The sequence below is a fragment of the Apodemus sylvaticus genome, chromosome 15, assembly GCF_947179515.1.
Source record: "Apodemus sylvaticus chromosome 15, mApoSyl1.1, whole genome shotgun sequence".
In the NCBI taxonomy this organism is placed as follows: Eukaryota; Metazoa; Chordata; class Mammalia; order Rodentia; family Muridae; genus Apodemus; species Apodemus sylvaticus.
The window spans coordinates 69,871,980-69,942,719 of record NC_067486.1 but is presented as its reverse complement, the minus strand read 5'-3'; the positions used below and the strand labels follow the sequence as shown (position 1 = coordinate 69,942,719).

General features: G+C 47.1%; 2 protein-coding genes across 2 annotated transcripts; one reads left to right on the top strand and one right to left on the bottom strand.

Moving 5' to 3' along the window:
- Nucleotides 1-10,080: 10,080 nt before the first annotated feature.
- Lsg1 (large 60S subunit nuclear export GTPase 1) lies at nt 10,081-38,147 on the bottom strand. The gene is made up of 14 exons (XM_052158253.1): nt 37,994-38,147; nt 36,126-36,252; nt 33,231-33,351; nt 32,596-32,682; nt 31,528-31,614; nt 23,558-23,618; nt 22,399-22,575; nt 20,258-20,662; nt 18,467-18,568; nt 18,234-18,377; nt 16,405-16,528; nt 14,283-14,362; nt 13,468-13,641; nt 10,081-10,955 (listed from the first exon to the last, which is right to left on the bottom strand). The coding sequence occupies exons 1-14, from the start codon at nt 38,090-38,092 to the stop codon at nt 10,776-10,778; spliced, it is 1,968 nt and encodes a 655-aa protein (XP_052014213.1). The 5' UTR covers nt 38,093-38,147; the 3' UTR covers nt 10,081-10,775.
- Nucleotides 38,148-50,844: 12,697 nt separating this feature from the next.
- On the top strand, nt 50,845-54,057 carry Fam43a (family with sequence similarity 43 member A). The gene has a single exon (XM_052158260.1). It carries the CDS (start codon nt 51,887-51,889, stop codon nt 53,177-53,179), a length of 1,293 nt encoding a protein of 430 aa, XP_052014220.1. The 5' UTR covers nt 50,845-51,886; the 3' UTR covers nt 53,180-54,057.
- Nucleotides 54,058-70,740: the final 16,683 nt, after the last annotated feature.

Sequence of the window (70,740 nt, the reverse complement as noted above, 5' to 3'; positions counted from 1 at the left end):
TAGTTTATTTTATTTATTTATTTATTTATTTATTTATTTAAAAGGTTTATTTATTTATTATCTGTAAGTACACAGTAGCTGTCTTCAGACACACCAGAAGAGGGCGTTGGATCTCATGTGGTTGCTGGGATTTGAACTCAGGACCTTTGGAAGAGTGGTCAGTGTTCTTAACCGCTGAGCCATCTCACTAGCCCGGTAGTTTATTTTATCCTTTTACATTCTCCCTCCCTCCCTCCCCTCCCTCCCTCCCTTCCTCCCTCCCTCTTCCCCCCCCCCCCCAACCATTTGAAATTGCTGCTATCATGACACTTCAGCTCAGGCTTGGCAGTGTGTGTCTCCAAGGACACCCCCCCCCCTTTCTCCCCATTTCTTGAATATTCTATGAGTTCAAGATCCCTCTTTTAAAAGTTCAGTATGAGCACCTGTAGTTCCAGCATGTGAGAGGTTTGAGGCCATTCTGGGTGGAGTTCTGCTCAGCCATGTAAGGGACAGAATGACACGGTTCCCATCCTTAGAACAGGGACAGCAGGGCACCGGGCACGGGCCTCATGAGTGTTGATGGTTGCTGTGGCCATGAGGCTTGTTTGTATGATAATGTACATATTTTCACATTCTTCCTTTGAGGAATGCCCTCTCCACCAAGGTTAAAGGCTCCATGATAATCAGAGACAGCTGAGTCTGGGAGGTGAGGATGTGTTAATGTCTCGGCAAAATGGTAGAATGCTGTGATCTTCAGGACAGCCCTTAAGGCTGTGGGAAAGAATGCTGAAAACATGAGTTTAAAAATATATACTTCCCACCAGGCAGTGGTGGTGCATGCCTGTAATCCCAGCACTCTGGGAGGCAGAGGCAGAGGCAGGCAGATTTCTGAGTTTGAGGACAGCCTGGTCTACAGAGTGAGTTCCAGGACAGCCAGGGCTATACAGAGAAACCCTGTCTCCAAAAAACCATATCCAAAACACCAAAAAAAAAAAATACTTTCTCAACTATGTAAAATATAAAGATGCAATATGAATTATATGAGGGGGTTTGTGAACCTAGAAAAATAGAGGCAACTGCACGATGAGCCAAAGGATGCAGGGGCAGGCAGATTTCTGAGTTCAGGGTCAGCCTGGAACAGAGGAAGTTTAGGTCCAGGCCCAGGCCTGGTAGGAATGGTAATTCCAGGGCAGGGTCCCACCCAGCTATCTTATTGGATAAGCTGGAGATTGCTGTCTCTTGCTAACAATCAAGGGGCTGGGGGTCCAGGGATGCTGATTTGTGGGATAATTAAAAAGGAACCTAGTGTAATGACTGAATTGATATGTAAATAAAAAACTGGACTTTTGATCTGCTAGTGTGTTAAGATATCCAGAGAGTTTTCAGAATAGCAAGAAAAGCAGAACACACAGATAAAGCTCTCTGAAAGCTGTCTCTGAGCAGAGCATAGGCCATCAGCTTGTAACCCACTTTGAGTCATTTGTTTTGCCACCCCCAGACACCCCTTCTCTTAGAAACCCTCTCCAAACCAAGGCTAGTCCTTGGCAGTTTTCCTAATACAAGATCCAGTTGTGCATCCTTTAGTCCTGGTCTCTTGTTGTGTTCCAGGGCTGGACTGCATAATGGTTTCCTCATGGGCTTGGTGATGTCAGACATGTTTGCAGTGATACAAGTGACAGTGTGTACTTTGGTCACTCCTGTAACAGGCACACATATCGGGTCCTGCAGCTTTCCCTGGTGTCACCTTGGATCTCTTATTTAGGTGACATCAGTCATCTCTCCACAACTATAACTTACTCAGTAAAGTAAGTGATGGTTTAAAGTCCTGTGAGGGCCGGTGAACTGCCTCAGTGGGGAAAGGCATTTCACACCAATCCTGATGCTCTGAGCCCAATCCCCAGGTCCCGTGTGGCAAAGTGAAAAGGCACTGAAAGAATAGAAAATACGGCCTAACTCCAGCCTTCTAAGGAGCCCCAAACACTTCACATTCCAGAGCTGCTCTTTGTGCTCTTTGTTAGAAACTAGGTAAAAGGTCACAGTCCAGAGCCCGCCCTTTAAGAGCTAGGCAGAAAGGCCTTGAATAGGTGATCCTGGCCCCATAAGGTAACTGGAAATGAGCAAGCTTATCTTGCTTCTGTAAACTGCTTACTCCATTACTCCTATGCAGGAGTTCATGCAGCTATAGACATCCAAGAAAATAGGAAACTAATTGGTCCACTGAGTGTGGGCTCTGATAATTTAAACTGATTGGCCTAAAAACTATGGAGTGGTACAAATCGATTGGCTCACACTTCGTGGCCTCTCCATGCTAAGAAATTATCGGTTTGTGATTCGTGGGGTTTGTTGTAAACTTATAAAAGCTGTCGCAACTGGGCACTCGGGGTCCACGGTCCTCTAACCCTGCTTGGTGAACGGCTGTGGAACCCAGAATTCTGGAATAAAAAAATCCTCATGTTATTGCATCGAGACCGTTTCTTGTGAGTGATTTGGGTGTTGCCTTCCTAGGCGTGGGGTGCTGGGCACCCTCGGGTTTTGGGGGTCTTACAGCACTGCCCCAGGTTATCCTCTGACCTCCACATGTTTGCCATGGTATGTGTGACCCTCCTCAAATACACACGCTGAATATAACAATATACAGCCACATCTTGATCCAAAGGCAGCAGGAGACTGTGTGCCACACTGAGCATAGCTTGAGCATAAGAGACCTCAAAGACTGCCCCACAGTGACACACTTCTTCCAACAAGGCCACACCCCTTAATAGTGCCACTCCCTGTGGGCCAAGCATTCAAACACATGAGTCTATGGCGGCCATTCCTACTCAAACCACCACAGTGGGTAATGGCACTTGCTGGCAAGCTGGAGAGCCCGAATTTGATCCCTGAAACCCACGTGATGGAAGGAGAGAAGCAGTTTCCCATAGTTGTCTCTGACTCCCACATACATGCCAATCTCACGGGCATACACATATACACACATGAATAAATACATGTAAAATCAAAAGGGGCTGCCAGGCAAGATGTATCCATTTGTGCCACAGTGACACTAATGTCAAGGGGGTAACAACCACGCGTGTTCTGCTTGTGTTTCAGGCCCACTCCACGGGAGGAATTTAATACTTGGTGCCATAAACCTGGTCAAATACCCATGGCAAGGGAAGTCATTGAAACAGTGACAAACTGTCTTTGAAATGTTCATCCCATGGGTGAGTGCTGTGTCTCAGCCTTAATCAGAGACATCTCTTTCCAGTGAAAGGTAATGAGCTCACAATGCCATGGCCGCACAGAAGCTTTGAATAAGTGGCAGATGATTCCTCAACCCTAAACAAGTTATTTATACCATTCCCTGAAAGGTACAGGAAACATTATGGAAGACAGGGAGAAGGGCTTCAAAGGGCCGGTCATGGGCAAGACGCAGCCGTGACCTCACAGCAGCTGTAGATGCCTTCATGGGACGGGCCTATCAACAGCCAGGGATGGATGGAGGAGCACTGCCCCTTACTGTTGAACTGTTTACTACTGATGGATTCAGGGAGTGAGGGGGGTCACTGCCTTCAGCTGTGTATACACTGATGACCCAACCAGGCTCCAATGCACAGTTCTAATCTAATGATCACATAGAGGCTGGTGAAACCAAATGGCTCACAAAACCAATCTAAAGGTCATGAATCTGAGAAAGGGATGGGGTGGTGGTTGATAGGGATGGAGGAGAGGACTGAGTGATCAGAATCTGTAATATACACGGGTGAAACTGTCAAAAATGCAAACCAAGTTAATTAAAAAAAATGAGGAAAAGGAGCTTCCTGGAAAATGGTGCTGAGTTTGAGTCTACAGGGACTGTTCAGCAGAGAGTACAACTGGTGGCCAAGTGCTGTGGAATGCCTGCAGCCTGCAGTCATCTTGCCTGCTGCAAAGGAATCTCTGTGTTTGTCTCACCTAAATGGCAACTCGACTTCTCTGATCCCTAATCACTAAGCAGCCAGGAAAACAGAACTCACCATCCCAGCTCAGTCGGAGAGTGACAACAACTTCTCTTCTAATGCTGAACGGATGCCTTCTTCACAACCTTGCAGTTCTGCTTCTGGATGCAAAGCCCTCAAAAATGCAGAGTATTTCCTTCAAGTCAGGTATGAAGGCTACGCTGGATGTGGTGCAGGCAGTGAAAATGGTTCCATAGACTCATGTCTTTGAATACTTGGTCCCCTGTTGGTGGAACTGTTTGGAAAGGATATGAAGGTGTGGCCTTGTTGGAAGAGGCGTGCCACTGGGGGGTAGGCTTTGAGGTTTCAAAAGATTCATGTATACATTTTGTCTTGTTTTTGCCGATAAAAATGTGACTAGCTCTCATCTATCTGTTCCTACAGCTGTGCCTTTGCTCCACCATCATGGAATCTCACCTTCTGAAACTATAAGCTTAATTAAATGCTTTCTTTTATAAGTTGCCTTGGCCTTGCCATTTTGCTTCAGCAATAGAAAAAAAAAACTAAGAAACTGGCCAATAGGCAGCCAGTACTGTATGGGGCTATTTATACTGATGATACTTAAGTACAAACAATATTCAGCTCCTCAGCCATACTGGTCATATTTTAAAGTGCCGAATAGTCACAATTACTCTAGTAACCCTTGGACAGCACAGGTCATAGAACATTTCCATTACAGCAGGGAGTCCAACAGACAATAAGCTAGCTAGGAGGGATCCTGCTCTGAAATCACCATTCCTGTTATTTCAGTACCTGTGGGCCTGAAAACCTGAGCCTGAACATGTACAATACTATTGAGCCACTAGTGGTTCTCAGCCTGTGGGTAGAGAACACTTTGGAAGTTGAATGACCCTTTCACAGGAGTCATATATCAGATATCCTGCATATCAGATATTTACATTATAATTCACAACAGTAACAAGATTGGAGGTCACCATAACATGAGGACCTGTGTTAAAGAGTTGCAGCATTAGGAGGGTTGGAAAACACTGCTTCAGAGCAATGACAACTAATGGTCTAGTCATCACTGTGCCAAGTCTGACTTGGCCATGGATAAGAGACATGTTCCTCCCGCTGGAACAGAGCCAGCAGGGCGTGGGCCTCCACAAGTATTAATGGCTGCTGTGAGCCTAAGGCTTGTTTGTATAATAGTGTACATATTCTCACGTTCCTCTTTTCGGGAATAGTCTCCATGTTAATAACGACTACATAATAATTAGAAACAGGGACTGGAGAGATGGCTCAGTGGTTAAGACTGGCTGCACTTCCAGTGGTCTTGAGTCCAATTCTCAGAAACCACATGGTGACTTACAACCATTTGTAATGGGATCTGATGCTCTCTTCTGGTGTGCCTGAAGACAGCTACAATGTGCTCACATATATAAAATAAATCTTTAAAAAAAAATTTGGCCAGGCGGTGGTGGCACACGCCTTTAATCCTAGCACTTGGAGGCAGAGGCAGGCAGATTTTTGAGTTCAAGGCCAGCCTGGTCTACAGAGTGAGTTCCAGGACAGCCAGGGCTACACAGAGAAACCCTGTCTCGAAAAAAACAAACAAACAAACAAATAAATAATTAGAAACAGTATGAGTCCAGGAGTCGAGGGTGTGCCTATGTCTCACAAAATGTTAAATGCTGGGACCTCCAGGACAGCCCTTAAGGCTGTAGGATACATAAGTTTGAAAATACATAATTTCTCAACTATGTAAAATATAAGAATGCAATATGAATACACTATGGCCCAGTTTGTCAGAAAAATATTAAGGGCCAGGCAGTGGTGGTACATGTCTTTAATTCCAGCGCTTGGAGGCAGAGGCTTGCGGATCTCTGAGTTCAAGGCCAGCCTGGTCTATAGAGTAAGTTTCAGGACATCCAGGGCTACACAGAGAAACCCTGTCTGGACCCCCCTCCCCCCACACACACCCAAAAAAAAGATACTAAGGAAACTAAGGAAGAAGATAAAGAGATTTAGGGGATGGTGATTGCAGGGTAAGATCCCACCCAGCTGAATTTTTGTTTGTGCTTACAAAGGCAGGCAGATTTCTGAGTTCAAGATCAGCCTAGGACAGGAGTAGTTTAGGTCCAGGTCCAGGGTAGTAGCAACGGTCTTTTCAGGGCATGATCCCACCCAGCTAGCTTATTGTCTGTGCTTAACAAAGGTAGACAGATCTCTGAATTCTTTTACAATGTTAAAAAAAATGTACTTGCTGACTCTAAGAATCAAGGGGCTGGGTCATAGGATGTTGGTCATGGGATAATCAAAAGGGAACCTGGGGTGGATGATGAATTAATGTGTAAATAAAAGACTGGGCTTTTGATTTGCAAGAGATGAGCTATCTAGTGAGTTTTTGGAATAGCGAGAGAATGCTGTCCCAAGCAGATCACAGAGAGAGCTTTCTGAAACGCTGTCTTAAGCAGAACATAGGCCATCAGCTTGTAACCCATGATTTGGCTCTGAGTCATTTGTTTCACTGTTCCCAGACAACCCTTCTCTCAGGAACCCACTCCAAGCTGAGGCTGCTCCTTGGTAACATGTCCTATGGATGGCTCCCAGGCTGGATTATAGAATCCAGACTCCTAAGGGCATATGCTCTAGGTTATCTTACTCTACAATATAAAGCAGGGGAAAGGACAGAAGAGAAAAGCTGCTAACTTGGTAAGTAGCAGCTAAGATGAAGCACAAGGGGGAACCCGGGATCTGGGTCATTCTTGGCCCTCGATCAGGGTACTCTGTGTCTGTACGTTGTGGCTTGTGCACTTTCTGTAGACATAGTACACTTCAGTAAAACATTAAAAATCCAGTTGGTGCCGCGGTGGTGGCGCACGCCTTTAATCCCAGCACTTGGGAGGCAGAGGCAGGAGGATTTCTGAGTTCAAGTCCAGCCTGGTCTACAGAGTGAGTTCTAGGACAGCCAGGGCTACACAGAGAAACCCTGTCTTGGAAAACAAAACAAAACAAAACAAAACGAAACAAAACAAAACAAAACAAAACAAAACAAAATCCATTTGGCTAGGTCTTGGTCAAGCACACCTTTAATCCCAGCTATCAAGGTAGAGACAAGCAGGTCTCTTGAGCTTGAGGGCAGCCTGGTCTAAAAAGCAAGTTCCAGGACAGTCAGGGCCACTCCACCCTGTCTTTAAAAAAAAAGAAAAAAAAAAAAAAAGGAAAGAAAGAAACGAAAAGAAAAGAAAAGAAAAAAAGTAAAAATGAAGTCTAGGGATTGGAGAGATAGTTCAGAGGTTAAAAGCACTGACTGCTCTTCTAGAGGACAGGGTTCAATTCCCAGCTTCTACATGGAAGTTCACCCATCTGTAACTCCAGTTCTAGGGGATAAAATGCCCTCTTCTGGCCTCCAGAGGCACAAGGCATGCAAGTGGTATACATAAGATATACTGTATGTTTGCAGGCAAAATACTCACACATATAAAAATAAATCTCAAAATAATTAAAAATACCCAGTCTGCAAAGGATCACCCTTTCCATGGATATTGCATATTGCATGTGCAAAATTGTTCTCCTTTTATACAAGGGAGTGGATGGACAACAAACCACCTTTCACGTGTCTTCTGTTCTTAACTGGATACAACATGCTGAACACAACACATGCAAGTGGATACTGACTGAACTTTTGAATGATTTTCCTCACTTCCAAACCAAACAAGAGAAAAACCCACTAAAGCAATGTGACCTTTAGTGGACCTTTGGCTTGTTGACAATTTTTCTAGTTTACACACACACACACACACACACACACACACACACACAAACCCATATGTGATTACTTGCTTCTTGAGAAGAACCTTAACTTCCCCCTAATTTCCTGAAAGTAAACAGATGACAGATGCATGGTGGTAATTACCATTCATAAAATGTTGGAAAGTGATAACGATGACGAATGATTCGTAAAGCTAGACCATAAACATCCACATGGACAAGCATCAGAGCATCCAGCAAAGGTCAGAAGGGGAATCCCTGTACTGGGATGACCCAGGTCAGGATCCTCAGACTCCAAGCAAGGACTCAGGCTCAGTTTCTTTACCGTAGAGCTAAGTGTGGACGCAGAGGAGAGGAGAGCGGAAGGAGACAAGTCTTGCAGGGTCAATAAGGAGCTGTCTCCTGCTTGAGGGCCACTGGGCTCACTTCCACTAGCGTCTTTGAAGAACATACAGAATGAACTCACAGTGACAGGGAAGCTGAGGCACCCACCCTCAACCTTGCCAAGTTTCCTTTACGTGACGCGCCCTGTTGCAGAAATTATTTAATCCCTACCTGGGGTTTCCACCCAGCCTCTGACCACTTAGTTCCCAGATAAAAGACACACACACAACCTTTATATTTACAATAAGCCCCAAAGAGCACAAGAGCTGGGCAGACACCTATCCTTTGTTATTAGGATCTGCTTTATTGATAACCCTGAGTTGTTACTTGCTATGTTTCACCTGGGCTGCTCCTTACCCCCACTGAACAGCCCTCAGGGGCCGCGTTTTTATGGCCCGCCTGTGTGACAGTTCTCTATCTGTTCAGGACTTCACGGTCCCAGGTGACCTGGCTACAGTTAGCTTCCAGGCTAGCGCTCACTCCTGTTTACAGGGCACTGCAACTTTGGCTTCTTTACAGAGTAGTTCCCTGCTACAAGTGGCTGATTGATAAATAATTGCTAAATGGGGTTTCTTGATGGGTGTGGACACTCCCATCTGCAAACCCAGCTCCTAGGAGACTGAGGTGAGGATCGTCTGCAGTGTGTGAGGTATGTCCTGGGCCCTTGGCTGAGGCAGTGAGGGAATGAAGCAAGGTCACACGGACACACAGAGAAACTGGGAGCCGGGTGAATGGAGCTCTCTGATGGAGGAACCGCAACACACCCGGTTTGTATGAGGTTGAAGAGAGAGGCAGGGAATAATTCACATCTGAGTTTATGACGTACAGCAGGATTAAGAAAACAGGCTCAGCTAGTCAGTAGGAGCAGTCTTCAGACTGTAAATTGTCCAAAGGGAGAAAGCTTCTATGGACATTTTCTGCATTGCTATCAACAACTACACAGGACCAGAAGGGAAGCCTTTGCCATTTTCCCAGGGTTGGAGAAAGGCTTTGAGGTCCTGGATTTGGCTGTGCCCACATAAACACCCATTCACTGAGGATTGCAGTCACGCAGGGCTGGGCTTCCGCTGCTCCCCAGCGGTGACCTTGAGTGGTGGTTTGAATGACAACGGCTGGTGTAGGGCTTACACATTTGCACACTTGGTCCCCCACTCTCCCAGCAGGGAGACCTTTGGGAGGCCTTGTTGGCGTGTCATTGGGGGTGGGCCTCGAGGTTTCTGAAGCCCGCCCCACTGTTAGTGCTCTCTGCCCTGTGACTGTCTCAGTGTGAACCCTCAGCTTACTGTTCCAGAGCCACGCTCCCAGACACGCTCGCACACTCATTTCTTTAAACTGTAAGGCCAATGACTTCTCCCTTCTATAAGCTGCCTAGGCTATGGTTTTTCTTCACAGTAACTAAGAAAACTTGTCTCAGTGAACTCATTTTTTCCCCCATAAAATTAGTATTTTTCCTGGGTATGGGATTCTCTTTTTTGTGGCTGTTAGCTCAGGCTGGCCTCAAACTCACAGCACTCCCTCCTGCCTCAGCCTCCTAAGTTTGTTATAGGTTAGTACCACGATGCTGCTTAAGAGACAGGAGAGTTGATTCTGTCATCTTACGGTTCAATAGAGGGTGTCTTACAGGCTCATCTGTGGTTGATTTAAACATTATTGGGGTTAATACACCCAACTGGAGGACAGCCTTCTTAAGTGAATTCATGGTTGAGACAGGCGTTAATGAATTCTAGTTTACAAAACTGTTTGTAGGAATGCATATTTTTCTGTAAAACTTTATCCCCAAACACCTATAACGTTTATCAAAGCTTCATGTCTGAAATACAGCCTAGCAGCTGACCTGCCTTTTTCCATTCCCATTCCCATGGGTCTGTTCAAGTAGGTGAGCTTTGTAAAATGCTTCCCCCTTGGGGTGACGTCAGTGTAGAAGGGCAGTGCTTTCCGGCGCTTAGCATTATGTCAGTGTGTGGGGGTGAATGTGGTGGTCAGATGTCCTCCCACCTTAGCACAGATTCCAGAGGTCAAACTGTGGTTAGCAGATTCGTGTGACAGTACCTTTATTCAATGAATGGTCTCAGCAGGAGCCCAGGAGCTCTTACCAAACCACCGTGCTAGGCCTATGCCACTTCAGGGATATGGTGGATATGTGTTTGGAAATTAATTCAAGTCCTAGTCATATTTCATTTTTAGAACTTTATGTGTATGGGTGTTTTGCCTGCATGAACGTCTGTGTATCCATCAAAGCCAGCAGCCGTTGGACCCCCTAACACTGCAGTTATCAATAGTCGAAAACTGCGATGTAGGTGCTAGGAGCCACACCTGGGTCCTCCGGAGGGGCAACCAGTGCTCCTAACAGCTGACCATCTCCAGACCCTCCCTAGAGGGTCAACATTAAATGTATGAATGGTAGTTTATCTATTTAGGCCAATAAAAATATCAATTAGAGGCAAATTAATTTTAGTAACTTTCCAAAGCCTCCAAGTTAATGTGCATCGTATGTTTGTACATATAGCCATCGTCCTGCTGCTGGAGGGGACTTCTGGGCACCACACGGCTACTGTAGCCACAGCAGGTGCTTCCGAAAGGCTGCCGTGATGTCAAGCCTTCAGAGTGCGACTCTGCCCCACGAGAGGGGTCTGGGCTGTGGGGAAGGCACACAGGCAGCGGCGCCTTCAGCTCTTGTCCTCCCGCACGGTGCGTGCAGCCGCCATCGCTGCTCAGCCACGTTCACATGTCCAGGTGCTTGTAGAGCCGACGGCTTTTCTCCTTTTTGTTTCTGTTTCCATGTTTTTTCCAGGGCTTCCCAGGTCCCTTCTCAGCGCTCGCGGCAGCTGCAGTCAGCAGGCCACTCCCGGGCTTGTAGCCCATGACAGCCTGGACCCCTTTGGTCAATGCTCTGACGTTCTCCTGGAGAGAGGACACACGATACATGAACAGACATGAACGAGCTGTCTCCTTTAGGGCATGCGCACTGTGCCTGCCGCTTGGGCGTGGCTTCTGAGGAACGGGAGCACACCCCTCAAGCCCACCTCCTCCTCAGGCCTGTCTCACTCGGGCCAGCTCATGCCAGGCTTCACAGCGGCTTGGCGCATGTCTCTCCCAGCCCCTCCTGTCTACACTTTAGTAGTTTCCCTCAGTCCCTGCCCCGAGTGACGCGCTGTGGTGTATGCGCACAGAGCTTGAGTCTCCAAGGACGTCAGAGTCAAGTGATTTTAGCTCACCTGACACTCAAGAATTAGCACCTTTATTCAGAAGTATGAACGGAGATTATATTCCATGACCATCACAGATGGTAAAATATTACTCTTAGGGTGAAGGTTTAGAAACAGACATTAAATTAAGGTGACAACTTTCCCCCCTTTTTATTAAGAAGTGTTTTTCTCCTCATATAATACAACTTTTAGCTTTCTCACACAATGTCTTCAGAAATCTCTGTAAGCATTCAAAAAAGTCTAACTGAATGTCCTGCATGACAGCTGCGGATGCTGGGAACCAAATGCAGGTTCCCGCAAGGGCAACATATGCCCTTAGCCTCCAATTCATCTCTCCAGCCCCTATTTAAGAACATTGAACATGTTTACTAAACACAACCAAACGACTTCACAAACTGACACTGGAAAATGCCACCCGCTATGATGAAGTGACTCAAGTTACTAAGATTGTATTTACCTACGCATGTGTCTACACATGCATGTACGCACACATGCACATTATTTGTGGGAGGGAGAACATGTATATGTAATGTATATGTGGCTGTGAGAGCAGACGGCCAAGCACTGGGACCTCGGGTGTGCGCCACTTCTCCTTGCTTCAGTCTGCAGCGTGTGAGCAAGGACAACTATAATCCTGGGACATGGAGGCAGGAGGACGAGGAGTTTGAGACCATCCTCAGTTACAAACAGGGTTCAGGACCCGTGTGGTCAGCCAGGCAGGGGTGGCGCACACCTTTAAGGCCAGCACTTGGGAGGCAGAGGCAGGGGTATCTCTGAGTTCAAGGCCAGCCTGGTCTACAGAGTGAGTTCCAGGACAGCCAGGGTGGAACCCTGTTTCAGCACCTTCCTCAAAAGAACAAACAAAATCCCCCCAAAACTTTGTTTCAGCCCCCTCAAAAAACCAAAAGAACAAACCAAACCAAATTAAACAAAACAATACAAACCAAAACCACCACTCACAACTCAGAGTAACAGATGCTTCTGTCCAGGACCCGCACAGGCACCTGGGAACCTGGGAAAAGCCACGGATCCTCATGAAAGGGCCTGGGAATAAGGGGCTGAAGCAAGGACTGCTTCACCCGTTGAAAGAGCACAGCAACGGGAAGCGGCAGTGATACGGGACCATGAACCGCAGCTGCAAGCATGCTATACGCCATTTCGGGACAGCCTGGCTGCACCTCACAAGCTACAAGCACAGCTTGAATGACCTAAGCACTCCAGCTCCGCAGAAGTTTACTCCTGAGATGTAAAAACACAGGTTACACACACACACACACACACACACACACACACACACACACCCCTACCTACCTACCTAGCAACAAAACTATCCAAAAAACAACCCAAGTGTCTAAGTGATAAGTGGGAAAATGAACTATGGCATTTCTTCAGTGACTTATCTGCAATAGGAAGCAATGATGTGCAGACACACGCCCCACAGGTGGACCCTGGAACAGTTAGAGGCAGGACTCACTCAAGTGAAGCACCCAGAGCAGACAACACAACACCACACACAGAGAGAAAGCAGGTTGGTGGTTGGCAGGGGAGAGGGACAGGGAGGGTGGTAAGGGGTTTCTTCTTGGAGTGATAAAAATCCTAAAACTGGTTGAGGCACAACCCTTTCTAATATAAACTACTCTACACTTCAAACCGTATGTGGAGCCAGATGTGGCGGCGCATGTCTGTGATCTCAGCACAGGGGCAGCTCGAGTCAGCTTGAGCACAAAGCAAGACTCAGAAGTAAAAAGCAGGGGCTGGGGAGATGGCTCAGTGGGGCACCTGTTGCAGACGACCTGGGGTTCAATCTCAGCACCCACACGGTGGCTCACAACCATCAGTAACTGACCCTCACCTGACTGCCACAAGCACACACATGATACAGGCAAAAATATCATACACAGATAAAGACTGTGGTTGTATGAACTTATAACGTTTGTTTTATAGGTCTGTGTGTGTGTGTACACAACATGTGTTGTGTCAATGTCCATGAAGCCCAGAAGAGGATATTAGATCTTCTAGACCCAGAGTCACAGGTGATACTGTGAGTCCTTGAGCCCCATGACAAGGGTGCTGGGAATCAAACTCAAGTCCTCTGGAAGAGTAGCACTGAGTCACCTCTCCAGTCTACCAGATGTTTAAAGTAGTAAATATTTTGAATTCTTAAATGTATTGGATAAGATCCTAAATGTAGACCTTTAAAATCTTACCTGATGGAAAAAAGTTTTGTCCACTACATTTTCAATCTGTTTGGCTTTTTGGGTTTTGCCCGGCTGACGCCTCGATTCTTCACCGTTTACTTGGCTCTCTAGGAGTTGCTGGTGTTGGTGCTGGAACGCCACGGGGTCTTTTCCAGGAGGAGGGTGGCAATACAGTAGTTTACCCTGCAGAGAGCAGGAGTGAGTGTTCCCGTGTGAGCCCAGGAGGGCAAAGGTCCCCAAGGCAGTGTGTCGACCAGGCACAGGCTGAAGCAGCTGTGGTAAGTGGAGCTTCAGTAACTGCCCTACCGCTCACATGCTGGCCCGTCTAGGGCCCAGAGCTCACACCCAATCTGCCTTCTCAGTGGCCTGCCTTTTCCCATGTACTTCATTTCTACTATGTAAGTACACCGTAGCTGTCTTCAGACACGCCAGAAGAGGGCATCAGATCTCATTACAGATAGTTGTGAGCCAACATGTGGTTGCTGGGATTTGAACTCAGGACCTTTGGAAGAACAGTCAGTGATTTTAACTCCTGAGCCATCTCACCAGCCCCTCTCCAGTATTCTTTTATGTCACAACACACGAAACCTGGGAATACTATGTTAGAGTCTGAAATCAAGATCGTTTCTAAGGGCTGGGGCTGAGTGGTAGAGAACCTGTCAGCTTGTGTGAGGCCCACAGGTCAATCCCTAACACTACTAGAAACAAGACACCCCAGCTGGTTATCAGTCCACGTCAATGGACTTTTTAACAGGCTGACATTACTGAGAACACAGTGCAGGGACCAGCAAATGTGCTCGCTGCATTGGCCCAGGCTCACTCACTCTGACATAGTCCTTTAGGATGTAGCGTGCGGATCGAGGCTGGTCTGGCTGCCCATGCGCTGTCATGAATCCTCGCATGCCTGTGAGAGGAAGCAGCGTGAGAACGAACGCACAACAGGGAGCACTGAGGTGACACGCACTTGCTTCTTTCCCACAGCCCTACAAGAAAGTCAGTTCCTTTCTCCATAAAACATTTTGCCACCCACATTTGCTACTGCAGAGTAGAGTGTGTAGAGCCTTATCTAATTCTTGTTTGCTTGTTTTTTGAAACCGGATTTCTCTGTGTAGCCCTGGCTATCCTGGAACTCTTTCTGTAGACCAGGCTGACCACGAACTTAAGAGATCTGCCTGTCTCTACCTCCCTGGTGACTAAAGACAGGCAGGCACTACTACTGGCTTCCTAAGCCCCACCCAGCACATGCCAAGCACTTCCAGTTTCTAGATATTAGTTATCTCTTCCATCCCTCGTCTTAGGCGTTTATTCAGAGGCCTCCTGCACGACAATATTTTCTATAAAACAAAAGGCAACACAGCAAACATCCTAATTTAATAACTATATTTGTTTTCAGCTTCCCAAACAAACCAAGAAGATTGCACCAATTCTCAACCAGAAGCAATGGGAGAGCAGAGCTGTTTTGGCAGAAATGCTGGGTTCAAATTCAGTTCCTGTTGATACTAGTTATGCTGGCTTTTTCAATTTAGAAGAAAATATGTAAAATCCTAATTTCCATCACACACACAAAAATAAATTTAGATCTATTAAAAACCCTAAATGTTGGTCTGGAGAGATGCATTATGGGTAAGCACATGCACTGCTCTTGAGAGGACCCAAGCTCAGGTCTCAGCCCATGTCCAGGGACTCCACCTGCTCCTGACGTCTGAGAGCACCGCTTTCACATGCACAACCCCCGCAGCCACACAGGCATAGCCCCCCAAACTAAAAAAGAAATCTTAAAAAACAAACTCAAATGTTAAAGTAAATATAACTGCACTCTGGGGACAAAAAAGCCCCCACATATAAAAGATCAAACCCAGGTTAGCCCCAAAGGAAAACTACTGGCCCGTAACCGGCAACTTTTATAGTGTCCAAGAAACCAAACCCAAGCGTGGGGTGAGGGTGGGGTTGGGAGAGTGGGGAGGATTACACAGAGACTAGACTCAGAACAACAACAAAACTTTACAAATTAAGACAGAACCAAGGCATAGGAGACACAAACCAAACCACCACCACCATCACTAAAAAGAAGAGATAAAAGGCCAACAATCCGGGGGCGGGGCTGGGCAGGGTGGGGATAAAGATGCTCCCTCTTCACCAGCATTTACCAAATTACAAAGCAGGGCTGGAGAAATGATTAAAGCATCAGCAGTTAATAGCACAGGCTGCTCCACAGGGCAGCCCACAGCTGTCTGTACCTCCTGTCCCATGGCAGCTACTGCTTCCTCAAGCACACACACACACACACACACACACACACACACACACACACGCAAGCCAAGAAGTCATGCAGAGAAAAGAAAAATAAACAAGAATAAAACACAAAACAGCTGAGTTTTATGGCATACTCTCAGCATTGGGGGCCTGGGGGAGGCGGGGTGGGGGGAACAAGCTCTGTGAACTCCAGGCTTGTCAGGGTTACACAGTGAGACCACCTGAAAAATCAAAACCAGAGTACGCCGTGGGCATGGGGAAGTGGCTCAGGGGTGAAGAGCCGCGCTGCCATGCAGAGGACTCCACTCCCAGCACCCACGGCGCTCACAACCACAGCTAGCTCCAGCTCAGATCCGCCTCGGGCATGTAACCACACACGCATACACAACTTAAAATGATCCGTGGTAAAAAGTGCAGGGTACACTAGACGACTCGGCAGTGCCTTCACAGTCACATCAGAGGCTTGATCCACAAGCTTTGTGTGGACAGCAGTCCGAGCAGCTGTCCACATGTGGCCACCTGTCCTTCCAGACAGGAAATACCGACGTGACAGGAAATAGCAGATAAAAATCATCACGTATGTCATTAAATGAAACCTGGGAGTGGAGCTCATGCTTGTCCTGGGTCTGACGCCAAGTGACCCTCTCCGAATTTCTATGAGCCATTTTGCCTGGGATTTCTGAGACTACTCACACCCATAAGCCGTCAGCAGTTCTTCTGAGGTCGGAGGTCGGCAGGGGTCTTCATCTTCTCTAGGCTTTATAATGTTAATACCATAGGTAGCTTCCAGAACTCGCCGTGGGATATTCTGGCAAACGTAAATCTGTCAAGGAATCCTCTGACTCCTTCGCCGCCATGGCATCTAAGACACACTACTTCACTGCTGACACATTCTTTCTAGCAGAGTGCATATACTTGCTCATTAAACAGGCTCACACCCCAACCATCACCTTAAATACATCCTTAAAATAACAGGCCAGGCTGGGCCAGTGGTGGCCCATGCCTTTATTTTTATTTTATTTTATTTTTATTTTATTTTGGTTTTTTGTCGAGACAGGGTTTCTCTGTGTAGTCCTGGCTGTCCTGGAACTCACTCTGTAGACCAGGCTGGCCTCGAACTCAGAAATCCACCTGCCTCAGCCTCCCAGAGTGCTGGGATTACAGGCGTGCGCCACCACCACTCGGCTATTTTTTTTTTTAATATTATTGATTTAATGTATATGAGTACATTGTAGCTGTCCTCAGATACAAGAGAAGAGCACCTCAGATCTCATTACAGATGGTTGTGAGCCACCATGTGGTTACTGGGAATTGAACTCAGGACCTCTGGAAGAATAGTCAGTGCTCTTAACCGCTGAGCCATCTCTCCAGCCTGGCCCATGCCTTTAATCCTAGCACTCGGGAGGCAAAGGCAGGGAGATCTCTGTGATTTTGTTTGTTTTTTGTTTTGTTTTCTAGACAGGGTTTCTCTGTGTAGCCCTGGCTGTCCTGGAACTCACTCTGTAGATCAGGCCAGCCTCGAACTCAGAAATCGGCCTGCCTCTGCCTCCCAAGTGCTGGGATTAAAGGCGCGCGCCACCACCGCCCGGCCGATCTCTGTGATTTTGAGGCCAGCCTGGTCTATAGAGTTTCAGGATAGCCAGGGCTATATACAAAAACTATCTTGACTTTCACACAACTCGTCCAACCCCCCAGCTCCTCCCAACCCCCCAACCCAAAAAACCCTGAACCAAACCAACCAAAAACCAAGCCAGACATGGTAACTTATACCTGTAATTTCAGCACTAGGAAGGTTGAGGATGACTCCGAGTTTAAGGCTAGTTTGGGTAACACAGTGCATTCTGGTTAGCCTGAGCAACATAGGAAAGCCAAGTCTCTAAACACACATAAAACAGTCATTAAAACATTATCTCTGGGGCTAGAAAGATGGTTCAGCAGTTAAGTTGCTTCTCTTGCAGGACCAGGGTTTGATTCCCAGCACCTACAAAACAGTTCACAACTGTCTGTACCTCCAGATCAGGGGCTCCAACTCTCTCTTCTGACCTTCAAGGGCAACAGGCATGCAAGTAGTGTACAGATACAGTATGCAGGGAAACACACACATAAAATGAAAAATCAATACATCTAAAAAGCATTTATCCAAAACAGACCTTAACAATCTTACCTTAAGGAAGATTATAAACACACTTAACTTTGAGAGCTAATCCTTGCCGGGCGGTGGTGGCACACACCTGTAATCCCAGCACTCTGGGAGGCAGAGGCAGGCGGATTTCTGAGTTCAAGGCCAGCCTGGTCTACAGAGTGAGTTCCAGAACAGCCAGGGCTACATAGAGAAACCCTGTCTACAAAAAACAAAAACAAAAACAAAAAAAAAAAAAAAAGAACTAATCCTTACAGAGATATAAAGGACCATGCCTTTGTTCCTACTGCCTACAACTATGCTATCTGAAGGCAGTGCCCTGAAAACCCCCACGGCCCTCACATACATTAACAAGCAGAGTGGGCTGAAACAGAAAGGATATCAGGGACACCGGTGGAACGTGATCTCTCATCTGGTCGATTGGGAGGATCCCACTGCAAATCATCTCTGCTTTGGTAGACATAAAAGATGGCATCACTAGGCCTGGGCAGTCACACAGGCAGAGGCCTGGCTCCACGTACAGGGTCTGAAAGTCACATGGCAGGTTATGAAGGTGACAAATGACAGGTGGCAAGCGGAAGGAAGAGGAGTGCTGGGGCGAGGAACCGGACATACCTGGAAATGCTTGGTGTGGCCCGGCGTGGCAGACACCGATACTTTCTTGTTGCCCATGATGGTGTTGATGGTGGAGCTCTTACCAACATTAGGGTAGCCCACCTACAAGAGAGCCACAAGTCACCTGAGTAGAAGAGACGCTAAGTGCCTGCTTCTCGGAAAGACTATTTAACAGATGCTCTGGATGTCTTTTATTTCTTGGCTTCATACACTTAGCCTCATGTCTGAGGTGCTGCAGCTATGGGACCTTATTTCTGCACTTGGCTGGTGGCCTTACAGCCAACCTCACCCTTATGCCCAGCGCCACCCCAGGAGGCATTTCACTGTCTCCACTGCATCGTCAACAAGGGGGTGAAGCCAAGCACCAGACAAACAACCCACTTCCCTAGAGCAGTGCCTTTTAGTCAGGACTCTAGGAATGTGGCAGGTGACTGCTGCAGGTCACCTACTCTCTAGATGCCCAGAGGTAAGAATGCAGAAAGCCAGGGAGGCTACTTTATTTCTATGAATCAAAGACAAAGGTAGAGAGACCAGGCTTTCCGATACACATGAAAAGTAACTTTTGGAACAGAGAATATAGCCTTAAATCTCAGAGAAATGAAGAAACCTTTCCTATTCAGGTTAGTTGAGTTACACCACGCCTGTCTAACCCCACAGGCAGACCTTTAGCCAGTACACTACAGTCAAATGCCATTTTACTTCCACATTTAAAAAAAAAATCTTCTAACTGTGGCTAAGGGTGCTGTGTGGTCATGTGTGTGTGTGCAGCAACTGCAGGCAGTGTTCATGGAGGCTGAACGGTGTCAGATCCCCGTGAGCTGCCAGGTGGGTGCTGGGAGCAGGTCCTCTATGAAAGTAGCCAGAGCTCTCTAAGGCCAAGGCACCTCTTTAGACCTTACATTTTTAAGTGGCCTTCTGTAGCTTTAGGTGGTGGTGCTTTAGGAATGCAGATGAGAGAGCTAAACACAATTAGGATCTACATCTAACTTTTTTTTTTTTGGTTTTTCGAGACAGCGTTTCTCTGTGTAGCCCTGGCTATCCTGGAACTCACTCTGTAGACCAGGCTGGCCTTGAACTCAGAAATCCGCGTGCCCCTGCCTCCCAGAGTGTTGGGATTAAAGGCGTGTGCCACCACTGCCAGGTTCTATATCTAACTTTAACTGAAGAACTGCGAGACTCTTGACCTACTACAACCTCTCTCATCCTGTTTTGCTTCCCAGGAAAGATTTTTCTTGTACATGCTGCTCCTGACACCTTCCATGTCCTGAGCTAAGGGTTGGCCATGTAGTCATGCAATATCCTTTACAATTAGGCCAGATAGCTGGGATAGGAGCTACCTTTTCCCATTTTTGTTATGTTTATGCAATAAAAATATCTGTCATAGTTTGTCTGGCCAAGACTGGGCTTCTCCCTAATGGCATCTGAAACAGTATAAGCTGGCAAGGACCCCAGGATGTCTACAGAACATCGCATTGAAGTCTGGCAACATCAAAACCTGTCTTTCTCATCTTAGTAACGGGTGTGACAAAGATCTGAACTGGAAGAAGACCACAGAAAGCATTTAATGTTAACATGTGTGGCGACAACATAACCCTGAGATGTCTCCTTTGAACCAGGCCCTGCCCTCGCCCCCCCCCCCCCCCACTGCGTCATCCCACGATGCCAGGGGACAAGCAGAGAACTGTGCTCCCTCTGATGCAGAAGCCTGACTGTGGCCCGCCCGCCCCGCAGCTGTGGAAGGACAGGGATGGCAGCCTCTCACGTGCTAGCTTCCAGTGTCCTCCATCTTACCAGGCCGACGGTTAGCTGTCCATCTTTCACCTTCTTCCCAGTGTGGAGTTTCTTAAAGAGCTCCAGTAACTCCTGCTTCGACACCAGGTAGCTATCGTTGTTCACTTGTTGGTTTTCTGCTTTCTCTCTGTTCTGAGCCTCAGAATCCTCAGGACTGTGCTCCTTCCAGTCCTGATCACAGTCCTCCTCCTCCTGCTCCTCCTCCTCAGGGACGCTGTCTTCTTCTGAACACGTCTGCCAGTCTTCCTCCTCATCCTCCTGACAGTCCTCATATTCACTGTCACCGTCGTCACTTGCGGACTCCTCACTAAGCGACAAGTCTCTGTGTGGGATTTCATTCTCACCCAAACTAGAGTTTTCAGACTCAGTTGTATTGGTTTCTTCAGCAACACTGTCTACTTCGTCCTGATGAAGTAACAGAAACCACAAAACTTCAGACCTGTATAACTGTACGTTTCATGCAGTGGGCTAGCAATGGGAGAACAGGAAATCTATGCTGGAGACAAGTGTGTGGGCAGAGCAAGGACACAGGAGGATCACCAGCAGGCTCCTTGGAGGGCAGACTTCACTTTTGTGGTTCTGTTTCTGCTGTGCTAAGACTGAGCCCAGGGGCTTTTGCATATGAAGCATGCAGTACACCATCCCCAACCTGGCTTTGATTTTATAAACGCTTTAAATAAGTCAGAAAGTACCAAAGTCTTTGACCTTAAGTAAGTCAAAAAGAGCACAGAACCCTGTGTGTGAAATTCAGAGGTTGCAAAACTTCATTCTAGATTGGCTATGATGATAGACAGGAGCTTGCTATGTACACCAGGTTGGCCTTGATCTCAGAGATTTGTGTGTCTCTGCCATGTGAGCGCTGGGATTAAAGGCAAGCACCAAAACCCTTGGCTGGCCAAGACCAGTGCTTCCTGGAGGTGTTGTGCTTGAAGGCAATCTCTTCAACTCACTGACTCAGGTTCCCAGCTATGTGTCCAGCTCTAGACATTTGAATCTTTCTGTATATCCCTTAGCAAACATGTGGAATTAGATTCCATCAATTTTAGTGGTAATCCCTACAGAAATGGATAAGCACCAAGATGAGAGCCCCAGTACTGTGTCTATGAGATATCTGAAGGCAAAATATGAATAACGGTACAGGAAAAACCAAGAAGACAAAGACTAAATCCTCAGATCAAAGCTCGGGAGTTTCACCTAAGGCAAGAGTTTTCTGAATTGAGAGATTAAAAAGGAACGGTCTGGTGCCCATGGCACTGCTGGAGGCAGCCCTGTGCATGCCCGGCAATCACTGTACCATTGCTATGTCCCCAGCACTAATTAGTCAGTGACAGATAACGCGACTGACCATCCAACAGGGAAATGGAAGAAGGGATTTCTTTCAGTTGGACCTTAGAGCTCAGTAGACAATGAGCTCGCCCAGGAGTTGTATTCACAGATCCCATTTTTTTTTTTTGAGACAGGTTCTCTCTATGTAGCCCTGTGTGTCATGGAACTCACTATGTAGATCAGGCTGGCCTGGAACTCATGAGAGATCCTCCTACCTCTGCTGAATTAAAAGTGTTCTCCACCATGCCCAGCCTGCAAACCACTTATACTAACACCCATCACAAAGCCAAAAGATAAAGAAGGGGAAATATTACTTCGAAGTGTCTTCTAAATATCAAAGATGCCATGACTAATTTTTTTAAACAGACTTCAAGTTTTAATAAATTTTAATAACTTGGGTTAAAGATTAAAAAAAATAGCATAATATGTCTTAACTCAAGTTTAGTTTGTTTTAGAAACAAATAAATTCAGATCCAGACAAGTTACTACATTCTTCAGTTGTGCTCTGTGCACTGTTAAGTTTCTCTTAAAAGCAAATAAAAACCATTATGAAACTTCTTACACAACTTCTGAAGATTAAAAGAGTTAAGGTCCCAGATGTGACACTAAGGCATGTTAGATTATATGAAATCACAAAGCATCTGTGTGATCTGATTAAAATTATAAATATTTTTTTATAGACTATCCTGTAATCACTGCACTTGGGGGGAGGGGAAATCCCCAAACAAAAGTAATCCTTACAAATTACCAATATAAACAAAGCACATTAATTAGAAATCAAAGCAACCCCCTTGAGAAAGGCCCCAGCCTGTTACCTTAGAGTCACCATTTGGGTGAACAGTCTCTGCCAAAGCTGACCAGAAGATAACCTTTACACCTTCTTTTTCAAAGTGCGAGGCCCAGGCGAACCGCTGCTCCGCAGTCAGCAGGTCTGCCTTGTTTATCAGAATCACGTTCTCCTTGGCGGCATCTATCTCTTTAACATAGCATTCCTACAAAGACAGGCATTCCAGGCTTCTCAGACAACAGCTTCCTCATCCCCAGGTTCTCAATTAAAGCTGCTACAGCACCCCCCACCCCAAATCACTTTTGTTTGTTTTTGTTGTTGTTTCATTTTTTTGAGATGGGTTTTTCAGAACTTACTCTGTAGAGCAGGGTGGCCTTGAACTCAGAGATCTGTCTGAGGATTAAAGGCAAGCAGCAACACTACCAGGCTTAGTCCAGCTTTTTAAAAACAGTATTTATTACTGTGTGTGCAGGTGATCCATGCATACCATATCATGTATGTAGAGGTCAAAGGAGGCCTCTAAGGACTCGTTCTCTTGGTCAACCTTTACAGGGGTTCAAGAGGTCAAGCGTCGGCCACCAGGCTTGTACAGGAAGTTCCTTTAGCCTGCTGAGCCTCTCCAAGGAGGCCCTTAAATCACATTCTAACTCAAAGATTAGACTTTTTGATGCATTCCACTGATCCTTTCTGTGAGCTAGGAAAGACCGTCTACCATTAATCTGTTTTGCTACTCCCGAGTTCAGAGAACCTACTTCAGTCTTCAGATGGAAGCATGTATGTCACATGTATGCACCATGTTTCACGAGTTCAACCGGATCATGTCATTTTCAGCAATCCTCACACCTTAGTACTACTCTGTATTGTAGGTTTAGTTCATTTGTAAAACAGTACAGGCGTAGTAAGGTGTGCAGAGAGAGCTCTGGAGTGGATTCAACAGAGACTAGCATGTCCTAAGTAAAAGCCAATGCCATTCTGACTTGTCTCCTGAAAACCAGAGACCAGCAATGGCTAGCAATAAAGTGCCTTCTTAGCCAGCAGCTAGAACGTGGCATTCGAATGTCTATGCTGTCTACAGAAGCGAACAATTGTTGGAGCAAACCAGTCTGAAGCGTGGCTGAGCAGAAGTTCCCACCCTCGAAGGACAGGGGAGGCTTGCTCCCGCCACGGCGGAGGCAGACTTCACTTACCAAGTCCTCACATCTAAACAGGAGTGGGTTTCGAGCATCTACTATCTGGACCACAATATCGCTGGGGAAAAAAGGGAGACAATGCAGTTACTGTAAAGTAAAGGTCCCACCGTTGGTGACACAGCAGTTAGCATGGAAGCTCACAGCTATCTAAAGTTCAGAGACTAAGTAAGAGTCCAGGGAGTGCTCGGGCAGCCACAAACAGCCCCACTTCCTTTCCTCAGTGTCCAGAGACCCTTGAGAAAGTAGGGGCGGAAACACTGTAAAAGCCACAAGCTGAGGAGCAGAGCGAAGCAGTGTCTTCTCAACGTTGCACTCAACAAACTCAGCGGCTACAGCTGCCTGCACAAGACCTGAACAGGATCAAGCCACCAACATCCCAGCCTGGGGTGGGAGGGGCTCAGGAACACGCCCCGAGCCAAGGGGCTGCTGACATCTGAAGCTTCCAGAGTCAGTTTTCTTTACAGTCTGGCCCAGGCCCATCCACCCTGCTCCAGTGGAAGTCCCCACACCCACGAACAGACAGGATTCACAAATTGGACCCAGTGGGTTATCATGAAAAATTAGTGTGCATGCAATTCTCAAATTAGAAAAATATATTGGAAAAGGAACCATTGCCATAACATTATGTATTTGTAATAATAAATACTTTCTCCTGGCAGTGGTGGCACACGTCTTTAATCCCAGCACTTGGGAGGCAGAGGCAGGCGGATTTCTGAGTTTGAGGCCAGCCTGGTCTACAGGACAGCCAGGGCTACACAGAGAAACCCTATCTTGAAAAACCAAAAATGAAGAAGAAAAAAAGAGAAATATTTTCTATGCATTAAGCAACTGACACACTGATTCTTTAAGGCAAAAAAATTCTTCGCAGTTTTTCTACTGTATGTTATAGCTCCACGGTCTGCTGCTCTACTCCGGCTTAGAGGGCTCAGAAGTCATCTCCTGCTAAACCTTCACTATGACATTTATCCACCCCAAAGTAAAGTTTCCCAAGTACTCAGTCCTGATCCGCATTCACGCGAAGGTCTCCACACTAACCTCACGCTGGCAGCGCCATCTCAAAAGCACCTAAGCCCAGGACTGCTCAAGAGAAGGACGGGTAACTGCCACAATCACCAACAAGTTCCAAGATTGCGCTCACACAATAAAAACACGACTAAGTGTCAGCTAATGGTGCCACAGCGAAGCATGGAAGTCAAGTCATATGTGACATGTGGAAGCTGTGACAGTAAGGTAGCTATTTGAGGCAGACAGCAAAGCCCCTCAACCTGGCAAACCGCAGACGACGCGTGCAGGCTAGCACAGCACTGAACACTGGAATTTTCCTCCTTCCAGCACCCACTTCCTTCCCTCAGAGCCCCCCCTTCCCTTCAGCCTCGGGGGCTAGGAATATTTACAGCACTCTTTTTAAACCCCAATGTGGTCGGCCAATTTTGTTTTCTGAGATGAGGCCTTCTTCTTTTTTTTTTTTTTTTTTGGTTATTTTGTTTTTTTGGAGACAGTGTTTCTCTGTGTAGCTCTGGCTGGCCTGGAACTCACTCTGTAGACCAGGCTGGCCTTGAACTCAGAAATCCACCTGCCTCTGCCTCCCAGAGTGCTGGGATCACAGGCGTGCGCCACCACCGCCCGACTAGATGAGGCCTTTCTATACAGGCCCAGAAATCACAATCAAGTGCTGTGATTAAGGGTGGGCCTGGCTTACACCTGCTCACTTTTAACAAACTTAAACTTCTCTAAGTTAGATTCGGTATTTCCTTTTTCAGGGTAATACTCACTTTCAAGCCAAACTAAGCTAAATGACTATAAAACCTAGCAGCCTAAACCACAACAAGACAAGCAAATATGAGCTCCATGTACCAACACGGGGAAGGACTCAGTCAGCAGTTGGAAACCAGCAGGAAGAAGATGGCGCAGGCCAGCCTGCTGGAGCTGCGGATACAACAGAACAAGCCTGACTCAAACAGAATGCTGCTCGCCTCACGCCTCAGCCTTCTCCTGCAGCTCCTCCATGTTACAGAGCGAATCTTTTTTGATAACCGCTATTGAAATTAAAGAGACAGATGGCTTAGTCAGCCTGTCAGCAAACAGGGACATCTGGCACAGGGAAGACATCAATAAAGCATTTCCCATTAACGATGTGGCGGTAGTCACTTCACTAATATTGCTGGCTAACTCAGGTCTGTTTTTATGTGATACAAACCATATTGTGTGATTAAAACATACTGTTATATTAAGGAATGGATTGGCAAGGTAAGTAAGTCAGCCAGTAAAAGCACTTGCTGTCGAATAATCTGAGTTAGACCCTGGGACCGACACGGTGAAGAACAGAACCAAATCTCACAAGTTATTTTCTGATTTCCATAAGTATACATGACGACACAGACATGATGGTAGTCATATCTGTCCTCATCATGTGTATACTCATAAATAATTAAATAAAATAAAAAATTTATAAAAGAAAATGTACGGGCTGGGGAGATGGCTCAGTGGTTAAGAGCACTGACTGCTCATCCAAAGGTCCCGAGTTCAAATCCCAGCAACATGGTGGCTCACAGCCATCCATAATGAAATCTGACTCCCTCTTCTGGTGTGTCTGAAGACAACTACTGTGTACTTAGATATAACAATAAAAATATAAATCAAGAGTACACATGGAGGGACCCATGGCTCCAGCTGCATGTGCAGCAGAGGATGGCCTTGATGGACATCAAAGGGAGGAGAGGCCCTTGGTCCTGAGAAGGCTGGATGTCCCAGTATAGGGGAATGCCAGGACAAAGAAACAGGAGTGGCTGGGTTGGTGAACAGGAGGAGGGGGATGGGTTTGGGGATTTTCAGTAGGGGGAGGGGGAGGACCAGAAAACAGGACATTTGAAATGTAAATAAAGAATATATCTAATAAAAAAAAGGAAAAATAAATAAATAAAAAATTAATCTTTAAGTTGTGAGCAGAGGTCCTGAATTCAAATTCCCAGCAACTACATGATGGCTCACAACCATGTACAGCTAGAGTGTACTCATATACATTAAATCAACAACTCAAAAAAGAAACAAAGAGAATGTAAGAGCTTAGCAAGTACTAACCGTACGGACTTCCAATCTTTAACATGCCCAGGCTCACTCTGGGGATAACAGATGCACCCTTAGGGGCAAAGTAAACACGGTCCCACTCCATCAGTCACGAGGACTGAACATACATGGCTACTTCTGCCCTGTTACAATCTACAAGAATGAATAATTAACAATCCCCATCAGGGAGCAAGATGACAGGACCAGAAATGCCCGGTCCGTGCAGTAAGCCTGCTTATGCCCCAAGCAGGAGCTGAGGGCACAACTGTAATGTGTCCGAGCAGAGCAGTGAGTCCCCAAGCTGCACTGCTGTTCCTCAGCCTGGCAGCGAGGGGCACGGAGAACCTGACGGGGTCTCCAACTGAGACTCGGGCCTCAGGTAGGGGGGGGTGTTGTATATGGGGGCGGGGGGTGGGATTAAACATAAGCCAAGCAGTGCAGGCGCCTGGCTCCGTCCTGTCACCCTAACCTGAGGATTCTTGGTTGTGGCTTTTTCTCATTTGTTGCAGCTGCTTCAGGGCATGTTCTAAGAACGGTCTAAATCTCAGCCGTCGCCTGTCAGCGCGGCTCCCTCTCCTCTGATCTTATTAATGAGGCTTCTCTCTCTCTCACTTGGTTCAGCAAAGACTCTGTCCATCTTTATCATTCTCAGAGACTCAACTTTGCTTTGTTGATTTTTTTTGTTTCCTTTTCATTAGTTTTGGCCTTGATCTTAATTATCCCTTTTCATCTACTGATTCTGGGTTTGGTTTGTTCTTTCTGGCGCTGTGAGGTGTCTTTAAGCTGGGTGTCTTTTTCCTGAGGCAGGACTTGAAGGTGCTATGCAGTCAGGATGACCCTGAACCCTTTGGGAATAATTACAGCTGTACGTGTTGGCACAGGCCTTTAATCCCAGTACTTGGGAGACTGAAGCAGGCAGATCTCTGTGACTTCAAGGCTAGGCTGGTCTAGAGTTGAGTTCTAGGCCATATAGGGATACAGAGAGAGACTCTCTCTTACAACAAGTAAGTACAAATTAAGACTTTTAAGTTACATATTTTGTGTGTGTTTATGTGTGTGCTTGCCACAGTACACACGTGAAGGTCATAGATAACTTTTCATTCCCACCTCTACCTTTTGAGTGCCAAGATTATAGGCAGGTCTAAATAAGAATGGTGCGATAGACTCACATATCTGAATGTTGGTCATCAGGGAGTGGAACTACTGGAGAGAGGTTAGGAGGTGTAGCCTTACTGCAGTAAGTGTCACTGGGGGCGGGCTGCTCAATCTCTCTCTGCTACCTGAGGTCCAGATGTAGAGCTCGCAGCTCCAGCTTCAGCCCAGGTCTGCCTGGGTGCCTGCCGCCATGCTTCCCACCACGAGGAGAATGGACTCCATCTCTGAAACTGTAAGTCAGCCCCCGTAAATGCTTTCTTTTCTAAGTATTTCCGAGGTCACATCGTCTCATAGCACCAGAATGTGCCTAAGACACAAGGCCAGTTCTATGTGGTGCTGTGGGTCAAACCCAAGACCCTGTGCATGACAAGCAAATACTCTACCAACCCAGTTACAGCCTTAGACCCCTCTCAGGAGTTATTTATTTATATATATATTTGAGACACGGTCTCACTTTATAGCTCTGGTTGACCTGGAACTCTCTGTATAGAGCAGGCTGGCCGTGCACTCGGAGACCCACCTGCCTCTGTCTCCAAATGCTGGGATTAAAGGTATGGGCCACTACCGGCTGGCTTCTTTTTTTTTAACTTTAAGAAACAGACAGGGAGAAGCTGGTGAAGTGGCTCTGTGAGTAAAGGCTCAGTAAATGGCTCAGGCCGCCATCAAACCTGAGCGCATACGTTTAATTCTCTGGGTGTCACATGATGGAAGGAGAGGGCCCTCTCTCTAAAGTTCATCTCTGACCACAGATACATGCAGCCTACATGTACAACAAAATAAATGTAAAAAGCAAACAAACAAACACCCCTGACAGGTGCTAAGGAAAGACAAGGATACTAACATCACAACTGATACAAACACACACAGATGATCCCTTGTCCAGTCTCCCTACAGAGGCTCACCACAGGTAAACTATGTCCAAACATGCAGGCCTGTCCATCAGCTTTGTAATACTTCATTCTTAAATATGAATGAATAACAAGTATCCATCATTTAGGGAAGTTTCATATGTAAATAGTAGAAGCCAGGATGAACGGAAAAAGTTTGGAACAAGAACTGCAGGACGGCCAGTGGGCAGTGCCACCCATCAAGGTGCAGTGTGCTGCAGAGCCTGTGACCACTTTGTAAAGCAGCAGCACACACCCTCAAATGCTAGCGGAGCTCTGACCTCCCACATCCCAATGGCCTTCCATCTGCTGCTGGGACAAGGCTTTAAAAAGCTGAGGATCACTAATCCCTTCTCGTGGTTTGAGAATACTCACAAAGGTCGGCACCGTCACTAACTCTTGAAAGTTTTCTTTCTTTTTAGTACAGAACAGAGGTTATTCAGGGCATGGGGAAGTAGAGAGGTGAGCTGAGAGGATAGTAGAGACAGAGAAGGCAGAGAGAGAGAGAAAGAGAGAGAGAGAAGGAAGAAGAGGAGGAGGAAGAGAAGGAGGAGGAGGAGAGGACAGGAGAGGAGAGCAGAGGAGGAGGAGAAGGAGGAGAAGAGAGAAGAGAGAGAAAAGAGGAGGAGGAGGAGAGAGGCCGGCCATGAGCATGAGAGAGTGGGGTGGGAATGGGGAGAGAGGACAGAGGGAGCAGGAAGGCGAGAGAGAGAGAGAGAGAGAGAGAGAGAGAGAGAGAGAGAGAGAAGAGAAGAGAAGAGAAGAGAAGAGAAGAGAAGAGAAGAGAAGAGAAGAGAAGAGAAGAGAAGAGAAAAGAGGGGGGGAATGAATTTTCTTTTATAAGGTAAATTCAAGTTCCAAGTAAACAAATCTGTTTCTTTTTTTTTCTTTCTTTCTTTTTTTTTTTTTTTCCTGAGACAGGGTTTCTCTGTGTAGCCCTGGCTGTCCTGGAACTCACTCAGTAGACCAGGCTGACCTCGAACTTAGAAATCCGCCTGCTTCTGCCTCCCAGAGTGCTGGGATTACAGGCGTGCGCCACCACCGCCCGGCCAACAAATCTGTTTCTAACTGTTCTTCCCAGGCATATTTTATGGATTTCAAATAAACACAACCCTTAGGTCTCTTACTTAAAACCACCATTTAGTGGATAAAGTTTATTTGCTAAATCCTTGAAAGTTATTCAGAAACTCTGAGGAAAACACGGCCTTCTAACGATGCAGCGAAGGAGAAAGAGAGAACAAGGCTTCAGAACATCTCTTTGGTGGCAATGGGAAAGAATCAAAGTCTTCCTTCCATTCCAAACTCATCAAAACCCAGCTGAAATGAGATCTGGGCTAGGCATGGTGGCTGGTGGCTTTAACCCCAGCACCTGGGAAGCAGAGGCAGGTGGCACTTTGAGTCCCAAGCCAGGATGTTCCACAGAGCCAGCTCCAGGACAGCCAGGACTACACAGAGAAACCCTGTCTCCAAGATTAAACAAACGAAGCCACCTGGGTTGGCCTAACCCTCCCCAGTCCTCCTCTCTCCGCTACGGCGCCCACGGCCCTGCTATCTGCCATCACGCTGCCCGGTCCTTGCAGAGGCACTGTGTGCTCTAAGCTCAAGAACCTCAAGGACCGTCTACTCCTCCACGCGTCCTTGGAGCCGAGCAGCGAGCAGCCTCCCCTACAGCACACGCCTCTGCAGTTGGGCTTTTCTGTGCCCGTTCTCCATATTCCCAGGACAAACTCAATGTACATCTGCTCAAGTAACTGCAGGTGCTCCAGAATTTACCTTATACAGTTCTTCTATTTTTTAAGATTTCTTTTTTACGTGTGCAAGTGTTTTGTAAATGTATGTCCATGCATGGGGCATCTGCCAGATCTGCCATGCCTCGGAGGCCAGGAAAGAGTACAGTACAGGCGCCACTGAACTGAGAGCTGAACCCTGGCCTTCTGTAAGAGTAACAACTACTCTTAACTGCTTGGACACAGCCCAACAGTCACTCTTCCTACATATTGTCAAATGTACTCAACACACACACACACACACACACACACACTCTCTCCATCCACCCACCCACCCACCCTCCCATCCATCCTCTGGTACTGAAGAATAAACTTAGGATCTCAAACATGCTGGTAAGTGTTCTACAACGGAACTACCTCCCCCTAGACCTAACAAGCCACTACAATTGAAATTGAATATAGCATTATACTTTCAGGTCTCTTTTCCCCCCTTCCAGACAAGTTCTCTGTGTAGCCCTGTCTATACTGGAACTCTTTCTGTAGACCAGTGTTTTCAGGTTTAAAGATGTGTGTGTGTGAGAGAGAGAGAGAGATATTGATTGATTGATTGATGTGCCTGTGTGAGTATACACAGGCGGCCGTGAGTTACAAGTGGGCCTGAGTTATCTAATGTGAGTGCTAGGAGCCACACTTGGGTCCTTCGAGAGAGCAGCAAGAGCTCTCACCTGCTGTGTCATCTCTCCAGTCTTATATTTTTCAGTTCTTTAAAATTAATCCTGTTCTCTGAAAAATTCATCCATGCACATGATATATTCTGATTATATTCTCTCTCTCCCTCCCTTCCTCTCTTTCTCTCTCCCTCCTCCCTCCCTCCCCCCCCCCCTCTCAGCTCCACCCCAGCCCTGTGAACATCCTCCCCCACCTACACCTTACAGTTAGTCCCTTTGCCAGAGACTTTTGGTTTAGCTTTGTGATCTGTTTACAGTCAGCGCTACTTTCAGTTTTGCATAATTCTCAATAGCTCACTACGTAATTTAATCTCCCACCTGCTGGATCCAGAGTGTATGTCAACACTGGGTCTGGTAACAACACTGCAATGTCGTCATCAAACAGGGAAAACATTGAGAGAGCTCACCTTCTCTCAATGACCCTCCAGAGCTGGCGCCAGAAGTCCAAATTCCGCTCAAAGGGAGTCAGTATCAACTTTTGCTCCTCTTCTAGCCTGTCTTTAGGATGAGAAGGTTACATCTCTGCCTTGTCATAATAGTTTTAAAGAATTATAAACACTCATGTTTATTACATTAAAAAGATACACGTACAAATACTGTAAATTATTATTGTTTATGGTACTAGGGATTACACCTAAGATTTTGTACAAGCCAGGCAAGAGCTCTTCCCCTCAACCATATCCCAGTCCTCTCTTTACTTTTTTTGTAGTCTAGGAAGGCCTTGAGAACTTGCAACCTTCCTGTCTCAGCTTCCGAATAGTTTTGATTATAAGCCAGGTTCTGTCCAATTATTTTAATACACCTCTTGTTGAGTCAATTAAAAACAAAAAACAAGAACAACAACAAAAAAATCCCTTTAAGCCCTTAAGAGTTTCTCTCCCACAACTCTTACTGGACAAATGCTCAGAAGAGCACCTCTGGGTCATGGAAGAGTTAAAGTAGAAAAGGCTGGGGCCAGGAAGATGGCTCAGTAGTTAAGAGAGAGCCTGACTTTCAACCCCGTGTAACTCCAGCTCCAGGGGATTGTGTCACTCTGCAGGCACATACACACACTCAGGCAAACACATACACACGTGTAAAATAAATCAGAAACGACTAGCAGTGGAGCAGCGCAACCACTAAGCACCCTTGTGCTCAGCTGCACCCCAATGTGCTGCTGTCTACATACACAGCAAAATGCACCGGAGACATTGCCTCCCTTCCCCACCTAAAACTGCAGTTTATTAGTTATTTTGTGTGGCTATTTAGAGGCCAGGGGACAGCTTGCAGGAGACACCTCTCCTCCCAACACTTGGGTGCTGAGAACTGAAGTCGGATCACCAAACTTGGCAGCAGAGAGCTTCAGCCTGCTGAGCTCTCTTGCCAGTCCCTGTGTTTCTCTTTTACAGGAATCAAAACGTCAGGAGGCAAACGGCAGAGCAGGCTGGATGCCTGCACCCAGGGCTTCCAAGCAAATCCGTAAGGCCAACACTCACCGGACAAGCTGGCGCCTCCACTTCAGGAAGTTATCTTTTTCCGCTTGTTTCAGTTCTTCTGGGCTAGTTTTTTTGTCCCAATTTGGCCTGAAACAATCACAGAGAAGACATTTTATATAAAACTATCAAAATATGAGAGAATCTGAGTATAAATGGCAGCTGAAGAAGGAAGCAGGAAAATTATGAACTAAGAATATACTCAGTGGCTGTGTGTTCTTTAATTCTTTTTAAAATTAGTTTCTTTATTATTTTATGTGGATGACTGTTTTTGCTAGCATGTGTGCCTGTGCCCCATGTGCACGCCTAGTGCCTGCAGAGGCCAGAGAGGGCACGGGACGATGCCCCAGTTCTGGAGTTACAGAGAGCTGGGAGATGCCACATGGGCACCAGGAACTAAAGCTGTCCTTTGAAGAGCAGCCAGTCAGTGTTCTCACCCACTCTAACTCAGCCTCATTCTGTCTTCTAAAGGCCTAAACTCCTGTCCAGCTTACCCCCTCGGTATACACAAGAACTGTGACCTAAACTCCTGTCCAGCTTACCCCCTCGGAATACACAAGAACTGTGGCCTAAACTCCTGTCCAGCTTACCCCCTCGGTATACACAAGAACTGTGACCTAAACTCCTGTCCAGCTTACCTCCTCGGTATACACAAGAACTGTCTGTTTTCTTCGTGGAGTTTCTTAATTCTCTGGCTCTCCTCAAACGACAGTAGTCCAGTTCTAGCCTCGGGGAGCACAAACTTAATGTTAAGCTTCTCTGTTCACGGGAAAGAAAAGTACTGTTAGTCAAAATGCAGACTGGAGACGGAGTGTACCTTAGTTGCTACAGTGCCTACCCAGCAAGCAGAAAGCCTGAAGTTCTATTGATGCCTGCCACCCGTGACGGGGCTGAGTGGCACACACCTGTGATCCCAGCGCTTGGGAACGGAGGCAGGAGGGTCACGGTTCAGGGCCTGTAGTGTCAATTCCGGAATTTTGGTTTCTTTTTAAAAAGGTAGAAATATGATAAGAATGTTTTCGTCTTAATCCCAGGTGTGGGGATCTGAGACCCTGCGGCTATGATCTGCCTCGTGCTCTAGCAGAGGTGTGATTTTGCCAGCTGCAGACAATTTCTGTGATTGTGTGATGTTTGGAATTCTGGGAAATTTTCAAAGGGTATATAGACAGATGCTAGAGCCCTGAGAGGTGGGGCTGCTGGCTGTGGGTCATTCAGGGAGACTGGTTGTGGTTTGTTAGTAGTGGTGCTCATAGAAGAAACAAGAAGAAATTAGACTCAGATTTCTCTTCCCTCTCTCCTCTTTCTCTCTTATTTAGTGATGGGTAGTAAAACAGGGGTGAGGGGAGGATTAAAAAGTGGGGAAAAGAGGAACCCACAAAGTAGCTAAGACTGGCAAGTGACCTCACTAGTACACACAATTGAAAAGGCAGAGCCTGTATAGCAGAGAATGATGTGTTAGAGGAAGAAACAGGAAGGCCATTGCACAGTACAAGGCTTCAATGAGGCTTGAGAAGGAGCTCTAGACATCATGGAGTCTAATGATCAACATGGTGACCTCACCAAGGAATGCTGGACTGTCCACCTGAAATTCACCTAGAAAGTAGACTGAATAATCTCACCACACACAAGAGAACCACGTGCAGTGATGGATCTATCAGTCAGCTTCAAAGTAACCTCCAGTACATGGTGTGTATATAAGACATTGTGCACCATAACTTCATAAAGCTACGAGGTGGGTAGCATGACTATCCCCCCCAAAACCACAAAAACCCCAAGTCAAAACGAATATTTCCCCTAAACAAAAACTACCAGAAAATGAAATCTGAAACTATGTCATTTCTTGCCTTAAAACCTATAAACAACCCTTAATCTCCTACCCCTTAGAAGGCAAGGCCTCGCGCTTTGGCTGGTGCCTTCTGTCAGGGCAGATTGCCAGCTTTCCTGCTCCCCTGAAGACACTGCAGTCTGAAGCCACCCCAGGAGTTCCTGCATACAGGACAACTGGGACCTATCATCACTGCCCTCCAAGAGGCCCAACAAGCAGCTGGAAGAGTCAGATGCAGATATTCACACCCAACAAATGGACAGAAGCTGGTGACCCCTGTGGCTGAATTAGGGGAAAGCTGGAAAAAGTTGAGGAAAGAGGGGGACCCTAGAGGAAGACCAGCAGTCTCAACTAGCCTGGACCCCAGGATCTCTCAGACACTGAGCCACCAACCAGGTAGCATACACGAGGAGGCCTGAGCCAGCTCCACCTCCATCCCAACACATATCCAGCAGAGGACTGCCAGTTTGGACTGAGAGACTTGGGACTCCAGGTGTAGGGAGGTTTGGTGGGATGGAGGTGTGGAGACATCCTCTTGGAGACGGGGATAGGGGATGGGACAGGGGGTGAGGGTAGGTGTGGGATGTGAAACAGTCAGAGGGTGGACCAGAGAGGGTGAACAATCTGGACTGTTTTTTATTTTGTTTTGTTTTTTTTAAAAAGGCCTCACTATTTAGACCAGGCTAGTAAACTCCCAGCATTCACTCCCCTCTGCCTCTGCACTGAGGTCAGAGGCAGGGGCATGATGCCTTCTCTTTTCTCCTCCCAGGAATATGACCCTTGCCTCCCCCTCAGTGTCTGTGCTCATTACAGGCTGTCCCCTGCCCCAGCACAACCAAACTTGTAACAAGTTTCTTAAGAAAATAGACTACCATTTTACATCTTATCTAGATGTTTCTGTCTGCCTGTGTGCCTTTCTGTTTGGAGATAGGGTTTTGCTACATAGCCCAAGTTGGGAATTTATTATTTGTAGCCCAAGCTGGTCTCAAACTTAAGGCAAGTGCTGGGCAGGTGCTGGATCCTAGGTGTGCACCGCTGTGAACAGTTGTCTCCTATCCAATTACCTACTCATCACCCAATCTTGTCAGACAGAAACTACCATGAGCCTGCTTAGGGCCCATTGCTTCTTAGACTTCCTTCAAAACATATAAAAGAATATTTAAAAAAATTAATAAAATGTAGCCTTTAACATTCTGAGTGGCCAGCACAATGGATGAGGGTAACTGGTTCTAAATAGAGCATTTGGAACAATTAAATGTATGACTTCCTAAGCAGCACAACATTTATAATAGCATAATAGCATCCGTCAGTTACTCTGAGTGCTTAGAACACACACACAACAGTGACCAAACACAAAGTGCCAGACAGCAGCAAGGATGTTTTGAACTCAATGATCTACAACCTGAAGTGGTTTTTGTTCTGTGTTTGAGCCAGGGTCTCACTATGTAACCTTGGCTGGTCTGGAATTGATGTAGGCCAGGCTGGCCTAGAATTCATAGAGGCTCCATCTCCTTCTGCTTCCAAAGTGCTGGGATTAAAGGCATGCACAACCACGCCTGACATCTGAAGTGTTCTTTAGAGCCCAATTTAAAAACCAGTGTGGCCTTTCTTACACCCGTGCAACTTTCCCATACTGCTTTTGGGATTCATGTGAAGTGAGCAAGAAGGCAGTGTGCCTAGTGTCACAGGCACTAGGGAATAAACTCACCAGCCACAAACTCGGTCCCCGCAAGTTCTGCAGTTGCAAGAAAGTCATCAAGGGAGCTCTGTTCCGTCACTGACTGGAGATTCAGACGACCCCAGTCATAGCCGTCATTGAGCTCACTCGTATGCAGCTTTGAAGAAAACACAGAGTGAGGAGCTCTCTTCTGCTCTTGGCATGCACACAGCTCTACCTTTGCTGATACTAGTCTATGTTCTCAAGGTGGTTTGTCTCTTCTAGAATGTACACTGGCAATACCTAACCCCAGCTAAGATGGGGCACAGCTCAGCAGAATTCTTGCTCGTTGCTGTCAATGGTGTCTCTATCCAACAATACAAAACACCAAGATCAAATATTTAAAAGAACACCTTCTTAGCTCACCAAGGGCACATTCCCTCTATGATGTAATTCAGGGTCTTTTGAAGTGAATTTTATTGTGTTCCCATTTTACTATGAAGGAAACTGAGGTTTAAATAGGTAAAAATAATTTGCCTATAGTTGCAAACTAAGAACTAGAACCCAGACTGTCTTGACTCTGACAGTCAGTTAAAACATTTTTTCATAAGGACCTATGAGAAGGACTATTTTAAAGCCAATCGTGGTGGTGCATGCTATCATCACAGGATCAGGAGGCACAGGGACCACAACTCTAAGGGCCACTGTGAGCCGTGTAGAGATCTGCTCCCCACTTCCCTTAGTCTCCTGGGCCCCAAACCCCAAGGGCTGGAAGACAGTCTTTCCTGGAATGACCACTAAAGAAAGCGCTACCTGCAAATCCTGTTGATTCCTCACACAACCTAGAATATGATAAATACCATCCTTAGTTATGTGGTTACTATGGATACAAACTTAGTTTTTTAAAACAAAATTAAAGATTAAAAGCTTAGCATTAACAAAAATCAGGACATGAGTTAGAATTTCTTTAGACCTTGATAAGTCTACGAAACCAGTCAAGATGATTAATAATCAAATGTCCAGACTTGAACACTGAGAAGCATGTGTGTATTCCTCACACCATCTGTTTGGAAATGGGAAGGTGTGTCCAACACACACCAGGGACAAACAACTTAAAGACGGTATTCCCTCCCCCCCCCTCCCCCGAGACAGGGTTTCTCTGTGTAGCCCTGGCTGTCCTGGAACTTACTCTGTAGACCAGGCTGGCCTCGAACTCAGAAATCAGCCTGCCTCTCTGCCTCTGCCTCCCAAGTGCTGGGATTAAAGGCTAACACCACAACTGCCCAGCTTCAGCACATTATCTTAATGAGGACTCAGAATGACCTCAAATACTCTCCAGGGATTAATTTCTGTATTTCATTTACTTCTTAAGGCTCCTGCTATGATCTTCCCTAAGCTTCCAGAGCCAATGTCAATCCCTTAAAGTTGAAGCCCGAGGGGGCAAATCAAGGAGAAGCTGGGATCGGAGTTATTTTTGTCTTCTGATGGAACCGCTTCTAGAGGATCGATTCTCTACACAACTAAAATCGGAAAGTTTAAAGCTCCAGGCGTGGTGGCCATGGCTTGTAAACCCAGTACTCTCTAGGCACAATCAGGAGGAAGGCGGTCCTGGGCCAACCTTGGCTGCACACCGACACTCTGTTTCAAAACTTTACGATAACAAGTTACTTTCTTTATTTCCTGGAGCGCCCGTGGCTTCGAGAGCAAAAGCCAAACACGGGGAAACATTCCAACACCGAAGGCTCTTCAGGTTTTCATCCCCACACCATTACACACCAGTCCTGTATTAAGACTCTGCGCCCTGCACCTTGCTGGGGTCTGCCCTGAAATCCTCCTGGTCAGGCGCGCGTCCTGGTCCAACTTTTGTAGTATGGAGGCTCTCAGAACGGAAAGAATACGGAGAGCACGGATTTTCTTACCCAGGAGTCAGCATGACGGTGGCTGCGGCTTCGCTGAGTCTGATGCCGGATAAGTACCCGGCCCAGTGACCCACCACCCGGCGCTCTTCTCCTGCCCATAACAGCGCACCAGCAGCACGAGCCGCTTCTCAGCGCGTGAGGCTTCCGGTTTCCCTGGTTGTAAACCAGGAAGTGACGTAAGGGCGAGTCTAAGTTGTCCCGTCCCAAAGTGTAGCAGCCGGGTATCGAATGGTCTGCTTCAGAATGATTTTGGTAGATCCCGAGTTTGACAATATTATAGAGAGTAAATGTAAATATTTTTCTCGAGGATTCCTTATGGCTTCTCCTACAACTGTCTCCATTTTGATACATTGACTGACTTAACAGAATGGTACATTCGAGACTTGTCCGTCACTGTTTAAAGTCCGGGGAGAAATTGGAACAACTGGAAAATATGGCCGCCTACGTTCATAGGACTAACTCCACCTTTCCGCGGCTTTCGTCATTAGAAGGCGGGGACTCGGGTGAAGGGTGCTTCTGTGGCTCTAGGTGGCAGAAGGCTCCCGATGCTGGTTTTTCCAAGCCCAGCAATTCATTCGATTTTTGTTTTCCTAGTTTTCTCTAGTTGAGGAGCGGGGACAAAAGTTCACACATGGGTGAGAGTTTAGACTGGGCAGTTAAATAGCATTTTCAGAACTTGAAAGTTGAGAATGAAAGCAGGCAGCATTGCTCTTCCGCTTTGTGTAGAGAAAAAAAAAGGTTCACATGTTCTAGTGAGCATTGTATTAACATTTTTTATAATTAAAATTAAAGTGAAAATGCGATCTGGTCAGTGCCCCAACTAATCGTCGGCTTCCCTCGTAAGGAACTATTAAAAGTCAATTTAAGCCAGGTGAGGTGACACACACCCTTTAATCCTAACACAAAGAGAGTTCCAGGACAGTCAGGGCTACACAGTGAAGAAATCAGTTTATACTCAACTGCGCTGAATAACATTCTCATTGGGGAGACCACTGTAATTTTTTGCTTAGCCAAGGAAGCAGTTTTCATCCGGTATAGATCAAAGATAGGCAGTGTCAGGAATCAGACGTAAGTCCCGTTACTCTTCTATATTATTGAGAGCACTCGGTCAACATATGCTCTCAATAATATGTCATTGTGATTTTAGAAGTCATTGTTGCTAACTTGTCTGGTTAATCTATGTATGATATTAAAATATAACTGGGTGGTACATAAATATGTATATACATATATGTATACATATGCTTGCACACATACACACACACAATTTTTACTTGTCCGTTAAAATAATTAAGAAAAATATCAGGAAGGCACCTAGTCTAGTACTTTCCTAACTTTAATGCGTACAGAAATTTCCCAGGAGTAACCTTAACAGAATGACTGATTCATAAGTTCTGGGTGCTCTGTGTGTGTGTGTGTTAGTGTGTGTGTCTGTCTGTCTGTCTGTCTGTGGGTCTGTGTCTAACAAGTTTCCAGGTAACATGTAGCAAGAGTAGCCCATTCTTTTCTGGTGCAGATGAAGACTGCAGTGGACTATCTGGAGGTCAGTCATAGCAAGCTGGCAGCCAGAGTTAGCACTGTTCACCCATTTCTGATTCTTTGTCACATCCTTTTTGTTTTCCATACCTCCACTAGACTCTTGCTTAATTGGGGTGAATTTTGTGGAGCTCCCAGAGGATTGACAAAGTCGGTGGTAGTTAGAAAGGCTTTGGGAAGACAGTGCTCATGGACCAGAGAAGGAATGCAGGAGAACATGATTTCTCCATTTCCCAACTTAGAAGCATGATGGTAAAATGTCTGAACACAATCTCTAGGAGGAAGATAGAGAGAAGACACACAAATAGAATTAGAGAGAGCATCTGGCATTGTTAAAGCTAACCCTAACTCAGGGAACCGAAGAGTATTTTTAATAAAGGCAACACTAATAGAAAGTGTAGAGAAAATGGCATCTCATTACCAGAGTTCAACCAGTAACTCAAGGCTTCACCTTAGTTTCCTTTTCCAGAGCTTTTGAAAAAGCAAACACTCTTGGTTGCTTGGTTAGCTAGTTAGTTTTAGGGCAGACTCATACCTCCCCTCACCCCATCCCCACCCCTGGCCCATAGGGTTTCTCTGTGTTTCTGGCTGTCCTGGAACTCACTCTGTAGATCAGGCTGGTCTTGAACTCAGAGAAATCTGCCTGCCTCTGCTCTTCAGATGCTGGGACTAAAGGTATGCACCAACAGCGCCCTGCTCAAAGTGGAAATTTAATCAAGGTTGGTTGGGGAGTGTCAGAAGAGCATCAACATGGTAAAATTAACAGCAACTGTTCCAAGCTGCCAGACAAGACACAGCCTGCTTTAAGATTTGCTCACCACACAATACTCAAAGAAGTGAGTCAGTTTTCTTATCTGGCTAATAGGAATAAGAATAATGGCCATGCCTTTAATGTGGTGCATGCCTTTAATTCCAGTATTCCGGAGGCAGACAGAGGCCAGTCTCAGTGAGTTTGAGGGCAGCCTGCATAGAGCCCAGGGCAATCAGGGCTACATCATAAGACCCTGTTTCAGAGCAAAGCAAACAGAATGATCTTCAAAGTTTTTGTCCTACAAATGTAACAAACATGATAATTCTGCAAGATCATGGTCCAGTCGTTTGCGGCGATACCCGTTTGGCACAGCTGAGTATCCTCTGCCCCAGCCCACATACACACACCCCAACTGAGCATCATCCTTGAGAACCCAACTGGATCATGGTTCATGGAGAAGGGCAGAGATGTAAGCCACCAGAGGGCGCTGATGAGGCAAGAGCGGCACAGGACCCAGATTCGAGTGACAGTGAGGATCAAGTGACAAAGGACTGAAAACAGCGCTGGATGGGGGGGGGGGAGGGAGACAGTGGATGAATCAGTCCTGTCCCTGCCCTCCGACTGCAGGAGCTGTTCCACCCACACACTGCAGGAACGACTCAGGCCCGCCAAACCCCTGCCATTGCTTTGTCATTCCATCCACAAAGCTCCTTTACCAGACCTCCACCGCAATACTCCCAATTTCCAGATCTCTTCCATGGAAACCAGGATTTGCTGAGAAACTGATTCCTGGGGAAGGCAGCATTGGTTTGGGGTTTGGAAGCCTGCATCGACCTTCCAAATAGCAGCATAGGGAGTGTATCTCATCCATGGTGTTGCGTAATAGGTGACTTACCTTGTCTAAACAAATGCAGTTCCAAGCCCTGATACCCACACCCAGGAACACCTCTTGGGATCGTGTTTCATCAATCCAGTTCCACACGGCTGGGCGAGCGTGCGCCAGCGCTTCACACCTGTCAGGGCTGGGAGAAGAGAAGCAGATTGGCTTCTGTTTTATCATCCCTTTGCTCAAAAATGTGTCAGTGGCTGACGTTTTCCCAAGGTAAGCATACATCCCCATTCTCACGTCTACACACCCTAGTCAGGAACAGCAAAGCAGTTTGCGTAAGCCCGAGAGCTGTAGAAATTAAAGTCTGGCCATCTTTGCAGAGTGTCAATGAATCAGTAGGGGAACTCCCTCCTATTATCTGTTGTTTTCCATTTCTCTTTGTTGGAGATGGATGGGTTCTCACCTGCCAGTGAGTTTAGATAACTTTGCAGACATTTATTGGTGATTATTAATGATTGATTCACCGCAATTAAACATTGATTGGCTGAGTATGTTGTTCATGCAAGGGAAATTATCAAGGCTATAGTACACACACACACACACACACACACACACACACATATCACATGATAGTATTCTATGTGATTCTATAGGATTCTATAGGAATATATATATATATATATATATGCCTAAGGATTTAAAAATAAAACATTTAGGGTTTGTGCATGTGTGTGTGTGTGTGTAAATAAACGTGTGCGCATGCATATTTATGTCACGGCACTTCTATTGGAATAGAGGACAATTTTGTGGAGTAGATTTGTTTTCCTTTCCCTTTCACTAAAGCTCTGAGGATGGACCTTAGGTCACCAGGTTTGTGCAGCCAGTCTTTACCGCCTGAGCCATCTTGCCAACCCCTTTGCCTATGGATTTTTTTTTAAATCAACTCTTACATGTGATGCATCTATGGTTTTACTCACAAATGACTTTACAGTTAAGTTTTCCTTTCACAAGAGTCAGGTAAGAAAGGGCATCACTGTTTTCCTGCACCTAAAAGTTATAGCAGTCGTAGTAGACAAGTTGAGTCAAAGTTAAATGAAGGGCTCTGGGTGTGGGTTTAGTAATTGCCAAATCAAAAATGAACAGAAAGTGTCAGGTTGATCCCACTTGGTCGATAATTTCCTTCATCAAGTTTTGGATCCCACCAGCCTCTGGACAGTCAGCTTTGGACAAGCTCCCAACTGAATGAGTGTACATTTTAGTGTCAATCATCCAGGGTTAAATAATTCCATTCAGCCTGGGAGCCATGGAATGCACCATCAGGTAAAGCATATTCCACCAGAGCGCCCCCTACAGACCATCACTTTGCATTTTGTCTCTATGACCTCTCCCCTTAAATCACCCTAAATCTACTATCACTGTGTCATGGATGATGGTGGGATGCAGACCTGTGTTGTAGTACAACACTCTGAGGGCATGCAGGGGCTTTTATTAATTCATGGTCATTTCTATTAATAAGGAAAGGAAATAGGGTTGTTCTAAGTGAATGAAAGACCAACAGAAGCAGAATGCACGCTAGAAACCAGATCATAGTTTGAGATTCAAATTGGTCTGAACTCTCGTACAATCAGTGGCTCAAGGACGGCAGTACAGATCTGGAAGTGGTGTGTTCCCTACCACAGAAGGTATTTAAGCAATGGCTATATAACCAAAGATCAGGGTGTTTTTGGCCAAGTCTGTGCACCAGAGTGGGTGATGGCTAGTGGCTTCTGAGATACTTGGCAGCATCCTAACCCTAGTAGGTACCCTTCTTCTTCACTACACCCTGTGATGTACTCCAGTGTCTGGAACAGCGTGTGCATACAGACAGCCTCAGTGAGAGTCCGGGAGTGGGGGGAGCCCAGCCCGGCAGTACTTTTGTGGTGTTAGTTAAAAAGACCATATCTTGCCTTTTTTGCCCCTGAGGGTTTCTATGAACCACCAACCACATCCAGCAAACTCAGTCATCATTGGTTATGGTTATTATAGTAGAAATACTAACCACATATGGGATTTTCTGTTTGTTTCATTTCCTTTGGTTGTTTTTAACATCTAAGGTTTCTGCTTGAAAGATAAACTAGTCTTTTACAGTCCCTGCCTATGGCAACACTGACAAGATGTGGTTTTCCTTTTTTTCCCGGCTTTTTTTCTATACATCTTTCTGCCTGGCCTTTACCATTCCAAGCAAACAGCTCCAGGAAAGAAGAGGATCCCTGGACAGGAACATGGCCAGCACATCCCCGGGGGTGTGGACCAAGAGGGTCACCTCTGGGGTTTGTGGATTTCAATCCCTCTGTTGTTCTGCCCCTACTTCTTACATTTCCAGTCATGGTCTCTAGTGCTGGATAATTTTTATGTCACCTTGACATGTGCTGGAGTCATCTGAGAGGAGGGAATGTCAATTGAGAAAGACTGAGAAGATTGGCTGTAGGCAAGCCTTAGGACCTTGTTTTAATTAATGATTGATGGGGAGGTCCCAGCTCACAGTGGGCGGGGCCATCCCTGAGCTGGTTGTCCAGGGTTCTAAAGGAACAAGACGATTAGATAGCACTTCTCCAAGGCCTCTGCACCAGCTCCTGGCCCCACCATCCTTCCCTGTTTGAGTTTCTATCCTGGCTGTTCTCAATAATGAAAACAAACCCCTTTCTCCTCCCCCAGTTGCTTTTGGTCATGGTGTGACCATGGTCACAATAGTGATAGAAACTCTAAGACCCTCTGTTTTGAGTTGAATGACAATCCTCAAAAAAGAGATGCTAAAGTTACTAAGATCACATTCATAAGCAGTGGGGATTAGGACTTTAGTCCTTGTTGTGGGACACCTCTAATCTTTGTAATATTGATTTCCTGTGATTACATCTGCAAAAAGATTTTTCCAGATAAGATCATGTGCCTGTACAGGTACTGGGGATAGAACTTGTCCAAGATGGCCAGAATCAATGCTTTTTTTGTGTTTAAGTTGAGCCAGAGATTGCCTCCTGGGGACCTTAAATGGCAGCTGGAGGTCTCTCCCTTCTGGGAGTCACTAGAGGCAATGAACAAGGGAAAGACCGTGAGTACAGCCAGAGCTCAGGTACTCAGAGACCATCTCTGAAGAGTGCAGTCCCCAGGGTAAGCTGTTCTCAACGCCTTCAAACTCAGCCCTTCTCCTGTGTGACATGAAGGGAGTGGGGCAGCCCACATAGCCCTCTCAGGATGGGTCTCAAGCACTTGGCTGTGTCAGACCCAGAAAGGAGCTCAGCACACTCAAGGTCTCTGCTCTCACGCCTGTCATTTAGCGCTCTGCACAAACCACCTTCGACACCGGAGACACTGTAGCAATTTGCCCATCCTTCCAGGCTTGACAGGAAGTGTCCCACCCTGTCCCAGATCCAAGACAAGGCTTCACTGAAAGACGTCCTGACCTCTTTCATGTTCACTAGAAGTTCACCTCAGAGTTCCCAGAGTATTTAGTGTGCTCTGCGTACATCGCCTCCGATCAAATATTGGCATTTGTGTTTCATGTCCTGTACATACCAAAAGCCACATCTTCAAGCCCTCTCCAAATCAGTGACTATGAAATGATGAATTCTCAAAACATAAGATCATGCACATCTCCCGGTATCAATCTTGCAGCAGCCAGCAGATTTAATCTTTACATTGAATAGCTATTGTGTTGTAAGTTCTTGGCATTGCCTAGCTAACAAGGTGTGCCAAGTCTATATGCAAGAGGGAAGTTTAGATTAAAACAAAAAGGCAAAGCCAGGCAGTGGTGGCATGAACCTTTAGTCTCAGCACTCAGGAGGCAGAGGCAGGTGGATCTCTGAGTTCAACGCCAGCTTGGTCTACAAGTGAGTTCCAGGGCAGCCAGAACTACACTGAGAAACCCTGTCTCCACACACACACACACCCCAAATAAAACACAAGGTTGCTTTAGAAAAGGTAAGTAACCTTTTCTATTCTTAATTTGAAAATCTTCAAGTACCTCTCTCTATATATTTGACCTCATTTTTACTTTCTAATACTTTCTGAGAAATGAAACTATGCAGGTATTGTTTTTAAAGTTTAAAATATTGTCAAGATCAAAACTATTACACAGAACAAAGGGATTCTGTGGCTACCAACTTCCACGAACCTAAGTGTGATCTTTTTTCTTTGTTTTGTTTGCTCATTTGTTTTGAGACAGGGTCTCACTACATATCCCTGGCTGTCCTGGAAGGAATTCACTATGTAGACGAGGCTGGCTTTGAACTCACAGAAATCCTGCAATCTCTGCCTCCCAAGTACTGGGATTAAACCTGTACACTAACATACAGGGCCTAAGTGTTATCTTTACTACAACAGAAACCAAAATCTTGCTACTAGAGCCTGGTGACAGTTATACTTTGGCTCAAACCCTTTTCAGAACCATTAAAACGTGAGTTTTTCATGGAGGCACCAATGAACAGAGAGATGTATGTCCGACTAGTGAGGAACGCCCAAGCCTAGTTGATAAAATGAACCAGAGAGCCCCAAAACACAGACTTTCATCAAGTGTAGTACATGGGTTATTAAATAAATATCTAAAAGCCTTGGCTTTATAGGCAGCAGAAGTAAGGCGTCATGAACTTCAGGTTTAAGCCTTATGGAGCCACAGCCTGGCTTGACCACTATACTGCTCTCTGGCCATTCACATGGTCTCTCTGGGCCTCAGTTTCCTAGCCTTTAAAACCAGAGGGTTTGACTAGGTTACTGTGAAGAGCTCTCTAGTTCTGGTAGTGTGCGCTTAAGACACAACTGCTACTGTGTCTTAAAAATATCCACATAATAATATAAAATATATCCACATAGATATATTTTATAAAATATATATAAAAATATCCATGTAGTTACTGTCCATTTCACATTCCACACATTGACCATACCTTGGTAGCAGGCCTGAGCTAGGGGCTGCCGAGACGGTGAAACAGTCACCCACTCAAGGAGCTCACAGCCTAGTGGGAGAAATGGAGAGTCAACTAGACGGCGTTGTTAACCAGATGAGAGCTACAGCAAAGTGCACACGTGGGGTTGAGGAGGAAACAAATGTTTCCTGGAGAAGATGCCATTTGAGCTGCTGACTCTTGAAAATGAGTCCAGGGCTGGGGCGGAAACCTGGGATAGAGCTTCTGTCCGACACGGCCCTTAGGTTAGTTCCCAACATAGAAGAAGAGGAAGAGGAGGGGGATGGGGAGGGGGAGGAGGGACAGGGGAAGATGGGGAGGAGGGGGAAGGGAGAAGGAAGAAGAGGAGGGGATAATGGTGGTGGTGGAGGTAGAAGACAGACAAACTAGGGACCAGCCAGGGGAAGTGACAAAAACCTTTCAATTTAAGATGGCGCCATACAAGCAATGAAAGGAACAGAAGAAGCAGTTTCCACAGCCTGAGGGGGAGGCCAGGCCATCCTTCATTGCTTAGCAGAGCTTATGTTGCCAGAAAAGGTCAAGGAGGTTGGGCAGCTAGGTAGGGGCCCAACATCAGAACGTTGTGTGTTGAGCTGAAGCAGCCGTGCTTGGAGTTGATGGGAAGCCATTTTAGGGTTGAAACAAGGAAGGGCTGTGGTGTGGTGACTCTACAGAGTGGCTCTGAGGGAGACAGGCTCAGAAGGAGAGGTTTCTGAACCATGAGGGAGCGTGTGTGTGGACATGCTGTTCAGTTTGATTGGTGGGGACACAAGCCAAGGTCTCTCTACCTGCCTCAGTTTTTGTTGGGGAAGCATCGGTTCAGCTCTGCCTGTAACTACTGAGACAACTGTCTGTGCAGGGACATCTTGCGAGAAGATTGGCTGTATTACCCTGTTTCCTATTGCTATAACGAAACACACAAAGCTAGCGGCTGCCAAGCAAGAACATTGGTGTATCAAGCCCACAGTTTAGGAAGTCTAAAATCTAAACAACACAGCACTGGCTCTGCCAAGAAGCCCCTTGGCTGCTTCGCGCCATGACAGATGGTGTGTGAGAGTGGACACATGATAGAGAAACCATGTGGTGAGACACAAACCTGGGAGAGGATCTGGGTCCAGCCTGGACTGCTCTTCCACAGTAGTGCTCTTTGGTGGAACTCAGCTGGAGTCCTATACACTACTGTGGGAACCCCCTCTAAAGGCTGTACCTCGAGTGACTCAGTGGCCTCTCAGTAATGCAGCGTAGGTGGCAGCAGGGCTGCGGAGGTTGAAAACAGACCTTACAGGAGTCCAGGACAAAGGTGCCTCAATAGTAAGATGTTAGGGTATTGGAGCGGGAAAGAAGAAACTTGAATGTCCTCGAGCCAGTCTAGCTTATTACAAAACCTAAAGGCCTTTGCATTAGCCGTGGCTTTTGTTCCGGATAACACTGCCTAAATGTATAATCCTACAGCCACATTAAAGAAGGGAGGGACTAGGAGGAACTAATTTTAGTGCAATGCCTTTGATCTACCTCACTGTAGTCTAAATGTTACTATTCAGCATAAAATTCACATCAAATTATTACAACTTTTTTCGTCTAATTAAGTCATCAAAGGCATACATGTGGCCTGTTTCAACTGGAGCCAACCACCTCTCGGGTGCTCAAGAGCCACGCATGCCAACTTCCCTGGCCGGTGCAAGCATCTCTCTGAGTGCCCGGCTCCCTCGTGTGCTCAGGGTTCACGACCATCCCTGAGAAACCCCGTCCAGCTTTGAAAGCTGCCGCTTTTACTCCTAGCACTGCCTCCTGTTGACCAGTGACTTAGCACCATCTGACATTTTATTCTTCGGGTGTTGGTTATCTGCCTCTCCACAGGGTATCACTGCTCAGTCTCCAGCAACACACCACATCAGACTCTCAACAAATGTTTTTCAAAGGACTAGAAGATTCCAGAGTCACCCTTGTCACCTTGAAGTCCATGCCCAGTTAGTGGGACAGCAGGGCAGGAGGGGCATTATGCAAAACACACAGTGGCAGAAAACTGGTCCAAAAGCTCTCTAGGAGGCTGGTTCTCAGACGCCAAGTGAGAGACTGGCACTCCTGCTGGCAGTGTTTCTTTTCAGCTGTGACTTGTCCAGTTTTGTGAGAAACAAACTCACCAAGTGGCACCATCTATCTGCGACCAGTAGATGGAGTCATGTCATTAAAAGTACAGCCAGAGTGTCTAACTAGTTTCTCAGAGGACTCTGCAGAGTTCTCTCCCTGAACTGCCCGTCACCTGCTCCTCCCTCTCGCCGAGAAACTGCGACCTCAGAGTTCAGCAAGGGTTGCCAGGTTCTCCAGAAGGCAAAGTAGGCAGACCCCCAAAGGGTGTCCAAGGTGCAGGCCTGGAGGAGATAGCAAGGTTTCCTTCCTGGGTCTTAGAGCATAAGACCAGGAGGTGACTCACATGGGGTGTTCCCATTCACCTAGAACCTTTCTGCCCTTCCAAGATCGAAACAAGCTTATTAAACAGGTAGTTAGGCATGACACAGCCTGTACGTCTGAGACTGGCACTCTGGCTGCCACCAAAGAGCTGGGATCGATGCTGCCTTATCGCTGTTTCTCTCTGGTCTCTCTGTAACTGGGTGTAGCCTGAGGTCATGCCTCCAGTGGAGATGAGACCAGCTTTGGTCCTCTTTTTTTTTTTTTTTGCTCCCCGAAGCCCTCTGGCCCTCAGACATCCTGGCCACTTGGAAATGTTAACTTCTTGGATATGGGCTCTCCTTTAGAATTTAGAGTTTGGGATTATAGAGCGGGAAAGGGAGAGGCTATGTTGGTTTGCTTCCCGCAGAATATTTTGTTCTTTCGATTGCAAGTCGTCATTATTGGTATTGCTCACTAATTTCTTCCTTTCTTTTTATTTTTTAAAGATTTATTTGTTTATTTATTATATGTGAGTACACTGTAGCTGACTTCAGACACACCAGAAGAGGGCATCTGATCTCATTACGGATGGTTGTGGGCCACTATGTGGTTGCTGGGATTTGAACTCAGGACCTCTGGAAGAAGAGTCAGTGCTCTTAACCACTGAGCCATCTCTCCAGCCCCTGCACACAGGTGTTGTAGGGGTGGGAAGGGGTGGGGAGATGGGGGGTGGAAACTGGAAGCAAGTAACTTAGGGATCATTCACTGCTCTGTTCAGTATTGTTCGCGACAGTCTTCTTAACCACGAGTGTTCCACTACCCACTGTCAAGACTCTAATTTCTATTGTGTGCATACACAAAATAGGAACAATATGGCAGTTCCTTCGGCAGAAAAGAAGCATCAGTGTTGGCAGGATGGATTATTATAATTCTGGTTCATTCCATCATGGTGTCCAGTATCCCCCCCCCCCAGTTAACCCACCCACACAGCTGGCAAGGACTAGGACCCTCGTTAACGGCCAGTCAGGAAAAGGTCATTCCTTTCTCTAGAGAGAGAGAGGGGGTTTTAAATCTATTATAGGACACTTCTTTGATGGGGAAACATTTCTTTATTGTTTTCACTAACTGCAGAATCTTATACAAGTGTCTGCATTTTAATCCTGGAACTGCATCCTCCTCCACTTTCAGCAAGCCCTCCAATCACACTCCTGTTTGGGGAAATCATCTTTCAAACACTGCCTGCTCCCTGAATTCTTCTTAATTTTCTTAGTCACAGTGAACTCTTTTCTCTCTTCTCCCAGATTCTCATAGGACTTTGGCTTTTTCTGGCTGAAGTTAACCCAGCCAAAAAAAAAAAAAAAATTTGTTTGCTCAAATGTCTCGTTTATCAAATAGAAGTCATTTTGCTTTTACTGATTGGCCCCTTGGTGTCAAGAAGGTGGTTTCAAGGGCTCAGAAGTAACTTCTTAGCAGAGCGGCAAGCTGGTGAGTGACTGAAAGTATCTTGTCTGGAGCTAGACATGGTGACGCACGCCTGCAGTCTTGGAGACGGAGACAAGAGGATCCGAATTTGGGGATAGCCTGATCTAGATAACAAGATCCTGTCTCAGGGGAGGGAAAAGTAAAAAACAAAAAGAAAATAAAACAAACAAACAAAAAAACCCCAAAAAACAAAAAAACAAAGGGGAACAAACAAATCCCACATTGTTCAGTTAGCTCAGGGGAAAAAGGGTATGAAAAATATTATGTGAGTTTTTACTAAGAATTTTCACCCAAATTGCATCAGTGATAGGTCTGCAAGCAGCAGCACAGCTTACTTAGAAACTTCTTATGTCTCAAAAAAGTGCTTTACTCTGAGGGTCTGTGGCAGAAGAAGGTGTTGTGGGGGTGGGGGGGGTGGGGAGACGGGGGGGGGGGGGTGGGTGGAAACTGGAAGCAAGTAACTTAGGGATCATTCACTGCTCTGTTCAGTATTGTTCGCGACAGTCTTCTTAACCACGAGCGTTCCACTACCGCTGTCAAGACTCTCTTATATTTTCTTTGTTCTTTATTTTCTTTAATAGATGATTATTAAGGTATAATAATAAACAGAACCTTTGAAGTTGTCGCAGAAGGAACACAACAACAATAACCACCACCACAAAATACTACACAATTTCCCCCAGAGTCTACAATCTCAACTTCCACCACCTCCACCAGAAGTTTCGATCTAGACATACTCTTAATCAGCGAGTTGCAATTTAGCCTAGGGTGGAGTGTCAAAGTTTAAGTTCCTCTTGCTATTGGGTAACTCCAGGTCTTTTTGGTTTCTATAGCTAAATGAGATGCTGGTAGATTTGGGACGTGGTTGCCTAAGTGGACTAGTCTTCCCTTTCCTCGACCAGTGCCTGCAACCTGGTCCCTTTAAGAGACCAGAACTGCGTCCAGCGTCGCAGCCCTAAAGGGATCCTCTCCGGTGCTCCTCCCCTGTCCGCGCGGTGAATGGTTCGCGCCGGCCTATATTAACCCGAGATCTTCCTCCCGGACGGCAAAGATGTGAGGCGAGCAAGTCGGCTACCGCGCTCACGACCACAGAGGGCGCGCTGCAGATCGCCGAGAACCCCGAAGCGGAGCCGGACACCCCCGGAGGGAAGCGATGAGGTAGCGGCAGTCCCCGGAGCGGACGATGTGCGCGTCCTGCCCTCGGAACCCCGCGCTACCCTGGCCGAGCCGGCCGAGCGCGAGTCCCCGGCGTCCCCTCGGAGCGAGGATGCAGTGAGCTGCGGGACCGCTGTGCTTGGCCCGCCGCGGCCAGCCAGACCTCTCGGACCACACTTGGGGCAAGCTGCTCATTCCGGGACCAGCCCAGCCGAGGGGCTCGCCCTCTCCCGCACCCACGGGGGGTGGGGAGCACCAGCCCCTGGGCGCACTGCTGTAGTTTCCGCGGCGCCTGGCCCTGGCCCAAGACTGTGTGTGTGTGTCACGTTCGCTGAAGAAGAGTTCCAGCTTATTTTCTCACCATCCCAGTTGCTTTGGCCGAGCCGCCCCCCTCTATTTATTTGCACGCACTCATTAGGCTTTTTTCTAAAATATTTTCCGCTCCGCTCTCTTATTTTGTTGCTTATCTGAGACTTTTGTCCTAGGCTTCTGTAATCTCTCTCTCTCTCTCTCTCTCTCTCTCTCTCTCTCTCTCTCTCTCTGTGTGTGTGTGTGTGTGTGTGTGTACACGCCTCTTTTGCACACTCGAAGCTGAATATATATTTTTTTCCTTTCTAAGATTCTACCCCAGCCTCTGCGGGGTTCCAAGCACTATCTGGCCTCTCCTGCCTCCATCTCCCTGTCCCGGAGGTTCTCCCAGCTCGAGTTTTATTTTTCGAGCTTGCCCGGGCCAAGCGTAGCCTGGGTTGGTGGCCCTGCGGGGCTCGCACCCCGCGCTCGGCCACCGCCGCCCAGCCACTCCCGGGCGTCCTCCGGAGATGCTGCCGTGGAAGAAGCACAAGTTCGAGCTGCTGGCCGAGGCGCCGCCGCGGCAGGCGTCCAAGCCTAAGGGCTACGCTGTGAGCCTGCACTACTCCGCGCTCAGCTCCTTGGCCAGAGCCTGCCCGGAAGGCGCTCTCAGCCGGGTGGGCAGCATGTTCCGCTCCAAGCGCAAGAAGCTGCACATCACCAGCGAGGACCCCACTTACACCGTGCTCTACCTGGGGAATGCCACCACCATCCAGGCGCGCGGGGACGGTTGCACTGACCTAGCGGTGGGCAAGATCTGGAGCAAGAGTGAGGCCGGCCGTCAAGGGACTAAGATGAAGCTGACCGTGAGTGCTCAAGGCATCCGCATGGTGCATGCCGAGGAGCGAGCGCTGCGACGTCCCGGCCACCTCTACCTGCTGCACCGCGTCACCTACTGTGTGGCAGACGCGCGGCTGCCCAAAGTCTTCGCCTGGGTGTACCGGCATGAGCTGAAGCACAAGGCGGTAATGCTACGCTGCCACGCGGTGCTGGTGTCCAAGCCGGAGAAGGCTCAGGCCATGGCCCTGCTGCTCTACCAGACGTCAGCCAACGCTCTGGCAGAGTTTAAACGTCTCAAGCGGCGGGATGATGCGCGTCACCAGCAGCAGGAGTTGGTGGGCGCCCACACCATCCCACTAGTGCCGCTGCGCAAGCTGCTCTTGCACGGACCTTGCTGCTACAAGCCGCCGGTGGAGCGCAGCCGCAGCGCTCCCAAGCTGGGCTCCATCACCGAGGACCTCCTTGGGGAACAGCAGGAGGAGGAGGAGCTGCAGGAGGAGGAGGAGGAAGAGGAGCACCTAGAGGGCTGCCTGGAGGAGGAGGAGGAGGAAGAAGAGGAGGACCGCGTGGGGCATGGGGATCCAGCAGAGGAAGAGGCCGAGGCGCAGAGGGCGCTGGTGGTGGCCATGCAGTTGGAATGTGAGGACTTGCTGGACCCGCTGGAAAATGGCCACGAGGAGGCGTTGGGGGACAGCGGGGTCTCGCTGGGCCCCAGCTCGGGGATGTCACTTCCTTTGTCAGGCTGTGCTTCAGACGTGAAGGCCCAGCTGTCACAGCTTATTAGCGACCTGGGCGACCTTAGCTTTGGCAATGACGTGAGCACCCTGGAGTCCGATTTAAGGGTGACACGCCTGCTGTCGGGCGAGAGCACGGGCAGTGAGAGCTCCATCGAGGGTGGAGGTCTGGACGCCACCTCTGCCAGCCTTGGCAACCCATCGGGCCCTGCTGACAGCACCAGCCTAGATGAGCTCTACTCCGGCTAAGCTGTGAGAAGACTCCTCCGCGCACCCCACCTACCCCCACATACACACAGTGGCTCCTCAACAGTAGTTCTATTCCCCTTAACCTCCAGGAAAGGGAAAATGACCGCACTGGAGGCCCAGACCTGACTTTGGAGTTTCCTAGGGAGCACTTCTCTCCCTCTAGTTACTCCAGCACTTTTGGCTCTGAGGTGGCTCGGGTTGTGAGCAGGGAGATGGGGGACAGAGAGGGAGACAGGCACCACAAAGCAAAGAGATGGGCTCTCTGGGGTTGGCGAGGGTGTGGGTGAGGGAAAATTGGCTGAGGTTGGAAAAGGCCAAGGGCAGGCTGGAGGTGCCCAGCAGCCGGTTTCCTGTTTGTGAGGCAGCTGGGGCTTGGGAAGGAGGGGTTAACTTCCTCTCCAGACCCCTGACTGGAAGTCTCTCTGTCATCAGTATCTCATTAACAGTCACTTTCATAATGCTGGAGGCTTTAATCTACCTGCCCCCAGTTCTTTTGGGTAGGAGAGCTTGGGCTGTTTACCTCAGACTCAAACTCTTGAAAGTATGCCAAATTTCTCAAATAACTCTTCTATGGGGGGGTTATGAAAGTCGTGTTTTGTTTACAGTTAAAGAAACCTAATATCTAAGAAATAAAAAAAGGAATTTTCCTTTAGAAATACACACCTTCCTCCCGCCCCAAAGCCCCTACCTACTCCATGATGCTATGTAAAATATTTTTGCACTGTTGTGAAGTATTTTTGACTTTTTTTTTTGTACATAACTGTGTTCTTGGAACTGAATGTTTATTATCTCTTTTGCTGTGCAAAAGATCCCTGTAAAATGTTGTCCGGTTGTATGTATGGAAATGTGTATAAAACATTTTGTTATTTTTTTGACCAGCATTGTTTCGGTTCTGTTTGCACGTCAGCGGGGTGAGAATAAAGAGGAGAAGCTGTCAGAACAGGCGAGCCTTTGGAAATGCTACCCCAGATGATTGGCCTGTGAGGGGGTGGGGGCGGGGCTGTGCCTCCAGCCTCAGTGTGGTCCTGCTGGGGCTTGAGGAGGGCTGGAGACAGTGAAACCTTGCTACCCATCTCCTTGAGTGGTTCTGGATCAGATGGCTCCGGGTGTTATATCCGTGGCCAGCCTCTGTGTATTTCATATTCCTTGTATGTGTGCAGTTTTGCTTGCTTTTGCTTTTGAGACAGGAGACTCGCTGTGTGGCTCTAATTGGCCAGGAACTCCATAATACAGACCAGGCTGGTTTAAAATTCCAAGATCTGCTTGCCTCTGTTCCCCAAGTGTTGGGATCAAAACTGTGCGGTATTATGCCTGGTATATGGATTTTTTCCCCCTTCAAGTTAATTTTGGAGAGGTCAGTGTAAATTCAACTGCCCACACTGTTTGCACACATATGGCTGTTTACTGAGTGACTTGCCATGCACCGAGGTTTTTTTTTTTTTTTTTTTTTTTTTTTTTTACCACCTCCTGTGAGTCGGCCTAGTCATCAAGTACAAACAAAATATATAGTCCTTTTCCTCTGCAAATTGCCACGGTGCTTTGGAGACTGACTAGCACCCTAAAGGGGACTCTGTGGAGTGAGGCCTGCTTTGTTTTTCTCTGGGAAGAAAAGCAAAGAGACAAGTTGTAGGCTCTGGACAACCGGGAGTGAGTCACGGCTGGTAGGGCTGGGGGAGACAGCTTGAACAGCCGGCCAGGCTTCCTTCCCCTGCAGCCCAGCCTGGCCCAGTGGGAACCATTCTGAGAGCGAGAGAGCGGAGCTGTTGGCTTGGTGTGTGTGTGTGTGTGTGTGTGTGTGTGTGTGTGTGTGTGTGGTGCTGTAGGGTGTTCATGCTTTCTCTGTTTGTTTCTGGTGTGGACTCCAACCAGATGTCTCTGGTTGGGTTGCACCCAGTCAGCTGGAAGTGGTAACACGACTCTGCCCAAATTCCCTTCTGCCAATCATTTTCCCCTGCCCTTCTGGACCTCTCTTCCTGTGCAGAAATGGATCTCGCTCCTGGTCTTTTGAGGTGTCCCGAGGTCACTTTGCTTTGTTTTCTTTCAAAATATGTCCTGAACAGTTAGGCCCAAGGATCCTGAGGGGACTGGAGGGCACTGGAATCAGAGAGGAACGGAGGGTGAAATTTTCTTCCTAATTAATGGGAGTGGTTCAGCAATAAACCTATCCCTTTAAAAGAAAAGAGGTGGGGTGGGAAGTATTTTTTTTTAATAAATACTCAATGTCTTCTTAAGGACACAGGCCACACCATTTAACCCTCTATTTTCGGTTTGGGAGAGTCTTCATCTCCCAGAATGCATCAGATGAACGTCATCGAATGGGGTTTTTAAACGTTCAGGTACGGATCAGGAAGTCAATCAGCAGCACACCCTGCTGCGGCCTGCTGGGGCGACACCTTCCGCAGACAGCTGTGTGAGCCACTGTTCTCCCGCCTGGCAGTTCACATTTGCAGTTACTGCCTTACTGGCAACAAAACCTGTGAAGGTGTAAGGCAGTGGAGCTGCTGTGGCCCCGCTCGCTCAGGAGCAGGGCCTTCACTGTTAGCCACACCCCGCGCCAAGGTTGGCGTTCACCAGCGAGGGATGTAGATGTGACATCCCTCCAATGCCACCAATAAGCACAAGGCGATTCTCCCTTTAAAGTTTGATTTTTTTTTTCTGCCTTCTTAACTTGATTTCGGAGTAGCAGGGGGTAGGGATAAGAAATGCTGATGGAAAAGGAGGCGGCGCCCTCCCTCCCTCCCTCCCTCATCCTTGCCTCACTTTCTATCCCCTTGGCTTCGGCTTCCTGGCTGTTTGTCACCGCACCTCAGGGCGCTTGGCTGATGTAATTCTAGAAGAGATGCGAAGGGGAAACATGATGAGGCCGCTTGTTTCATCTCCGACTTCCAGGGATGACATCACTAGAGAGAGGAGAAGTGTCTGGAAAGAAGACACCACAAAACGTTGTTTCGGGTACCCAGTGGCGCTAGACAGCCTGGTGTGACGACAGGCAGCTCAGGCTACGGGGTGAAAAACACACCCCAGAAAGGCCCGACGTCCGGTGTGATCGCCACACTGACCTCTCCTTGCAGGATGAGGCACCTGTTTCTCCTTGTCGTATATTAACTGCCGGTGTTTTAAGGGCAGTGAGACAGTGCCCACTCTTTGGCAGCCTAAGTCACACTGCAAATCCAACAGCATAGCACTGACTGCATAGAACCCAAGTGACCTCCAGAGGCAGGAGGACTTGTTGTAGAGGTGGCAGCAGAGTCCCTGAAACAGGCATTTGTCAACTTCTCTCAGCACAGACATCCCATGTTCATGTCTGTAATGTGTTGTGTGTGTAGAGGGAGGAGCAGGAAGGTATAACATAAACCTAAGTATGACAGAGTCTCTGGACTATGATAGTTTCAGAGAACACCTCCCCCTCCCCCCATACACACACCACACACACACACACACACACACACACACACACACACACACACACACACGCAGTGCCTCTCTAAAGGAACATCTCTCACTACCCGCCCACCTCCCACACACCAGAAGCACGGTGGCTCTTAAACAAATTAGAAAGGCTCTGTGATACCGATTGAGCAGATTTCCTTCCCAGGGGACACAGCTGTGTTTGAGGGTTCCGCTGGTGAAGAAGAAGGGACTGTTGGGAAGAATCCACCCTTGGCACCACACTGGAGATTTCAGAATCTCCCAGGAGTCATCAAAGATCACGAGGAACATAAACATTCTATTTGGAGTGAGTTGGCCCTGTTCTCTAACAGGATTTGGGAATTTAATCAGCGAGCCTCTTCCTTCTGTGTGGCACACATCAGTGGTCTCAGCAACTTCTGGCAGGGGATGCATGGCGGGGCTAGACAGCGAGCATGGACCACAGGCAGGAGCCGGGCGCCATATCAGATGCCTGGGAAACTACTCCTGGCCCTGAGGCAGGTGGGGGCCAGGGCACGCAGTGCTCGCTGCTACCGGGTATTGTGTGTATGGCCACATCTGGGTCTAGTTGTATTGTGAGTTGGAGCCTTTCCTCTTTCTGATGGCTCCCATCTATTCATAGCCCTAAGGTCTCTGCCACCATATCCTTGTTCAAGCTCTGAGCTGAGCCAACCTGAGTAGCCACGAGTAGTCACCATTTTGGTGGTTTGAAAAGCCTGGGGTGGGGGTAGCTGTTCCTTCATCTGTCCTGGGGGAATTTGGCAGCACCAACAAAAGTCTTTATTTCTAACTCCTGTGGACTCCTGTGGCCCTTCCAACAGACGCCACTTCTGTCCTCCTCTTCATCTCTGTCACCAACTCTACTTCCTTCTGTTAATACACTATCCCTACTGCACAGCCAGCTTCTCTGTTGCTGCAATCACCACCCAGTCTTGGCTTCATTCCTCAACTCCCCACAAATGTGCTCAGAAATCCAGTTACTCCAGAGGTGAAAGAAAACCCCCAGATGTTAAAGGGAAAGCAACCCAGGCAGGGTGCTATCATTCATCACCACTCCCAAGGCACTCTCTGGCCCTGCCCCCACATCTAAGAGATGAAGAAACTGGAGTATAAAGGGTTCATCCTGGCCAAAGCCACACAGAAGGCCCCAGGGTCCGAGTCCTAACTCAAAGCTGCTTCCCCACCCCCCCCCCCCACCTATATCTTCTCCCACGCTTCATCCATGGTAGACATCGGTTACAGATGTTGCGATGTTGGTGGTTAGCAACCCCCACCACTGTGAACGAATACAAAGGGGATGCACAGTGCTGGAGGTGAGAGAGGTTAGCTGTGTGTCTTCCTGAGGAGAATATTGCTGGTGGGAGGCTGGGCGGGTGACTGGCAGCCCTCCGAGCAACTTGATCTGTGCTTCCACCCATGAGATCTGGTCTAGCCAGACTCCACCCTCAAAGAGCAGGTCTAAGTTGAGAGTGAAGAGTTCTTCCCATTGCATCATGGTTACTAATCATCTGTGCCCTTCCGGCTGGGCAGAACTCTTCAAGGTCAAGAATGTGTCTTAGGCATCTCTGATTCTCTCTACGGAGCACGGAGGTTTGCATCGAATAGGCACTCAGAAAATCCTCCCAGGGAGGGAAGGGGCAAGTCTCTTCCAGGCTCCAGGTAGAGACTGAGAAGTCTCCAGGGCACCACCCAGGCAGAGGAATCCGGTTTCGAGGACCCGTGTTGGGTGAGGCGGGAAGCTGCTTCAACTTCTCACTTCTATCTGAACTTCAGACTCTTCCTGGACCATCGCCAGCCTTCTACCGAGAGGTGATTCTAGCTTAGAGGAGGACGGCTCATTTGGAGTTGGTTTTGAAGATAATTGGTAACTTGCTTCTACTCATTTTAGCTTCCAAATCCTTGTCTCGGATCACTTAGTAAGTTAGACTCGAATTTTCGTCTCCTGACTGCGGGTCTTAGACGCTGCATATTTAAAGTGTGATGTATACATCAGTTTGTAAGCAGCTGAATTTTTGTCTGAGGAGATTTAGCAGGGCCTACGCATGCCATCGAGGACCACCAGGGCATCTGACGTCTAGGTGCTCTGTCACAACGGTGCCCAAGACCCACCTGAGGCCAGACTCGGAAACTGTCTTGGAGATGCTTCACCTCCAGTAGACCTCACCTCTCCATGATGCACTTCCATCTCTTTCCCCAGAACAACGTATTCTTCTTTGACTGGGATTCCAGGATGAGCCAATCATGGCTGACAGGGCATGGGTTCATTTCCAGGGTCCTCTCTCCTTCCTAATTATGACTGTGAGCCACATAGAACCTCAGGCTCTAATCCCTTTATTTCAAAAATGGGAAAACTGAGGCCAAGAAGGATTTTTTTTAAATACATGTCACTGGAAGCTCATGTGTAGTAGAGTCCAGATTAGGACTCAGGGTGCAATTTTGCCCCCAATCTTTTTCCAAGACACCATATAATCCCCTTCTAGAGCTCTGCAGAAGGTAACACAGAGAGTCTCACAGCCTTGGGAACAGGTGCCAGCTGCTTGAATTCAGAGATAAGCCCCAAACCCCACCCCAACAACTGTTGAAAGCACCCTATCTGGCCTCTTTAAGCTTAGTATAAGTCCTGGATTCTTTTCTAATAATAAGGGGATTGCAGGAACCAGGACAGGGAAACATCGTGGGTAGTAAGAAATGTTTTGGTGCAGGGAGTACTCACAACATTACAAATGTTTCCGTAACACCAGATGCCACATTTCAAAAGGAGCCAATCTTGCAGCTGAACTCCTCCTACCCAGAGAAAGAGAAAGTGAAAGATTTCCAAGGTCACATGAGTTCAAGGACAGAGGGTAGGGAGGGCCACCAGGTCCTGCATCAGCAAACTCTCAGTTCTGTGTTATATATAGATCAGGGTTTGCAAATGATCCCCAGATACCACCTACAGACCTAGAAAAACCACGCACAGTTAGCCATGGCTGCTGCTGCTGGCCTCTCCAAAGGCTTCCCAGGAAGGGAAACCCAACCTTTGTAGGACACCTTTTCTCTGGGGATCAGAGTCCCAGTGACAACCAGTCACTGGTGCCCATCATCTGATTCCAGTCGAGGCACACTTACTTCTCTTTGGAAGAGTCTCTGCTTGTGCCTGGACTGCCTGTCTGGAAGACATTACCATGTCGGGTGGGACCCAACCTTGCTTTCTCACACCTGAGGCAACTGGTCAGCAAAGGAACTGGCAGAGTCCTTGACCAGTCTGCCCCTTTAGACATGTTCCTACCACTGTGATTTCAAGATCTTAGCCATGTGCCCCAAATCTTCCATTCCATTCCTCTGATCCAGATCCTAGCAAATGTCCCAGGTTAGCCATGAAAGATGGAATTGGGGTGTCTGCAGTGGGTGAAGGGAGCGTTCCCAAGGGCAAGGCTGTAAGGTACCACTGGAGCGGGAATGAACTTTTCCTGTAGGGTTTTTGTTTGGTTTTGGTTTTGGTTTTGGTTTTGTTTTTGGTTTTGCACATAGCTGCTCTCCTGCCCCTGGGCCACTTTCCCCTGGGGCAGCTCTTTCTGTGGACGAGAGGCCTAACAGCAGAACTCTGCATGATCGCTTCCAGGCTCAGAATCTAACCAGCAGATGAGTGAACACTTCAAGCAGGGGTGGAATAGTTACTGCTGCGACAGTCAGATGATGTTACAGTGGGCTCAAGAGTCTCTGTGGAGCTCCCACATACCACATGTGTCCACGACATGTGTTCCAGTGCCTAAGGAGGGCGAACGTGTAGATACAAGGACACAGTGATTTAAGAGCAGGACACTGTAGGTAATTATTTACACAGCACAAGGGTTAACTTAAGGGTTAACACTGCCATCAAAATGTTAGGTGTCCACAGCGGTTCTGGGCTGTCTCCACAGCAGTCTCTCCCATCAGCTGGGGCAGAGGACTGTAGCACCGCCCTGGCTTCTCTGGATGTATTTGTATTTGTTTCATGTAAAGGGGTGCATTATGTCAGCATTTGATTACTGCTCCAGGTCGAAACTGCTGGTGTGATGAATGCGTGCTCTCTCTCTCTCTCTCTCTCTCTCTCACACACACACACACACACACACACACACACTCCTTGAGACAGTCATTTAGAAGTGTGGAAGATCTGAGGGTTTTCTGGGAGATATTATATATGGAAAAGAGTACACACAGGGTCTCTCAGAATTCATGTGTGTGTGTGTGTGTGTGTGTGTGTGTGTGTGTGTAGAGAGAGAGAGAGAGAGAGAGAGAGAGACCATGATCTCTGTGTGTATGTGTGCACATGCATGTTTATGTGTGTATGCGCAAGGGTGTGCACTTGTGCCTGTCCGGGTGCGCATGCCCTGTGGGTGGGCATGGCTGGGGCTGTGCTCAGAACACAAGCTGTGCTGAACACTCTGGCTGCTGTGGTTGGCCTCGGTGTGAGACACGCAGTGAGACCACCAGCGCAATGAGAACAACATGCTGATCTTCCCAGACCTCTGCCCAGAGAAACTTCAATCACACCACCCTAAGTCCGCTAAGCTCGCCATGTCTTTGTTTGTTTGTTTTTAATATCAAGGGGTCCTTGAGCTAATCAGAATTACCAATTCCCTTTCGTGCTTTTGCCATGACCCATGGAAGTGTTGGGCTGTTAGACTTGCCACAGATCTCTAGGCTTGCTCAGGGCAGCCCTGGTGTGTGCCCGATGCCCTCGCATAATTATAGGGAAAGCACCTCCCACTCTCCAAATGATAGGACTGCCCACCTGCAGCCTAGGCAGGTTTCATCGCAGCGAGTGCAGGCCTTCGTGCTTTTTGGCTCTCTCCCTCTCTGAGAGCGCACTTGTAAGGTGCCAAACCTATGATATCACTCCATCACAAAAAGCGGTATAACCAAGGAGTGTGCTCAGGGGAGAGGCAGAGACGGTATGGTTCTGGGGATAGACACTTGGGGTTTTTTGTTTTTGCTTTTGTTTTTGCTTTGCTTTGTTTTAGTCTTACATACCTGGCTTGCCTTCAACATCCTCTGTAGTTCAAGATGACCTTGACCTTCTGTTCCTCCTGGCTATACCTCTGAAGTGTCAGGGTTATGCACATGGTTTATATTGTGCTGCCGATTGAACCTAGGGCTTTGTGCATGCTTGGTGAGCACAGTATCACTGAGGTATATACATCTCTAGCTAACGTATTGGAAAAAAATGTTTGAAACAGAATTTCATGTAGTTCAGGTTAGCCTTGAACTCACTATGTAGTTGTGGATGTCTCTGAACTTGTGAACCCCAGCTCTCCACTTCCAAGTGCTGTAAGTATAACTGTGGGCCACCACGCCAAGTTGATGCAGTATGGGGGTCAAACAGGGATACATACTAGGCAAGCTCTTTACTAACCATGATAGGTTTCTGATCCTCTAGAACTATTCTGTTAAGGTCTTCTTCAGAAACATGGTGGGTTATTTATTTATTTACTTATTTATTTATGTATATGAGTACACTGTAGCTGTTTTCAGACACACTAGAAGAGGGCATCAGATCCCATCACAGATGCTTGTGAGCCACCATGTGGTTGCTGGGACTTGAACTCAGGACCTCTGGAAGAGCAGTCAGTGCTCTTAACCGCTGAGCCATCTCTTCAACTCCAGAAACCTGTTTAGTTTCTCTCCCTCCACTCTGGCCCACTTTCTCATCCTACTTGGCCTCTATAAAGAGGGAGTATGGGGCATCTAATGAATTAAGGTATAGAATACTAGTTACATTAACAAATCTTATACTTTTAGGCTTGATATCATGACTTATGTATCAATGGATGATAGTAAATATGAAACGTTCCCTTGTAATTTTGTTAAAGCACAGCCACACCTGCTCATTTGCATATTGCCTGCTTTTGCTTGTGCGTTATGACAGTGGTGGCTAATGTAGTCTGCCCCTTGGTACCTAAGGGAGTTGGTTCCAGGACTGCCTTTCTACTACCTTATAGATGACAAAATCTGAGGATGCTTAAATCCTTTGTAAATGAGGCTTACTGACTGTATAACATAGTTAGGTCCTCTAGTATACTTCAAACCATATCCGTATTATGGTAACTATCTAAAAAGTAAATTCTGTAATAGTTGATATGTTCTTGTTTTTATTTGTGTTTTTGTCATTGCATGATGATGATGACGATGAGGATGGTGATGGTGGTGGTGATGATGATGATGACAATTTTTCCCACAGCAGGTTGAATTTATAGATGTGAAGCTTTAGGATACTAAGTACCAACTCTAGTTGCAACAAACACTGTTGCTATGATTTGGATAAGTAACTCCCAAAGGTTCCTGTGTAAAGCTTTGGAGGAATGTTTAGGAGATAACACACAATAAAAGGCCCTAAGGTCTTGGGGACAGAACCACGAAGGGGATTGTGACATCTAAAACCTGTCCCTTCTCTTGGCCTCCCTGTTAATGAGGTGAGAGGTTTTTCTCGACCATCCTTTTACCACAAGGAGCTCCCTCATGACAGGCCCAGGGTGATGGCTCCAATCTGTCACAGACCAGACTCGCCAATTTGTAAGCCAAATTAAAATAACATAAAATTGTTCTTTTCATTGGTCGTCTTAGATGCTCTTCTTTTGTTATAATGACAGATGTAGTCTAACAGAGCCCACAAGCCTAAAGTATCTGTTGACCTACATAAAAAGATGCTACCTCTTACTCTAAAAGAACAGTCTGCCCGGTCCTCTACATCTAGACAGAGAGTGTCCTATGTATGGTGCTCGAGGTCTTTACCAAGGCTTTAATAGGTCAAGTGTGGCAAGGATACATGTCACTTCTGCCTACATTTCCAGAACAGAGTTGTCCTTGTCCCTGTCACTACAAGGGAAGATCAGAAATCAGTCTGTGCTTGTTAAAAGAGAGGGAAACTGGTTTGGTTTGGTTTTCTACTGCTGTGATAAAGACCATTAACAAAAGCAGTTTGGGGGATGAAGAATTTATTTCATATTACAACTCAGTTCATGTTGAAGGAAAGTCTGGGCAGGAACTCAAAGGAGGGACCTGGAGGCAGAAACGGAAGCAGAGGTTTCAGGGACTTGTGTGTTTACCGGCTTGCTCTTCATGGCTGCTTTAGCCTGAGTTCTTATACAGCCCAGGGTCATCTGTCCAGGAGTGCCACCACCTATGGGCCCTTCCACATCAATCATTAATCAAGAAAATGCTCCACAGACTTGTCTGTAGGCAACCTGATGGAGGGATTGCCTCCACCGAGCTTCTTAGACCCCTTTAGTGTGTATCAAGTTGACAAAAAACCCAACCAGGATGGAAAGGGTTTGGGGAAGGAACATACAGAGTCTACAGCGTGCTAGAAAGGGACGTGGCTGGTCATTCTGTTGATATGCTGCTCATTTAGATCTTGAAAGATGTGGCTTTAATCAGCCCAGATATTAAATCACCCTTCCCTGGGCTGGGGAGATGGTTCATTCTGCAAAGTGCCTGCTAAGCAAGCATGAGGACCAGCATCCGGATCATGCGCCACACCTATGAAGACATCTGGACATGTCTCAACATCTGTACCCCTAGCGTGGTGTTGGGTACAGCGGAGTGAAGGAGTGGAGAGAGGCAGATCTCTGGAGCTCACGGGTCAGTCAGCCTAGTCATCCGTGAGTACCAGGTTCAGGACATACCCCATCTGCAAAGATAAGGCAGAGCCCAACGGCTGCACATGCTCCAGCCCCAGCAAGGGGGAGGCAGAGGTAGGCGGTGCTCTGGGAGCTGGAGCCAATATGCTGAGTTCCATGGCAGCCTGAACTATACAGTGAGACCTGGTCTTACAAAAAAGGTAGAGAGGGACCCAGGAATAACCTGACATTAATCTCTCTGGTGTCCATATGTATATTCTCACATATGCATCCATGTGCACAAGTGTACACACACACACACACACACACACACGTGTGTGTGTGTGTGTGCGCACAATCCATCTATTCACTTAAAATTACAAACTAGTTTTCTCCCTCTACTATGTGGGTCTCAGGGATCGAACTCAGGCTGCCAGGCTTGGCAGCAAGCTCTTCTGCCTGCTGAGCCCATCTCACAGCCCACATTATTGATTCTTCTGTCGTCTCTTCTAGTCCAGGTTCCTCTGAGCTAAGAACATGGGAAATCCACTCTTTATAGTTACTTTCTTTTCTTTCTTTCTTTTTTCTTTTTTGTTTTTTCAAGATAGGGTTTCTCTGTATAGCCCTGGCTGTCCTGAAACTCACTCTGTAGACCAGGCTGGCCTCGAACTCAGAAATCCGCCTGCCTCTGCCTCCCAGAGTGCTGGGGTTAAAGGTGCCACCACCACCTGGCTCTCTTTATGGTTTCTGAAGCTATCCTTTATTTAGTCAGCACTTGGCCTACAGGCTGCTTTAAATAGTTTAGGACATAGAGCCCAAGCCAACTTCTCCACAAGATGCTGAAAACACCAGCCCTAAGCTAGAAGGACTGTCTGGGGCAGAGTGTCTCCTGCCAGGGGAATCCCGGGATGCTCACTGTCCCTGGCACAGACCTCCTTTTCCTGGAAGGGCAGCTGTGGTTGCTGGGAAGTTTTTCTGAGCTCCGTCTCCCTGCAATCTGTTGCACTGATCCCCTATAAGAAGTAGCCTGGCTGGTTGTGCCTAACCCTCTCCTCTAGAGCAGGCAGTACCTGTCTGTGATCTTGAAGCCCACTGGGGAGCCCAGACCCAAAGAGAGACTCCGCCTTCTAGGTGAGAGTGGCCCAGACAGATGAAGGAGCAGCCATGGTAGGTCTGCTCTCAGAATGGTCTAAGTGAGTGGCTGTCAACCTGTGGGTCTCACTATGATTAATAACAATAGAAAAATTTCATCTATGAAGTAGCAATGACAACAATTTTGTTGTTGGGGGTTCACCACTACTTGGGGAACTGTTTTGCAGGATCCCAACATTCAGAATGTTGAGAACCACTACTCTAAGTGAATTCCACCCTGTTCCATGACCCAACTCCATGTCTGGGAAAAGCCTCACTACCAGGCTGGAGCTGTAGCTCAGTATTAGAGTACTTACTCAGCATCCTCCATGCTCTGTCTCCAACACTGTGGGCCTCACTGCCTTTTGTCAGAAGCATCCCTACTAATCGGCTGGCTCCCCGCACTGGTCTGGAGAGCGTACGAGACTTTTATTTTGCATAGTTAGTTATGCATAGCATCGCTTAATGGTGGTGTTAGGAGGTTTTTGTCATTGTGTGAACATCACAGAACAAACCCAGGTGGCCATATTGTCACATTGTACACTTGCCTGGCCACTGACCAAAATATCATTACCTGGTGTACTTGACTGTACTGTGCTGTACTGGTTGGATTTTGGGCTTGTTTATTAGCATACAATACACCAATTTAAAAGTAAACCACACAATATGCTTTAAGAATGCTTTGATTTATCAAGGCATTTTTTTTCAATACGTTTATGGCTCCCAAAAAGACATCCGAGAAACCAAACGACAGTGGATTTTTCATTATTATCTTTTGATAACTTTAGTGATGAATCCATAGTTGAAACTAAGGTGTCATTATCAAGAAAAATAAAGAAGACAGGGAGAAAGGGAGAAAAGAATAAAAAAAGCCAAGGATTCAGGCTGGGTGAGCACACCACGGGGGTGGGGGGGAGTGGGAGAGGGTGGGAGAGTGGGGGAGGGTGGGGGGAGGGGGAGAAGCACACCAGCAGGTTCAGAGGCTGTTTGTGGCCTCTGCAAGTCCCAGGTGGCATCTGCTGGTACAATTCTGAGGCCCACAGCCCTCATAAGTTGTAAATAGGGCTAATTGTGGCAGTGTTCAGTTCAAAGGAAACCATGAACAGAAGCCATATCTCATGGAAACTCCAGGCTAAGTCTGCATCTCAGCGTGGGTGAGGGGAGGCCAGAGAGGGATTCATGGATCTTATGTCCCATGTCTTAGGACTTGTGATATTAAAGGCTGGATCCTCACCTCCACGGCCCGGTCCCCAGGAAGTCACTTTTCTGTGTGCATGGCGCATTTGACCTTATAACAGCAATGCTCTCAGATAATGTCTACCTGAGGCCCGAAGCCACCCAGTGTGTTGTACAGGCAGGGCAGCATTGATAGCTCAGCTTTTAGGCGGGAGACCTTGGGAGTAAGAAGTGGAGAGGGACAAGATGGCACATACTGCACACGGCAAAGCACGGGGGACCCCAGACATGAGAGAATTGTCCCCGTAAGAGAGCCGGGACTGGGCCCAGGCCTCCTGAGTCTGTGTGTTCAATAAAGGCCACATAGCCCAGGGCCAAGGGGGCGGTGGCGGAGGAGCACTGGGGACCGTGGGGCGGTGGCGGAGGAGCACTGGGGACCGTGGGTAGTCAGGAAGGAGAATTGTGGGGAGGGTGGCAGCTGGCAAGAACAAGGGGGTGGGTGGGGTTGGGGCCACTGTTTCTATTATGTGACTGTCATCAAAGTGCCCAAATAAATAAAGGCTTGCAATTACAGGGAGAAGTGGGTTTGGGACTCTCCCAGCAGCAGAGCCCAGATGTTAATTAAATCTAGGATAGATCATTATCTCTCTCCGCTGGGCTCAGCTGAGGGACATGGATGCAGACAGCAGGTTGAGAGCTTCCCCACACAGCTGTTAGGTATTATTATTTCTGGGTTTTAAGAGGTACCTAGCCTGGGACTGCGGGGCACAGCTGAGGGGAAAGAGGCCACACTGAGTGCTAGTCACGGGCACATTCCCTGCTCCCCTTCAGGGTTAATGCAGGGCCTGCCTGGCTCTGGGAATTCACCCTGTGGGTGTGCTGGAGTTACTTGATTTACATCTCTGTCCTAAGGTCCCCTCCAGCCAGACCCAGTGGTCCAAGTGTGGACAGCAGAAACCACAGACACCATAATGGCTGCAAGCAAGTGGCTCGGTATAGAAAAATCACAATAATAGCAATGTATTAAGTATTACCCCTAGTCCAAACAGTCATTGGTCCAAATAGGGGGCCTGACTTAGGTCATTTACTTATTTAAAGGATTACCTCTTCAGTAGCTAGGTCATGGGCACATGGGAGTGGAGAGAGGAAGAGTTCACAGGAGACATGGTAGGCTGGTAACATCATGGGGACCATTGGGCTAGTGGCTGTTTTCTAACAGATACGGAATAAGTCAATATTATGCTAACTAGAAGGCTGTCCTGGGAGATGCCAGGCAAGAGAAATGCATTTCTTTATCTGTAAATTAATTTAAAAGCATCGAGGACTTTGTGTTAAATATTATTATTGTTAATGTGATTTAGTTCACAAAATGTTTGTGGGCAGGCTGGAGAGATGGCTCAGCGGTTAAGAGCACTGACTGTTCTTCCGAGGGTTTTGAGTTCAAATCCCAGCAACCACATGGTGGCTCACAACCATCTGTAATGGGATCCGATGCCCTCTTCTGATGTGTCTGACGATAGCTACAGTGTGCTTACTTAAAATCAATAAATGTGTCTTAAAAAAATAAATGTTTGTGGGCTTTGCATTCCAACCAGACATGTAAGAGGTTCCTGGTTTGTTGGTTGGTGGTGGCCCTGGCTAGTTCTCTGTCTGAGGTGGAGAGCAAAATAAATCATGCATTGTTATCCAGGATCTCCCATTGGCAGAGGATTCCACGTCACTATAAGATAGATTTGTCACCTGTTTGGTCACCTGTGTATCTGCTCACGTCCACTTGTTGTCTCAGGTACCTGTATGTTACTGAGAGGTGAATTGATTGATCTAAGCATCAAATGGCACCTCCAGAATCACCCATAAAAGCTGCCCTGATAATTGGTCAGTCTCGGGGTCTCTGCTCCTCTATGACATAAGACAGAGAGGGGCTTCTTCCATAGTTGTAGCATAGAGTCTTAGTGGGCAATCTTTTTAGGGCTAAAGCTATGCAGTGATTTCATCGTATTGTCTCTGGCTTCAGTCACTCTGGGTAGAGTGACTCTCAAGGACACTATAAAGATTTCCTAATCATATTTTTATTGTGCTTGGAAACACGAAGATGAAGGCTTCTGAGTAGAGTATGGCCGTGATCTTGAAGATCAAAGTGAGGCCTGTCTTACTTCTGAATCCTGACCTTGCTTTTGAACGGTTGAGCAATACCCAGGATAAAGAGGCTCTGAAACACTCTGCTGGCCTAGTTACGTTCTACCTGGGAAAGGCAAACAGGCAGGAGTTACTTTAATTCCGTTCAACACATTGATTAACGGGCTGACTGAGCATCCAGGACAAACCTGAGAACAGGCATGCATGCCTGGATGCAAGTGAACAGGCTTTAGTGTAGAACTCAGGGGATGTAGGAGGAAGACAGAACCACAGATGCAGGCCTGGCTTACAGTGTCTGACCATAGCTTACTCAGGAAAGGTTTAACTCCCGATGCTGCTAGTTTTGATTGGGCCCTTGAGACAAGGGCTTACAACCCAGGCCGGCTTAGCTCCCTGCACAGCCGAGGCTTTAGGCTTTTGTGTTTCAGGCTCCCAGCCTGTGAAACAAACATGTCTGCCAGCATACCTGGCTTTTGATTTCTGAGTTGGTTCAGCTGTGGAAACAGTACCTACTTCAGAGGATACGCCTTTGGTATATTGGTGCCTCTCTCTTAAATTAACATTTACTATAATGTCTATAATCACGTTAAATTGACCTAGATCACCCAGGACCTAGGAATAGTTATAAAGAATGTTTTTTTAATTTTATTTTTTGGTTTTTTGAGACAGGGTTTCTCTGTGTAGCTTTGGCTGTCCTGGAACTCACTCTGTAGACCAGGCTAGCCTTGAACTCAGAAATCCCCCTGCCTCTGCCTCCCAAGTGCTGGGATTAAAGGAATGTACCACCACTACCTGGCACAAGTCGTTTTAATATACTAAATGTTACTTATAACAACTAATGCATTGTTATAGCCTACCATAGCATTTTTATCCCATTTATATCTTTCATATATCTTTATATGTTTGCATCTTATTTGATTGTAGACAGACTTTTGAAGCAGGTAGAAATTAACTTTTAAATTTAGCATTATTGTCATTATTTTGAGACAAGGACTTGCTATGAAGACCAGGGTGAAGTTGAATTTTTGGCAATCATTCTGCCTCTGCTTAGTGCTAGGAATATAGGCAAGAGCTGGCTTTGGGCAGAGATAATTATTGTTATTTATAGATTAGGAAATTAATGGTCAGAAAGGCTATTGACTTTAGAGTCACAGAATCAGAGGTAGTGGTGACCTTCTGGTCACAGACTTTCTTTTTTCCTTCTGATGGAGAAGCTAGTTGGAATGAGAAGGCTTGCTCAGTCCTTAGTAAGTGGACCAGAACTAACATGCCAAGGGCATTGTCTTATAGTTGAGATCCAAACCATGGTCCATTTAACGAGTGACTTTTTTTTCTGTATCCTTTTTTTATTATATATTTTTATTTTCTATATTCTTTGTTTACATTCCAAATGATTTCCCCTTTCCCAGTTCCCCCCTCCCCATACGCCCCATAAACCTTCTTCTCTCCATCCATTCTCCAATCACCTCCCTCCTTTTTCTCTGTCCTTATATTCCCCTCCAACACTAGATCAATCCTTTCCAGGATCAGGACCCTCTCCATACTTCTTCACGGGAGTCATTTGTCATGTTAATTGTGCCTTGGGTATTCAGAGCTTCTGGGCTAATTAATATTCACGTATCAGAGATTGCATTCCATGTGTATTCTTTTGTGATTGGGTTACCTCACTTAGAATGATATTTTCCAGATCCAACCATTTGCCTAAAAATTTCGTGAATTCATTGTTTTTAATTGCTGAGTAGTATTCCATTGTGTAAATATACCACATTTTCTGTATCCATTCCTCCATTAGGGATATCTGGGTTCTTTACAGCTTCTGGCTATTATAAATAAGGCTGCTATGAACATAATGGAGCATGTATCTTTATTGCATGATGGGGAATCCTTTGGGTATATGCCCAGGAGAGGTATAGCAGAGTCCTCCGGAAGTGTCATGTCCAGTTTTCTGAGAAACCGCCAGACTGATTTCCAAAGTGGTTGTACCATCTTACAACTCCACCATCAGTGGGGGAGTGTTCCTCTTTCTCCACATCCTTGCCAACACCTGCTGTCTCCTGAATTTTTAACCTTAGCCATTCTGGCTGGCGTGAGGTGAAATCTTAGGGTTAT

What these genes read in the sequence shown, in the direction of transcription:
- Fam43a (XM_052158260.1), top strand. Translation starts at nt 51,887, where the DNA reads ATGCTGCCGTGGAAGAAGCACAAGTTCGAGCTGCTGGCCGAGGCGCCG.
- Lsg1 (XM_052158253.1), bottom strand. Translation starts at nt 38,092, where the DNA reads ATGGGCAGGAGAAGAGCGCCGGGTGGTGGGTCACTGGGCCGGGTACTT. An exon ending in GACAGCTAACCGTCGGCCTG is followed by an intron (nt 18,569 to 20,257) that starts GTAAGATGGAGG and finishes GCTCTCTTGTAG; the next exon opens with GTGGGCTACCCTAATGTTGG. An exon ending in ACAAAACTTTTTTCCATCAG is followed by an intron (nt 10,956 to 13,467) that starts GTAAGATTTTAA and finishes TCCTCTCTCCAG; the next exon opens with GAGAACGTCAGAGCATTGAC.